The sequence below is a fragment of the Salvelinus sp. IW2-2015 genome, linkage group LG21 (assembly GCF_002910315.2).
Source record: "Salvelinus sp. IW2-2015 linkage group LG21, ASM291031v2, whole genome shotgun sequence".
NCBI classification, from domain to species: domain Eukaryota; kingdom Metazoa; phylum Chordata; class Actinopteri; order Salmoniformes; family Salmonidae; genus Salvelinus; species Salvelinus sp. IW2-2015.
The window spans coordinates 4,606,283-4,667,050 of NC_036861.1; the positions used below are offsets into that span (position 1 = coordinate 4,606,283).

General features: G+C 41.3%; 3 protein-coding genes and 1 pseudogene across 5 annotated transcripts; 1 reads left to right on the forward strand and 3 right to left on the reverse strand.

The window, feature by feature from the left end:
• Window positions 1-11,493: 11,493 nt before the first annotated feature.
• On the reverse strand, window positions 11,494-14,159 carry LOC111982248 (CB1 cannabinoid receptor-interacting protein 1-like). Of its 2 annotated transcripts, XM_070433824.1 has the most exons (4): window positions 13,719-14,159; window positions 13,027-13,171; window positions 12,514-12,706; window positions 11,494-12,248 (listed from the first exon to the last, which is right to left on the reverse strand). In XM_070433824.1, exons 1-3 carry the CDS (start codon window positions 13,898-13,900, stop codon window positions 12,542-12,544), a joined length of 492 nt encoding a protein of 163 aa, XP_070289925.1. In that variant the 5' UTR covers window positions 13,901-14,159; the 3' UTR covers window positions 11,494-12,248; window positions 12,514-12,541. The 2 variants fall into 2 exon arrangements, with proteins under 2 accessions (XP_070289925.1, XP_070289924.1); XM_070433823.1 differs by having other exon boundaries at window positions 11,494-12,706.
• Window positions 14,160-17,286: 3,127 nt separating this feature from the next.
• On the reverse strand, window positions 17,287-18,969 carry LOC111982459 (F-box only protein 48). Of its 2 annotated transcripts, none has more exons than XM_024014027.2 (3): window positions 18,886-18,969; window positions 17,990-18,324; window positions 17,287-17,775 (listed from the first exon to the last, which is right to left on the reverse strand). In XM_024014027.2, exons 2-3 carry the CDS (start codon window positions 18,287-18,289, stop codon window positions 17,614-17,616), a joined length of 462 nt encoding a protein of 153 aa, XP_023869795.1. In that variant the 5' UTR covers window positions 18,290-18,324; window positions 18,886-18,969; the 3' UTR covers window positions 17,287-17,613. The 2 variants fall into 2 exon arrangements, with proteins under 2 accessions (XP_023869795.1, XP_023869793.1); XM_024014025.2 differs by having other exon boundaries at window positions 17,990-18,329; window positions 18,886-18,968.
• A 30-nt stretch (window positions 18,970-18,999) lies between these two features.
• On the forward strand, window positions 19,000-33,331 carry LOC112081378 (uncharacterized; annotated as a pseudogene).
• A 4,696-nt stretch (window positions 33,332-38,027) lies between these two features.
• LOC111982474 (prokineticin receptor 1-like) lies at window positions 38,028-43,538 on the reverse strand. Its single transcript, XM_024014044.2, has 2 exons — window positions 43,072-43,538; window positions 38,028-39,491 (listed from the first exon to the last, which is right to left on the reverse strand). The coding sequence occupies exons 1-2, from the start codon at window positions 43,521-43,523 to the stop codon at window positions 38,801-38,803; spliced, it is 1,143 nt and encodes a 380-aa protein (XP_023869812.1). The 5' UTR covers window positions 43,524-43,538; the 3' UTR covers window positions 38,028-38,800.
• Between the last annotated feature and the right edge of the window lie 17,230 nt (window positions 43,539-60,768).

Sequence of the window (60,768 nt, forward strand, 5' to 3'; positions counted from 1 at the left end):
TGTTATGGTCCTTTGCTGCCTTTAGAATCGGTTCACCCATCCCCGATTGATTCTTCCCCGACTTCTTGCGAGCGCTGGCCATAGCATAGCCGTCCCAAGCTACCGCCCACCTAGTGGAGTTTGATACTGGTGGCCAACATTGAGCTACAGTAGCAGCATACCTCTCGGTTCCCCACTCTAAGCTCTTTCCCTGTGTCATGTGACGCCTCCTTTACACACTAATCACCGGACTGATATCCATTAATCGTAACGTGGACACAACAGCATGAGGTGGACTTAAGTGAGACTAAGTGTGAGCCGTAATGTGGGCGGGATTTCACAAAACGAACCTTTCCCCTGCTGCTGCTGCTGTGCACAATGCTTGATCCAGTTCTCGATGTTTAAAACACCATATCATTTCTAAGGCTTCCAACCAAGGACTATCAAATACGTATAATTCTACAGATATGATAAAGAATATTCCAGTAGTTTGTTAATATGATCAACCTCGCACTAGTATTAAATCACCTACAGAGTCTCACTGTAAATAACAAGCTATTTTTAAATCAGTCTTAGTGGCACAATTCATATCTACAGACTCAAAAGTATTTTTTGCATCAGCTTTATTTGACAGTTACAGGCAATCCGGAGTTTCTCTCTGACCCGATATGGCTTGGGTTTGCTGAGGCGTTCCTCTGGGCACCTCGACGTGGCAGTTGTGTTTTAGTCAGCAGCGTTGTACCATGATGACAGGCTTAACAAGTAGGAACCAACTGCTGCCATAACCGAGACCCACCACTAGATGTACCCCAAAACAAGTGAGTGGGGTGTCACAAGAACTCCAATATTACTATGGCGGCTATATACATTATGGGGTGCTGCCAATACGGCACTACAGTGAAAATGGATGCCCTTTAACATCTATTTGTGAGCAACTCAACATGTGTCCTACCAAATTGGGAAACATAAACACGCAGTGCCTTTCTACGGGCATGTGGGGGAGGGTTCTTGAAATCTAACATCCAATCAAAATGTAGCCCCTTAATTAAGCGGCCCATTCTAGGCGTTTTAGCCAATAGAACATTTTGGATGGCTACGCGAGACTACCTGGCAACAGGTGCCTACGCATTGGTAATTTCATATCTCTACATTAAGAACCTTATTCATTACATGGGAAATGAATTGAAGACAAATCAATATAAGCCGGAAAGTGATGCCGTACGCACTTTTTTCCAGCCCCCAAAAGCCATTCAGTAGTAGTCTGACATGGAGACAAGGAAGGATGCCATTGAAAATAATTTGGATATAGCCAGCCCATTGCTGATCATTTTAGTTAATCCGATTTAACTTATAACTTAATAATTTCAGCGTTAATGATGGACTTAACTCTTGTATATAAGTTGCTAGACGAACTGAGAAAATATATATATATTTTTTTTAAATACCTCAATAGCTCCTCCCCTGACACAACCTCTTTATCGGGGGCCACAAAAATGTAGCTGCAGAGGCACAGGCCCCAACAGCACTGCATTAATTCAATTACACTTGCACAACAGTATATGCCAGACAGTGCTGGGTACCATTCTGTCCGTGTATACAGTCCACGAGTGTAGATCAAATAGATGGAGGGGAAAAGTATTTATAGCCACAAGGCAGAGAGAAACACCCCTCACTCCACACACAGCTAAATGGCTGGTGCTGCCCTCCCCTCGGGAAACCCCTAGCAACAAGGAAACCCAACTAGCTAACATACAAAACGGGGGGGGAGGGTATTTTGAGAGCTGCAGTCAGACAGCCAGCTGGAGCGGCTTTCAACACAAACTGAGCTGCAGGAGGAGACAACGCGTTACATTCACATAGGTTTCATAATTTGGCTCACTGGGCCTCATCTCCCTCACAACCAATGACCACGCATACACAACGGCAAGTAGGCTAATGCTGAAGCTTGAGAGTTCCGAGACTGTCTTCGAGTCTTCATGAATCAAGCCCCGGTTATGATATTTTAGGAACAGTGTTACCACCACAATTGGGTTATCAACAATGTGTTATGTTAGTGTTACTAGCATTCGGGCACGTGTCAAGATTTAGCCCCATTTGAGTCTAAATAGTAATTCTAGACACTGGTTTGCTCTAGAGACCTGTAAACAAATCATGTCCCCCCCCCCCCCAGAGAGATATAACGGCTACGCAAGCTAGCCAATGAGCTAACCAATATCACACCTATAAACCAAACACGCATCTGACAAGAGGCAGACAATGAGGAAGCGGCTACGTTGCCGTCGCACATATTTCACTGCTGCAGAAACACAACCCCCCACTTACATGTGGGCGAGTCACACCGCTGATCTCACTGAAAAAGCGGCACCCACTGGGGCGCATCAAAGCACTGCAGCTCTCCCAAACAGCCAAATAAATTCTCTCAGCTCTGTATCTATACAATATACGGGAAGTTCATTTGTCTTGATGTGCTGGTTTGTAGCTCAATTTGGATGGTTTATCATCTTGTTGTTAAAAAAATATATATATACATCATGCGTTTGTGAAGTTTTTTGATTGGAATGTGAGAATGTGTCTTGTGTACAAAAAAACAAGGAAATACAACCTGCCTATAGATGCAGATACTCGTCTAGTTTGACGAACAGATCACGAATTGCTCCAAAGAACACGGTAGCCAGTACATGGCCGTCTGTGTACATGCATGCATATTTGTGTGTGGGTTCGCATGCATGCCACGTTCTGCTGCATCACCATGCTTGACTGGTGCTCCTTACGACACGCCCCAAAGCTCTCAGCAGATGCTAAAGATTGCCACTTAGAGATATGCACACTGTGCTGAGACTTCAGTCTAAGTGGGGGGAGGAAGGGGGGGGTACAACTACAGAAAAACGCAAGGTGTTAAGCAGGGAGTCACCATGTTCTCTTGAAGCGAAAACAGTCTTTGCAGGGCCAGTAGTTTTGTCTGTTTAGCCACAGCTTCAGCCTTGCACAGGGAGTCACCTAACCCGCCGAGTAGAAGTTGCCCCTCCGCTAGGATCAGCTTCCCCCTTCCCCATATCCAACCTTTACCATTCGGGGTAAAAGATAGAACTGACTAGCATTCTAGGGGTCTACTAACGAACGCCCTGACTAGTGGACCAGGACAGGGATCTGGCTGAGCGACCAGTGTTCGAACCCTGCCAGCTCGGAGCGCACAGCTGATTTAAGGTTGTGCGCCTTCTTGACACGGTGAACAGCTGCCCCACACCCTGCTCCCAGGAGTGAGGGGGTGGGTAGAGACTTCCCAAAATATCCCACTGCGGGGAAGTCCATCGGCTGGCTGAGGTCTGAGACCTGTTGAAGGCTCTTGTTTTTGATTGTCCCGCAGGTGCGCAACCCAGGCGTGACTCTGTTTTGATGGTGGTGGTTGTGTCAGCTGGTCCATAAGCATCAAAGTAGCAAGTCTTTATGGAAGTGGGACCCCTAAATCAACACCAGAAAGTAGAACCGTCTACTTGCACCCTTGACAAAGTCCTACGTTAGTCTGGTCTCTCTCAAAATGATTGAAAACCTAGCATTTGGCATTTGCCTTTCCAGCCAAACACATTCTGTACAAGACTGGGCGGGGAGAAAAAGAGAGAGGGAGATTTTTCTGGGTTTCAAGGCAAGTAAAGTAACAAGTGCCGTCGTAAATCACGGCCCGACGGCCACCCCTGTGACACCTAACGTAACAGCTCGTTAGGGAGGTGCAGAGGTGGGCCCCCTGCGCTGTTTTCCCACCCCCCCCCCAGAACACACAACATTGACGTCTGAGCTCCGGCTCTGCACGCCACAATCCTCCACAGGAGGGAGTTCCCGAAAAAGTAGAGCCTGAAAGTTCAGTCCTGAAACTCTAATTAGCCCCATTTTCTCTTGAGGGGTGGGTGGATTGATGAGGGTGGAGGGATGGCGCAGCAGGGTGACAAACCAATTAAAAATGGAATATTACTCAGACTAAAAATAAATAAGGCTCTCCCACCAGCCCTGAAACTGACCTTTATGAGGGGGGGAGGCATTTTTAGCTGTGGCAGCAAAGTGCTCACGCCTCCCAGCAGCGTCTGAGACTGGGTCACACTGTGAAGGGCTGAAGAATGCAGTGTCGCGTGTGGTGATGCATTGGTCTGCTCAATTCCCCCCGACCGGACCAGTCGTTTACCTCTTAAGTGTCCCGGACTTTTGTGAACTGCAAAGCCTATGGTAGATTCTGGCCTTTGAGTTGACTGGGCGGTCACTCTTTAAACCAGAGACAATGCAATCCCGTAGCCTAAACTTTTTACCTCAAAATTGTTCTCGGTCAATGTATTTACATGCATACATTATGTATTTACATGCATAAATTAAGATTAAATTCCAGTCGTATCTGAATATTACATGCAGGACAGCCCACAGCGGATATTGTTTGAATCGCAGCAGCAGTATTGGAGAAGTTGCCAGTGATCACCTCAAATACTTACAGTGTGTACACATCTCCAAGGGATAACTTGCTTCGTTTCCCTAGAAAGAAAGAGGGGGGGGGGGGGAAATTGTGAGAATGACGACCCAACCTAATGTCTATTCAGAAATGAAGACAGGAAACCATAGCGTATAACATTTCACCATTAAAATCTGGATTTGCTTCTTCAAAATATAGGAATTGGGTTGCTATAATAAGATGGCATTTGCACCAAGGGTCTTGTAATATTGCCATTTACCATTGATTACATTGTAACAAGTTGAGTGGTGACAATCTTATGTAAAGACCCGATTGTGTGCGCCACACAGAACAAACGCCATACCGATTCTTACGTCCGGGGTATACTACCATCTCAACATTGACACATGAGAGTGATGATGGGCCAATATGTTGATGTGAGCTTGGTACGTTAATAGGGAAACACAATGAACACTACAGAGTGGCACAATATCCTGCCACCTGCCCCTAAAACGGCAGGTAGATTTGAAACCCATTGTCGGTCCATCCCACTCTAGGCATTCTGTTTATCCCTAGGAAGTGGCATTCTCCATTATGCATGAGAACAACAGAATGAACTGGATTCTGTCAGAGCTGGAAATTAGGGCAATCCACTGCCTTTGCCTTACCGCATCTCAGTGGGACATAAAGGAATTGAAAAAGGCCGATAGAGGAAGGCTGTGCCTTCCTTATTAGATAAAGACTTGGGCCATGACTGAACGGCTAGGCAAAAAGGGGCATGGACTATCCTAAATGCCTCTAAATAACTATCCATTTAAATCCAAGTTAAAACATTTATCTCCTGAATATCATAGAGCACTTCTGTGGCTCAGTTGGTAAGAGGCATTAGCAACGCCAGGGTCGTGGGTTCAGTTCCTGCTCGGGTCACATATACAGTGCATCTGTAAAGTTTTCAGATCCCTTGACTTTATCCACATTTTGTTACGTTACAGCCGTATTCTAAAATGGATTGAATAGATTTTTATCCACACACACACACACACACACAACCCCATAATGACGAAGCGAAAACAGGTTAATACATATTTGCAAATGTATAAAATAAAAAAATATATTAATATCTTATTTACGTAAGTATTCAGACCCTTTGCTATGAGACTCGAAATTGATGCATCCTCTTTCCATTGATCATCCTTGAGATGTTTCTACAACTTGATTGGAGTCCACCTGTGGTAAATTCAATTGATTGGACATGATTTGGAAAGGCACTCACACCTGTCTATATAAGGTCCCACAGTTGACAGTGAATGTCTGAGCGAAAACCAAGCCATGAGGTCGAAGGAATTGTCCGTAGAACTCTCTAGAAAGAATTGTCAAGGCACAGATCTGGGGAAGGGTACCAACAAAAATGTATGCAGCATTGAAGCTCCCCAAGAACACGGTGGCCTCCATCATTCTTAATTGAAGAAGTTTGAATCTACCAAGACTCTTCCTAGAGCTGGCCGCCCAGCCAAAGTGAGCAATCGGGGGAGAAGGGACTTGGTCATGGAGGTGACCAAGAACCCGATGGTCACTCTGACAGAGCTCCAGAGTTCCTCTGTGGAGATGGGAGAACCTTCCTGCAGCACTCCACCAATCAGGCCATTATGGTAGTGGCCAGACGGAAGCCACTCCTCAGTAAAAAAGGCACATGACAGCTTACTTGGAGTTTGCCAAAAGCACCTAAAGGACTCTCAGACCATGAGAAACAAGATTCTCTGGTCTGATGAAACCAAGATTGAACTCTTTGGCCTGAATGTCAAGTGTCACGTCTGGAGGAAACCTGGCACCATCCCTACGGTGAAGCATGGTGGTGGCAGCATCATGCTGTGGGGATGTTTTTCAGCGGCAGAGACAAGAAGACTAGTCAGGATCGAGGGAAAGATGAAAGGAGCAATGCAGAGAGAGATCCTTGATGAAAACTTACTCCAGAGCACTCAGGACCTCAGACTGGGGGCGAAGGTTCACCTTCCACGACCCTAAGCACACAGCCAAGACAATGCAGGAGTGGCTTCAGGACAAGTCTCTGAATGTCCTTGAGTGGCCCAGCCAGATCCCGGACTTGAACCCAATCAAACATCTCTGGAGAGACCTGAAAATAGCTGTGCAGCGAAGCTCCCCATCCAACATGACAGAGCTTGAGAGGATCTACAGAGAAGAATGGGAGAAACTCCCCAGATAAATGTGTGCCAAGCTTGTAGCGTCATACCCAAGAAGCCGAGGCTGTAATCGTTGCCAAAGTTGCTTCAACAAAGTACTGAGTAAAGGTTCTGAATACTTATGTAAATGTGATATCAGTTTTTTTTTTTTTTTATAAATTTGCAGAAATTTCTACAAACCTGTTTTTGCTTTGTCATTATGGGGTATTGTGTGTCGATTGATGAGTAAAAACTAACAATTTAATCAATTTTAGAATAAGGCTGTAATGCAGCAAAATGTGGAAAAAGCCAAGAAGTCTGAATACTTTCAGAATGCACTGTATACTAAAAATCTATGCACTGTATGGACAGTAAGTTGCTTTGGATAGAAATGTCTGCCAAATATTATAATGGCTAGCGAGGCTACCATGTGTAAATCCACACATCATCCAAAATGTGCTGATGAGGACTCTGTTGCAGAATCCGAATCGGGATTGCAAGCTGAAATTCCTTTTCTCTGTGATGAATACAAAACAGCGAAAGTAGGAGACCTGTTTCGACTTGCTGCTGACCACAAAGCCGGTCACAACCCAAGACTGATCATTGACAACCAGAAAGACATGGCCATGCGAAGCTTTGGATACAATACCAAAAAAATGACGTTGTGCATATAGGCTCCATATCCCCATCATTTGAAGTCATAAAATAGTGAAGGAAATGTCAATAAAAGTATCATTCCATTTGTTTCATGAACAGTATTTTAGGGATTAGGCTCCAACGTCCAAGCAATGTGACTTCTGTCACTATGACTGGTGTATGTTACTTTTGGTTTGGCAAACATCAACATTTTATTTCACACTTTCTTAATTTGATATAGGCTAACCTCAACTCCAAGAATCCCATAGATGTCCATGCTCGGTGTTTTCAAATCACTGACACAGTAGTGTTGATGCTGCAACAATCATGCGCCTCTGACTTCAGGTCACACAGAGCATTACATTCAAGTGGATTGAGGGGTTTTAGGGTTACACCATTTACTTGGTGTAAGGTCATGTCTGTGTGGCTGAAGTTGTAGAAGTAAAGCTAGTTTTCTAATTAGAACATTGCAAAATGGTGGGAGGGCAGATGGGTTGGATTTAGGCCTAACTCAGCTGCGTAATTTGTACCACAATTGCCAGTCCAAACATATAAAATGAACAATGATCTTTGTTACTTTCTTTTCAACATCCTTTCCTTCAGGCAACTAATTTGTCACTAACGATTCATTCAACAACAAAAAAAATGGTCTAGGCCTATTCAACATTGTTACCAGTTAGTACTCGCATTACTACAACTGGGTTTGGAACTTGAGGAGTATTTTCTTCCAAATCCATCTCCTTTGTTGATCTAAAACATCTGTACTAAGGGTTAAGAAGAAGCAAGCCAGTCTCCCGACACGCATTGTATTGAAACACTGTCACAGTATATGCCAAGGCTGGTAGTAGGCTACACATTTTGCTTTTGAGCACCATGACAGTATTATCTGTCAAGCGCTGAGAACTTAATACATTTGATGAAAATGTGATATATTGCAGTGATAGCCTAATACACTTAACTTCAACAGTTCTCACTGAGGGCCTGCTTACAATTGGAATGTGGTTTCAAAAAGACAGCTAGAGTGTACAATCCATCTCCCGATAGAATCCATTAAAACCAAATCAGCGTCATCCCAAGTCCTGGCTGCCTGCAGCGACAGCCTATAGGAGGAGTATATAGTACACTGAACAAAAATATAAAACGCAACATGCAACAATTCAAAGATTTTACTGAGTTAGTTCATATAACGAAATCAGTCAATTGAAATAAATGCATTAGTTCCTAATTTCTGGATTTCACATAACTGGGAATACAGATATGCATCTGTTGGTCACAGATACCTTAAAAAAAAGGTAGGGGCGTGGATTAGATAACCAGTCGGTATCTGGTGTGACCACCATTTGCCTCATGGAACGCGACGCATCTACTTCGCATAGAGTTGATCAAGCTGTTGATTGTGGCCTGTGGAATGTTATCCCACTCTTCAATGGCTGTGCAAAGTTGCTGGATATTGGCAAGAACTGGAACATGCTGTCATATGTCAATCCAGAGCAACCCAAACATGCTGAATGGGTGACATGTCTGGTGAGTATGCAGGCCATGGAAAAACTGGGACATTTTCAGCTTCCAGGAATTGTGCACAGATCCTTGCAACACGGGGCCGTGCCTTATCATGCTGAAACATGAGGTGATGGCAGCAGATGAATGGCACCACAATGGGCCTCAGGATCTCATCACGGTATCTCTGTGCATTCAAATTGCCATCGATAAAATGCAATTGTGTTTGTAGTCCGTAGCTTATGCCTGCCCATACAGACATGACAATTTGTACAGAAATTCTTTGGTTGTGCAAACCCACAGATTCATCAGCTGTCTGGGTAGCTCGTCTCAGACGATCACTCAGGTGAAGAATCCGGATGGGGAGGTCCTGGGCAGGCGAGGTTACACATGGTTGGTGGTTGTGAGGTCGGTTGGAAGTACTGTCAAATTCTCTAAAATTACATTGGAAGTGGCTTATGGTAGAGAAATGAACATAAAATTATTTGGAAATCCCGCAGTCAGCATGCCAAATGCACACTCCCTCAAAATTTGAGACATCTGTGGCATTGTGTTGTGTGACAAAACGGAACAATTTAGAGTGGCCTTTTATAGTCCCCAGCACAAGGTGCACCTGTGTAAAGACCATGCTGTTTAATCAGCTTCATGATATGCCACACCTGTCAGGTGGATGGATTATCTTGGCAAAGAAGAAATGCTCACTAACAGGGATATAAACCCATTTGTGCACAAAGTTTGAGAGAAATAAGCTTTTTGTGCATATGGTAAATTTCAGGGATCTTTTATTTCAGCTCATGAAACATGTGAACAACACTTTACATGTTGCGTTTATATTTTTGTTTGAAGCAATTATTCAGATCCTATAGTGTATTTAAGGTTGATGCATTTGTGTTCTTTTTCCTGAAACCACTATGCACACTTGGTCTGAGCTAAATGCGGGGGCTTCAGAAATGCATACAGGTCCGGTATGCATGCTTAATAATCAAGTGGCCTACTAACCCCCCAAACATGGGCTATGCATGTACAATTAATGTAGGCCTATGACCGTTGGAAATTGGGAGGAACAGGAAATAGGTCAGTGAACTACAAGATATCAATCTTTTTTAAATGGAACTCTGATGCAAATTGATATGACTGAGGTGGTATGAAACTGTATCTGGCCTTCTGCAATGCATGTAATTTTAAAGCCATTTATTCAGATCCCTGTACTGGGACTGGTAAAACGATAATACAAATAATGTAACGTGAGGTAATATAGAAAATGTAATAAAAGGTGGCTCTTTGGGAAGCAATTGTTTCTTCCTGGAAACGTAGTTTAACATTTATAATGTGACTGACTAACTAGAACAGTCCTGTTCTTTTTAACACGAGTAGTTAGCTAGCTGTATTGATTGGGAACCACGTTAACATACCGTGCAGCTCTCTTAAGTGACAAACAGGAAAAGTGCCCATTTGCTGTGACTATGTAGTATGTTTTAACTAGTGCTAGTCCAGCCTTGTTGGACCTGCGTTATAAAGCCGAATATTGCCGACACAAGTTGACAAGCGCATCTAATTTATGCACAAACTAAGGCGTGACAGCCTATAGATATTGTTAGTGTTGCCTGCTTGCGGGTTCGGAAACGATACGATGTTTCACTTTTCCCCCACAAGCTCGCGCCATTATTCATGTGCCTATAGCTTAGCTAACTGGCTAGGTTGTTGGTTTAGCTACTTGTCACACATTTTGAGAAGTCTCAAAATAGCTTTTCAGAACACACCAGAATGCGATAAACCACCAAAACATAACGTTGGCCATATTGTCATATCTGTAAACATGAAATTGTGCGTGCAAAAAGGTAACGCGATAAACGCTTTCAAGCTCATTTGGTCGGGAGAATAAGAACGTAGTGCAACGAGATCTTGGATAGCCTTGAGTGCTATGCATGCATGCATATGGTGTAAGATTTTATACACATTTGGTTCAACACTAGAATAGCTAGCTATAGTTTTCCTTACCATTCTGTCGGTTGGGTTTCTTCACCTGGTGCGCAAGGGAAACACTTTGAAAGGACGACGTTGCACAATCAATTTTAAGACTGTTTCAGGGAAATATTTCTGGTTGTAATAAATATAGACCAGCTTGACTTGCTCTCGCCTTTTCTCTTTACGGATGACGGATTCACTGCAGTAGCTACAGTGGATCCGCAGAGGAGGTTGTGTTGGTGTAGAGAGCGAGCGAGGTTGAAAGGCGAATAGGGGGAGGTGCGGCTATACAGTACATCCGGGTACCCTGTCTATTTCTTTTAATGTATGTATGCCAACCATGTATTGTGACCATTACATAAAATTGTAGCCTATCCATCAATACAGTGTTTAAGTGATGCGTTTAATGCTTTTCGGCGTAGGCCTATTTCCTCATCCAGTTTCTAAATGTAGACCTATGCAGTAATGTTTAAGTATGTGGAAAAATCGACCAGTGAATATGAATGCCACACCTACAGGCTTGCCCATAAAGATGCATGGTTGTAAGATTGACTATTGCAGCTCTCTCTTTCACAGGCATGAATAGCCATACTGTACTAGATGTAAAAGACGAGGCCTAATTTGTCTAACCGATTGGAATAGGATGTGCAAGTGGGCATGTGAATAAGGGGGCTTACACTGCTAATGAGGACAAGGAGGCAGTGGCACAACTGTAGTCTGTAAGCAGGCTTCTGAAATGAGACATGAATCATAAACACTTTCAGTGTAATGAGTGTCTTCAATAGGACAATTTAAACAACAGCAACAACAAACTCCTTATTATCCAATTTATTGTACAATTATGTTAATCAAGTACGCTAGTAACTGGTATGGGTTTATTTACTTCCACACTTTTCAATTACATATATAACAGAACTGAACATTTTAGGCAATCTGATATCATTTTGCATCTGAAGAACAAAACCTTTAGGCACAGGATTATTCAGCCATGAATTTACAGACAAAACTGAGACAAAACAATGATAGTGATCCACAACATTACAAGAATAGAAGCACTTAATAAATTATAAGAATATCTCCATAAAATAATATAGAAGTTTTAACAAAAAAAGTGTCTCACCCCTTTTATAGGCTAATCACAATTGTGCTGTTCAGAAGTAGACAGCTGTTCCAAAGGCTTAAACAACACTAGAACTAACACATAGGATGACACAAATATGTAAATGTATTCATATAACTCACATCGCACACACCGCACACGTAATAAATCAGGTTAGATACATTTCCACCCGCAACTGTCTTCAAACCTGGTCCAGGAGGGCCAGAGCTGTGAGTCAACACAGCGGATGTTGTATAGCTGTGATTCCCAATGATATAGCGGATAACAACCTGACTACGTGTCTTGATTGAAACCAATCAAGAACAACCCCCGAGATCAGCCTGGTAGATAACTGCCCCCCTCTCTCTAAAACAGACAATTATGGTGCTCAGTGACTCTTAAGTTGATGGTAAAAGAGTTATTGTGTGCATCGCATCGCCTCTGCTTGTTTTTCTTCCGTTACTGGGGCATTGAGGTCATGACTCTCTGAGGTCATTAAAGATCCCATGGCACTTATCGTAAGAGTAGGGGTGTTAACCCCGGTGTCCTGGCTAAATTCCCAATCTGGCCCTCAACCATCACGGTCACCTAATAATCCCCAGTTTACAATTGGCTCATTCATCCCCCTCCTCTCCCCTGTAACTATTCCCCAGGTCGTTGCTGCAAATGAGAACGTGTTCTCAGTCAACTTACCTGGTAAAATAACGGATAAATAAAATAAATAAATAAATAAAATTGGAAGGAGGAGTTGATTGGTCCTCCTCAATTATACGCCTCTTTGTTGATCCACATCAGGCTGCGCGTCTCATTGGGCTTGCATTCGTACTCGATATTGGTGAATTTGTTCCCAAACTGGCATTGGTCTCGCTTGTAGTAGTTATAGTACTTCACTTGCCATATCGTCTCGAATTGGCCCGCCTTTCCAAACTGACACAAAAACACAGAGAAAAGAAAGACATTCGTTGAAGGGACTCAATCATATGATGCTGAAGATGACTTTAAATCAATCGAACTGTATTTACTGTCTATAGCACATTTCTTACAGCAAATGCATTTTAAAATGTCTGAAAATAGTTTTGATAAGAGAATTGATGAGTTATTAGTGCTGATAATATCACTATTTTGAGTTGGGTTTAAATATGAGAAAATGTACATTTATATTGCCGAGAAGACACCACTTAATTATCAATAACTCAGTTAGTTACAGTTTAGTTATACAATTAGGATGAGGTATTCTACTGGATTACCTCTATGCTGACTTGGACAGGTTGCCTGTCCCCACTCTTGGTGTGAGGCACTCCCTCTGAGTCATAGTGTCCATGGTACACCACTGACTCCTCGTCTTTGGACTGCTGCTCTAGAGGGAGAGTGATACCTCCGATGTTCATGGTGCTGGGAATCATGAAACAAACCCTTTAGTTAGTGGGCATCATTCCCAACCCCACCCAATGGGCCTGTAGCCTACCATGGCAGTGAATTGTTGAGACGTGAATCAACACGCAAAGGACGCTTTCTGTCATCGCCCTCTTTGGGGTGATTAAAAATGCATTCGCACGCCGCGTCAAGACATTATTTATTAATGCAGAATATCGGGTAGGGGAAAGGTAGGCTACTATAGCCTATCCATAGTAGGCTGTAGCCTATGCATTGTAAAATAGCCTGTAAGATATAGGGGGTATACAGACATACATTTGCAGTCAACCCATTTGGAGATACACTAACATGCAGATACATAGGCCTATACGTCAGAAAAATAACATTTGATCAAACACTCAGGGGAGGCAGGATATAGCGCCTTCATCAGGCTGCATCCACAGACGCACTGCACTGTAACGGGCTATAGTAAGACTGACAGGTGAATTTCAGTGTATTGTAAACGAATTCAATATTACTAATGCAAATGTCCAGTGCTTTTCTTGATATAGTCTTTTGTACTTACGCGGCATCAGCATTGCCCGGCTTCATAACCACCTCAACCTTATACTTCGACCCTGTAAGCAATTTTATTGTCCTGCTCTGGCCGAATCTGGTCCCATCCACCTTGAAAAACACCGGTCCATCATTCGGTTGAATTTTTAGAGCGATAGAAATATTTATAATCGGTGGAACATCGTCGACCATGATTGAAATATAGCCTATTATGGTCTCGGGGGCAACCTATAATTATTAAAGAGAAAGCGGAATGATGCAGCATTGGTTCATTTCCAACCGCACCAGAGAGAGGATGCTGTGACGTGTACAGCTGGCAAAAAGGGTAAAATCACTAACAATGATGGCTGCATTCCCCCGACACAGTTCCTCACTGAGGATAATCAATAAACAGATTAAAATGATCCATAGCCTTCTGCCATAGATAGTCCTACAAATAAAGATCTGATCTGAATGCACTTAATTAAACACTGAGTGTACAAACCATTAGACACGCCTTACTAATATTGAGTTGCACCCTCTTTTGCCCGCAGAACAGCCTCAATTCGTCGGGGTATGGACTACAAAGCGTCGAAAGCGTTCCACAGGGATGCTGGCCCATGGTGACACCAATGCGTCCCACAGTTGTCAAGTTGTCTGGATGTCATTTGGGTGGTGGGCCATTCTTGATGCACACGGAAAACTGTTGAGCGTGAAAAACCCAGCAGCGTTGCAGTTCTTGACACACTCAAACCGGTGCACATTGCACCTACCTCTATACCCTGTTCAAAGAAAGAAAGTATTCACACCACTTGAATTTTTCTAAAATGTGTTGTTACAGCCTGAATTTAAAATAGATTACATTGAGATGTTGTGTCACTGGCCTACCCCATAATGTCAAAGTGGAATAATGTTTTTACACATTTTTACAAATTCATTACAAATGAAAAGCTGAAATGTCTTGAGCCAATAAGTATTCAACCCCTTTGTTATGGCAAGCCTAAATAAGTTCAGGAGTAAAAATGTCACACAAGTCACATAATAAATTGCAATAATACAGTGGCCACCCATCATTCAGGGCAGGTGGACTCCAATCAAGTTGTAGAAACATCTCAAGGATGATCAATGGAGGAAACAGGATGCACCTGAGCTCAATTTCGAGTTTCATAGCAAAGGTTATGAATATTAATTTAAATAAGTTATGTTTTTTTTTTTTTTTTATACATTTGCAAACATTTCCCAATTTATTTTCTCACTTTGTCATTATGGGGTATTGTGTGTAGATTGATGAGGAAAACAATGCATTTAATCCATTTGAGAATAAGGCTGTAATGTAACAATGTGGAAAAAGTCAAGGGGTCTGAATACTTTCAGAATGCACTGTAAATGAAAGAGTGAAAAGAAGGAAGCCTGTACTGTCACGAATCCCGTTTCCTGAGTCGTTTTTTTGCCTGTGTTCTGTCCTGGAGTGTTTTTTCCGGCGTCCTGGAAGGCACCCTGTCTGGTTGCCGGGCAATGTAGCCAGTTGGGAGTTCTGATTACCCGCACCTGTATCCCATCAGCTATCTGCACACCTGGTCCTGATCATCATCTCTTCTCTTCATAAGCCCGGACCTGACATCCATTCCCTGCCGGATCGTTAGCCATGAACATTACTCACCCGGATCATTTACCCCATTCCCGCCTGGTCGTCGGAGGATTCCGCTACCCCATTGGATTCACCTATTTACTCCCATCAACTCACCACCGCTGCCCGCTACGCCACCTGGATATATCTACCCATTCACATTCACTTGTAAATAAATACTCACCTTCTTCCTACGCTCCTTGTCCTGGTCTGCTTCTGGGTTCGATTTTGAAAGAACGTGACATGTACAGAATAAACATATTATAAAACATGCATTGTGTTTGCAATAAGGCACTAAAGTAAAACTGCAAAACATGTGTCAAAGAAATTAACTTTATGTCCTGAATACAAAGGGTTATGTTTGGGGCAAATTCAATACAACACATCACTGAGTGCTACCCTTCATATTTCCAAGCATGGTGGTGGCTGCATCATGTTATGGGTATGCTTGTCATCGACAAGGACTAAAGAGCACAGGCAAAATCATAGAGGAAAACCTGGTTTAGTCTGCTTTCCAACAGACACTCTGAGACAAATATACCCTGAAGTTACAAAGATGACATTGAATGTTCCTGAGTGGCCTAGTTACAATTTTGACTTAAATCTCCTTGAAAATCTATGGCAAGACTTGAACTTGGCTGTCTAGCAATGATGAACAACCAACTTGACATTTTAGCAAATATTGTACAATCCAGGTGTGCATAGCTCTTATGACTTACCCAGAAAGACTCACAGCTGTAATCGCTGCCAAAGGTGATTATAACATGTATTGGGGTGTGAATACTTATGTAAATGTATTTACAAATAAATAAATAAATACTAATACTTTTCTAAAAACATGTTTTCACTTTGTCATTATGGGGTATTGTGTATAGATGGGTAAGGAAAAAATGGAATCCATTTTGAATTCAGGCTGTAACACAACAAAATGTGGAACAAGTCAAGGGGTATGAATACTTTCTGACTGTAAATCTTTATCTTGCCCATTCACCCTCTAAATGACACACATACACAATCCATGTCTCAATTGTCTCAAGGCTTAATAATAACGATTCAACCTGTCTCCTAACCTTCATCCGCACTGATTGAAGTGTATTTAAAAGGTGACATCAATAAGAGATCATAGCGTTCACCTGGATTCACGTGGTCAGTCTATCTCATGGTCAGAGCTTTGTACACTCAGTGTATTTTGTTTTCAGGGTTTTCTATGGTGTTCCTGGTTGCTATATGCTTGCATGGACATACCGGCAGGATGTAGGCCCACACACTGTATTAAACTATAAAACAACAATTAACAATGCAGGGTGAACTACCCTAATGTGCAATGTCCGAATATTGTTAGCTATCCCCTGTCTGAAGTGCTGACATTGGATCTTGTTAGAGACCTTAGAAAGTCTGTCAATTGATTCGAGTTGACCCTGTCCAGGCTGCGGAAATAGTGGAGCTTTGTTATAGAACCTTCAAATCAAATCAAATCAAATCAATTTATATAGCCCTTCGGACATCAGCTAATATCTCAAAGTGCTGTACAGAAACCCAGCCTAAAACCCCAAACAGCAAGTAATACAGGTGTAGAAGTGTAGCCGGAAGTTTCTTTGCTGTTTAATTTGTGGATGTGGCTTTTGATACAGTGGCAGAGTTTAAATATGGCAATTGACTTTGTCTTTATAATTACGGTACTGACTACAATAATTTAATTAGACTATTAAAGATGTTATGCACCACACCAGATTTTTTTGTGCATCAAAATCATCTCTCAATGAATGTATGGTGATCCGTGGTCTACAGTGAGTAATAAATGAATTTGCATGGATGTACATAAAGTGAACACATGAACAGTCATGTCAAAATGAATTGAAATAGCAAACATTGGGTTCCAGCTCCATATATCTGATACAGTGAATTATGAGTATTTTGTATACAATATAACTCAAATTAGAAGTCAACCAAAGGTGTTTAAATAGCTCATAAATACTGACAAATAGCAAAAGTACTGCACTTTAATGCTATACTGTAAACAAAGACGTGAACGCAAATTATCTTAATGACCCCACTTTATTCAGTGTAGTGAAGGCACAATTGTATCACTGATGTAGGAATCCATTAAAGAGTATCCATATTTTACTAGAGTGTAGCCTACCATATACTAATGTATAACAAAAAATATATACAAGTCTGTGATTTAACCATAATCATATTTAAAAATGGTATAAAGGTATAAAACAAATCAAGTGCTTAAGACATAAGTATAAAAAATAAAATCTAAAGAGTTCACTCATATCTCTTTATAGCATTGCATCTATCTCTCCAGCTCTGCTTCCAGAATCTCACCCCAAGTCTCCACATCCAATGAGCACATGTTCCTGTCCAGTAGTTCATCGGCAGAACAAATGTTGCTGTATCGTCCCCTTAACCATTCTCTCTTCAGAAAACCTCTCCTGTAGCTCCGCACCAGGGTGACCTAATAAGAAACAATTCAAGAATGACAAAGGCATTTGTTATTGAGATAAATTACACACATCCAAAGAGCACTATTGTATTCATGTTTCGTAAGGGATGTCGTATGTGATGTCTATGATACGTCTATATTTGCAATCTGGCAATGATGTTATAGACGAGCATTCCAGTAGTCTAGCATAATTGAGGTGAAGCTGTTTAAAAACCAACAGATCCACCTTCCACGACAGTCCATACTGTCTGTCCCCATCAACCTCCGGTTGACAGAAAGCTTGCACAGTCAGGCAGTGATTCCTCCAGAGGTGGTCACTGTGTTCAATGATGTGGTGCCACAGTTTGCAGGTCAACAATGCACTACATAAGCTGTCAATGTCCAGTTCGCTGAAAATCTTCAAGCTCATTTCCGTGGGCAATATTTCAGCAAAGTTGTGTGGGCATGTCTCTTTGGCGGAGGTCAAGGTGGGACTTCTTTCACAGACAAAATAGGCAATGGAGTTCCTTTTGGAGACATACTGCATAGTTCAGTGTCCCACACCTTGATTTAACAGTGGCCCTGTGCTGTGAAAAAGTATGACAATGAGCAAGTGGTGTAGCAGAGAGGGCAAGCTGCAGCAAAAACAATGCTTATAAAGGCTTAATACTTATACCTAGCTACCTGTCCAATTAATGCAGGTCTAGTGTCAATGGCTCGGGGTTGTTTCTGTACAGGGCCATATATAGGTCTGTGCCAATGCAATGGACTTTGTCTGGGGCTTGCTAGCTTTGGGACACAGTCTATGGACTCCCGATGTTGTGTCCCAAAGCTATAGTTTGATAGCCATGGTTTTGTTAGCCATTTAGCTAGAAAACATTGACCAGAGTCTCTATATACTGTATAACGTTATGACTCTGGGTGTACGGTAGCCAGCTGGCCAGGACCGATTCGATTGTAATTTACTCGACGTGTGTAGCGTGGTAAATTATTTCGTTGTCGAATACGACAACAAAAAATATTACGACAATTGTCCAAGCTTGATCAGAGTCAGACTAGATATGAATGTTATATTCATCATTGTGTTATTAGATAGCTACCTGTTCAGATAAAAAGGTATGAAATAATTAATCGTTTACCTACCCTAAATACTATGTCGACTTCCTAGACAGCTCACGGTTTAAATGTCTCTCTTTCAGTTCAAAGCTACGATGACTGATTTGTGACAGCGCATGCGTGCATCCTAAACATGGGCAGTAATGAATGCAAAATGTGTATACACCTTTAGCTTGCATAGTTCAATTTAAAGAACTACTCAGTACTGAAATCAACATATGCATGGCTAATTTGTTGATGTTTTTGATAAATTAAATAGCGCAATCCTAGGTTTTTATCGAACGTCGCTTCCACACAAAAAGGAAGCGCGCATGCACTACAACAGCCCGGAAGTTAGCTACTGAAGAAATCATTGATCAAAGTTTACCCGTTTCTCAGCCTCAGTACCGTAGGTTAGTTCGAGTGCAAGTAAAAACCATTTATGGAAATAATTTAGCACTTAAGAAGTGTACATTTCTATGGTTGATCATAATAACTGTCCAATGACCAAATGCAGTAAGTTAGAAAGCTCCCTTTACCTCCGAGGGAGAGTCCAAGAATAAGGCAGACAGCTGTCAGTTTAATGAAGTTATGCTAACAACAATTTGGAAGAAAACATTTATTCTCAACTAACGAGAAGCAATTGGTCATTCATTCAAATGTATCCACCACCCACAGATGGAGGGGTTCGATCTCGTGCCTGTAGACGGTGGCAGTCCTATACACCTGCCCGTGGGGGAGACACTGCTGGGAAGGGGTCCATTCCTCGGCGTGAGTAACTTTAGTTGGAAAGTTTTGACTGGTAGAGTTAGCTACGTCTGTAGTCCTCAACCCTGGCCATAGAGAGCTACTACAGGATAGGATTTTGATCCAGACAACCATCGACACACCTGATTCAACTTATTTGCTAGTATGCATCTTGGTTAGTTGAATCAAGTGTTCTAGTGTTAGACTGGAACAAAAGCATGCACCCTCTGGTCTGTACCTCTCCAGGACTAGGGTTGATGACAATTGCTCTAACTAAACGCTATATTGGTTGAATCTGCAACTATATCCCTGAAATGAATTATGACCTTTCCATTTTATGTAGTACCTCGTACTCCAGTACACTAACTCGGTAGCGGTACTCCTTGTATATAGCCTCGTTATTTTATTGTGTTACTATCTTTTTTTAATCTATTTGTTAATTTTCTTACCTTTTAACTGCGTTGTTGGGAAAGGGCTCGTGAGTAAACATTTCACGGTAAAGTCTACATTTGTATTCGGTGCATGTGACGAATAAAATTAGATTTATTTGATTTAGGTAGAATTGCATGCAATGAAGTGCTCACCAAATTGTGGTATCACCCAATATGACAGTAAATGGGATATTACACACAATGGCATTGGCACACCACATCACTCAATGGCACAAAACGAAGGTTATGTACAGTTGAAGTCGGAAGTTTTACATACACTTAGGTTGGAGTCATTAAAACTCGTTTTTCAACCACTCCACACATTTCTTGTAAACAAACTATAGGTTTGGCAAGTCTGTTAGGACATCGACTTTGCATGACACAAGTAACATTTGGCTAAGGTGTATGTAAACTTCCGACTTCAACTGTATGCAACCACTGTTATGTGAGCTTTATGGATCACATAACCGAGGTGAGGATTTACTTCCGTGTACGCCTGTGTCACGGCTGGGGTCCGCTCCTATATTTTCATCAGAATTTCCTAGTGCTCTGTTTGTGACATGGTTTTTCTTCCGGTTCTGATTTCCCATTTGATCAAAAATATATATATATTCAAGTCAGTTAAGAACAAATTCTTATTTAAAATGACGGCCTACACAGGCCAAACCTGGACCACGCTGAGACAATTGTGCACCGCCCTATGGCACTCCCAATCACGGCCGATTTGTGATACAGCCTGGATTAGAACCAGGGTGTCTGTAGTGACGCCTCTAGCACTGAGATGCAGTGCCTTAGACCGACTGGCTCTTAGTGTTTTACTGAAGTGCATTTCAATTTGCGGTGGCAGATGTTCAGACTGCAATCAGGTCAGTCATACAGCACAATATGTATTGAATTTGTTCATGAAAATGCTTTGACGCGAATTTCAATTTAAGATTAGTACTTAGGATAATCTTTTGAATGTGAGTCACATATTATCAACATGCACTCCGAGCACTATTTCAGCAGCCCAAAACATATTATGCTCAGGATTCAGGACCCTTTAGTATGGAATTGCCCGTCTTCATTTTTGTTATTGATTTGTACTGTCCGGACCACCTACCTGCTGAATGCCCATTCTCTCTCAGGTCTGGGGCTGTATGTATCAAGCGTCTCAGAGTACGAGTGCTGATCTAGGACCAGGACCTCCCTGTCCATATAATCTTATTCATTAGTATCTAAAAGGCAAAACTGGTCCTTCGCAGCACTCCTACTCTGATACACTTTAGACATTTTGCACACGGGCCCTGATCTGAGAGTTCATTCTCTGTGTGTTTCAGGGCAGCGACTAAAGAGTCTCCGGACACCACGGCCTTCTTGAGAACCTGAATGGGCAGCTGCGCATCAAACCTGTAGGCTTAAGTAGAATGTATTATTTTTTCAGAGTAGACTATTCTCTCTCATCTAGGGCTCAAGTGCATGCTGACCCTATTAAGACAGCTAAGTGCCAAGGCGGGTTATTGTGCCAAAACGACAATCCTTTGAAATCAGACATCAATAGTATGTTCAAGAAGGTCCCTCTGTAATCACCATGTTTTCTTTTTATGTGTTGGAAGGGTTCTTGAACCATTTAAGAACCTGTAGATTTGTACCCCAGGGAGAAGGTCTTGTGTGGTCTTACCACACCTTACCTTTATTAGAAATACTTTTATTTAAGAGTCTACCGAGTAAGGCAGAAGGGCACAACACTTATACATTCAATTGGTTTTTTTTAGTTGTGAAGTGTATTCGTTTTCAATAACGGTTTTGTCCAAAACCCCTCCTCAGGCTGATTGTAAGAGGACAGAGATTCTCTCCATTTTGTCAAAGGTCACAGCCTAAGGATGTAGTAAGGCCTTTGGACTGCAACATTACTGCAGATGAATTAGGTTAAGAAAAAAACACGAGAACATTTGAATTAAAGTAGTTGAAACCTTCTATTTCATGTAATCATCTTACTGAGAGTTAGGGAATTACCACTCAAGGGCAGCACTTACACAACATTAAAGGGATAGTTACATTTTGGCAATTAAGCTTTCTTTTCTACTTCAGATGAACTTACCCTGAGTCAGTTTCTGGAGCAATTGCTAACTTGAGTTAGCACGCTAGCCCTTAAAAATGAAGAGTGGTGGGAGAAAGACACTTTCTTGAAAATACCACTAATTGTTTACAGCTAGCTGTTGTGTGGAAATAACAAGTATATCCAACTGCACCTCTTGGCCACCAACACCGGAGTCATAACTGAAAGAATGCCATTTTTATTCTGTAGTTTACCAATAAAATAGTCTGACGGTGAAGTGGACATACTCGGGGTTCATATCCTGAAAGAAAAAAATTAATTACAATTAAAATTTCTTTTTTTTAGCAAAAATAGATAAGATCTTGCTACCGTGGAAAGGAAAATACCTGTCTATTTGTGGAAAAATCACCCTGATTAACGGTTCGTCCTTTATTTGAAGGGGGAGATCAAGCTGATCCTAACTGTTATAGGCATATTTCTATATTGCCCTGTTTATTTTGCGGCTTTTTTTATTGACTTGGCCAAAGCTTATGATACGGTAGAGACCATTCCATTCTTGTGTGCCGGCTAAGGAGTATTGGTGTCTCTGAGGTGTCTTTGGTCTGGTTTGCTAACTACCTCTCTCAAAGAGTGCAGTGTATAAAGTCAGAACATCTGCTGTCTCAGCCATTGCCTGTCACTAAGGGTGTACACCAAGGCTCGATTCTAGGCCCCACGCTCTTCTCAATTTACATCAACAACTGCTTAGGCAGTTAGCCTCTCATCCATTTACAATAAATGTTCTTGTTTTTGAAAGAAAAGCATTTTTTTTTGTCCATTTTAAAATAACATCAAATTGATCAGAAATACAGTGTAGATATTGTTAATGTTGTAAATGACTATTGTAGCTTGAAATGGCAGATATTTTTATGGAATATCTACATAGGCGTACAGAGGCCCATTATCAGCAAACAGACGGCCAGCATCCAGGAGTCGCCTCTTCACTGTTGACGTTGAGACTGGTGTTTTGCCGGTACTATTTAATGAAGCTGCCAGTTGAGGACTTGAGGCGTCTGTTTCTCAAACTAGACACTCCAATGTACTTGTCCTCTTGCTCAGTTGTGCACCGGGGCCTCCTGCTCCTCTTTCTAGTCTGGTTAGAGACAGTTTGCGCTTTTCTGTGAAGGGAGTATTACACAGCATTGTATGAGATCTTCAGTTTCTTGGCAATTTCTCGCATGGAATAGCCATCATTTTTCAGAACAAGAATAGACTGATGAGTTTCAGAAGAAAGTTCTCTGTTTCTGGCCATTTTGAGCCTGTAATCGAACCCACAAATGCTGATGCCCCAGATACCCAACTAATCTAAAGAAGGACAGTTTTATTGCTTCTTTAATCAGAACAACAGTTTTCAGCTGTGCTAACATAATTGCAAAAAGATTTTCTAATGATCAATTAGTCTTAAAATTATAAACTTGGATTAGCTAACACAATGTGCCATTGGAACACAGGAGTGATGGTTTCTGATAATGGGCCTCTGTACGCCTAAATTCAATCAATCAATCCTGACCGCCCTTAGACAGATTTGGAAAGATAAGGATTGTTCTCTGGCACTGTCATCAGACGATAGCTTAACTAATTGATTTGCAAATTACAACATTCATTTGCATTCATCTAAATGTTGTGCCTTTCATCTCCCCAAAACAGGCTAGACTGAGTGTACTGAATAGGAACAAATACCACTGTCTTTTATCTCTTTTTATGTAAAACCAATATCTAAGCAACATTAACTTATGTTGTATTTTTGAATTGGTCTTTTGTCTCCGAATTTTTACCCTTCAGGTTTTTTCTTCCTGTTACGTTTTTGTTTGAAGCTTACATCAAAAGGATCCAAACCAGACACTCAAGTCAATTTAGCTCCTGTCTACTGCCTACACTAAAGAAGGAACATGCATGACTCATGTAGCTCGTGTTTGCATCAAGTTGTCTCTCCCTTGCAGAAACAGTCAAGCTCTTCAAGATGAAGACGAGGTTGTTATTAAGTCTCCTACTGCCTCTCCTGAACCAAGCGACGAACCCGCTTACCCCACTCGACAGGGCAAGGGGTGGACACCAAGCTCCCATGTACAAGAATCTAGACTGGAGGTAGTGTGGACCAGAAGGAGCCAGATGAACAGCTATCCAACGCACCTACCTCAAACCAGGTCAGGAAATCTGTAGTGTTAGCAAAAGTTTTATCTTGAGATGTAACCTACTGTTGGCAATTTTCCTGGGATCCCACTGCTGACACCAATTACGCTTCATATTCCACTTCTGACACCATTTACCCTTGTAATCCCTTACCTAGCACCATTTACCATTGGAATCCCACTTGTAACAGCAATTCGCTTTGGGATCCCACTTTGGACACCAATTTCCCAGGGATTCCCATTCGTGACTCCAATGAATATGTGTATTTATATATGTTTCCTGTGAATGTGGTGGTACCAATAAACCCGGTTTGCGTTGAGGTTGTGTACTCACAGACGGAAGCTGGGGTAGCTGAAGCAGAAAATGACAAGAACGAGCAGAAACTCGAACCAAAGAAAAGAGTGTTACCTGCTTGGATGACGGTACCCGTTGCAGCTCCCAAGAACCCCACCACCACCAAAGGTATCACTCCTATTTAGGGCTGTGACATAATGGCATTTTGGGTAACAATTCATTGTCATGCATATGACGGCAATTAACGTTATAATTGTTATCATTACAAAATTGAAGAAAAGATTCCTCATCAAATGAAGGATGCTAAGGTTGGAGTGGATTTTCACATTTGACTATTGACACAAGGTTAGTGCATGAGAGAGGTGGAATAACCTAGTTGTCAACTGCTGTTGCTAGTTCTGAAAAGGTCTAACTAGTCCGAGACATCCACCATTTTTATAGAAGATGGATATGTTTATTCTCCCTCTCGATTCGCGCACTGACTGAACTGCGCCCGGAAGCAGTAAGCTGAGCGGTATTGAACTGTAGTTCTATGTCATATGCGGAAACAAAGCTGGAAAAGCATGAGAAATAGCGGGTCTGTGCTCAAATCATTTCAAAACAATATGTTGGCTTGCAAAAAAAGAAAACCGAATGCATTAAGTGACGAGTGTTGTTGATATTTACCTTGCGAGCTTTATAAGGCTCCGTGTTAGGAATCCTACTTAAGTGAGTGATAATATAAGGGGCTTACAACCCATTCTAATTAGCCCCTTAACAGGATGCACTGCATTGGTTTTAAACTCTTACTTATATTCAATGAAACTTGAGGCCAATTGCTTGTTACTATACATATAGCCACCCTTTAACTACATGGAGTTAGGAGGTGTGTGTGTGTGGGAGAGGACATTTACGAAAGGATGCTGTATCTGCACACACATCGCTTACAAGGTCTTGTACGACAGCAGCAGAGGCCAAGCCATAGCCTTTTCTGTTGGCAATCACTACTCACTAGTTGACAAATGGAAAACTTTGGAATTTCTAATCTCGAGTCGGGAAGGGATGTTGAGAGCTAGGCCTACATTACCTCAACGGTCGCTGTCATGTGTAATTTTGTACGTCGACAAGTGAAAGACTTGGAAACAACCTACCACTCGTGAAGATGTCAATATCCTCTTCGGGAAAACAGATTTCAGTTGCGGCGTGCTGCCAAACCTTACTCTTTTGGATCAAGCCTTTGTTATTTCCTCATATCGTTGCCCTAGTTTCCTTAAAGTTCCCCTGAAAGTTTCAACTTCCTCATACTGACTCACACTGGAGTCTAGTGACCCATTTACCATGGATGCATCCCAAATGGCACCCTATTCCCTAAAGAGTCCACTGCTTTTGACCAGGGCCGATAAGACTCTGGTCAAAGGTAGTGCACTCTGTAGGAAATAGGATGCCATTTGGGATGAAGACATGGTTTCCAAATGCTAATTTAGGCTACATAGTACTATAGTCAACAATGTCAAAAAGGTTATACATTAGGCTTTAGATTTGTAAATGGTGCAGACAGTGGCCTGCTCTGATTATTGATAGCCAATGCCTCTGTGCAAGCCCTTTGACAGGGACCATCAATCTATATTTTCGGTTACATCAATCATGGTCAACAGCACATACCCTTTTTCAGATGCCTCATTTCCTATCTTTAACTTGATCTAGGATCAGTTTTCCCTTTTCAATCATAATGAAACGGATTACATGGACAGGGGGGACCTTATCCTAGATCAGCAATCCTGAGACGCTTTGCGAATACGGGCCCAGATCTGGGAATGGCATTAAGGGAATAATTAAACTCCAGGGAGAAACTGAAACCAGTGCACACTGTAGCCCCTGGGCCCAGTTTTTAAAAAGTTATTGATCTAGATTATGCCTATCTGATAGGATTAAATATAGAAAAATAGAATGGGAGTCCCCATTCAAGTCAGTGATTCGTCCCGTCTATTAATTCTCCTTCTATGCATTTAATGCTATCCAATAGGCAACTTTTGAAAAACTAAACTGCACCCTGAGGATCAGAGCTTCCCATCTCTGCTGTTGTCATTGTGATCTGCACCTGGCGTCCCTTTATCAAGGATGGGCAACTCCAGTCCTCGGCAGCCTGAATGGCGTCACACGTTTTCACCCGCCCGAGCTAAAACACCTCAATAAGTTAAATGTGTTCTAAACTGGAGACCATGGTTATTGGAATCAGCTAGGAGAACTTGAGCAAAAGTGTCACCAATCAGCCCCCCTAGGACTGGAGTTGCCCATCCCTGCTTTACATGACCAGAGAGGTAGAGGCGAAGCGAGAGGATTTACTCAGCCAAAAATCTGTCTGCGTGAGATAAACCCATTTTTCTTTTGGACGTCTATGAGAGATGTCAAATTACATGAGGCTTATTTGATCGAATAGAAGTTTCGTAATGTTTAGGCTGTTACAAATGTACTGCTATAAGTGGATGCACTTGGCATTCCGGCAACTTTGAGAAAGACAACATAGTTGTGCCCGTTGATTACACGCATATCTGCCCTCTCATTGGCTAGAATGTTCCCACTTGATCTGGCTGCCTCTCGCCTGCCTTTCATCTGTAAGAAGATATATTTCCATTGTTATAGCAGTCACTCGACTATCTTGTCAATATAATAGATAATCTTTGACAGTCTTCAACCCGTTAACCCAGAATCCTACTCGTTTAAGGAGCTGGAAATCGAGGCAGAGGAACCGCAACCCCAACCACAAGCACCAACCAGGGCACTGCCAAACGGGCCAGGGACGCAGCGCCCTTGTCAGGGGAGGAGGAATCTGAACACAGCGAGCCGGAGCCAATGCCCAGGAAGAGGGTTAGGAGGAAGAGTGATGAGGACGATGTGGTCCAGTCTAAAACAGTTGAGTGTATACTAACTATTGTGTGTGTGCGCGCGCACGTTTGGATACACCTACTCATTTTTACTATTTTCTACATTGTAGAATAATAGTGAAGACATCAACACTATGAAATAACACATGGAATCATGTAGTAACCAAAAAAGTGTTAAACAAATCAAAAATATATTTTATATTTCAGATTCTTCAAAGTAGCCACCCTTTGCATTGATGACAGCTTTGCTCACTCTTGGCATTCTCTCAACCAGCTTCACCTGGAATGCTTTTCAACAGTCTTGAAGGAGTTCAACATATGTTGAGCACTTGTTGGCTGCTTTTACTTCACTCTGCGGTCCAACTCATCCCAAACCATCTCAATTGGGTTGAGGTCAGGTGATTGTGGAGGCCAAGTCATCTGATGCAGCACTCCATCACTCTCCTTCTTGGTCAAATAGACCTTACACAGCCTGGAGATGTGTTTTGGGTCATTGTCCTTTTGAAAAACACCAGCAAAGCACCCCCACACCACTACACCTCCTCCTTGCTTCATGGTGGGAACCACACATGCGGAGTTCTTCTGTTCACCTACTCTGCTTCTCACAAAGACAGAGGTTGGAACCAAAAATCTCAAATTTACACTTATCAGACCAAAGTACAGATTTCCACCGGTCTAATGTCCATTGCTCATGTTTCTTGGCCCGAGCAAGTCTCTTCTTATTGGTATGCTTTAGTAGTGATTTCTTTGCAGAAATTTGACCATGAAGGCCTGATTCAAGCAGACTCCTCTGAACAGTTGATGTTGAGATGTGTCTGTTACTTGAACTCTGAAGCATTTATTTGGGCTGCAATTTCTGAGGCTGGTAACTCTAATGAACTTATCTTCTGCAGCAGAGGTAACTCTGGGTCTTCCTTTCCTGTGGTGGTCCTCATGAGAGCCAGTTTCATCATAGCGCTTGGTGGTTTTTGCGATTGCACTTGAAGAAACTCTCAAAGTTCTTGAAATTTTCTGGATTGACTGACCTTCGTGTCGATGGACTGTCATTTCTCTTTGCTTATTTGAGGTTGCCATAATATGGACTTGGTCTTTTACCAAATAGGTCTATCTTCTGTATATCACCCCTACTTGTCACAATACAATTGATTGGCTCAAACGCATTAAGAAGGAAAGACATGCCACAAATATTTTTTTAGCAAGGCACACCTGTTAATTGAAATGCATTCCAGGTGACTACCTCATGAAGCTGGTTGAGATAATGCCAAGAGTGTGCAAAGCTGACATCAAGGGTGGCTACTTTAAAGAATCTCAAATATAAAATATATTTTGACACTTTTTTGGTTATTACATGATTCCATATGTGCTATTTCATAGTTTTGATATCTTAACTATTATTCTACAATGTAGGAAATCGTAAAAATAAAGAAAATCTCTTGAATGAGTAGGTGTATCCAAACTTTTGCGCCACACACACAATAGTTAGTATACACAACTGTTTTAGACTGGACCAGATCGTATACACTTAGCAAGCAGTTTACCATTTTTCGAACAATTGTTTACAGACAGATTATTTCATTTATTATTCACTGTATCACAATTCCAGTGGGTCAGAAGTTTACATACAGTAAGTTGACTGTGCCTTTAAACAGCTTGGACAATTCCAGAAAATGTCATGGCTTTAGAAGCTTCTGATAGGCTAATTGACATAATTTGAGTCAATTGGAGGTATACCTGTGGATGTATTTCAAGGCCTACCTTCAAACTCATTGCCTCTTTGCTTGACATCATGGGAAAATCAAAAGAAATCAGCCAAGACCTCAGAAAATAAATTGTAGACCTCCAGTCTGGTTCATCCTTGGGCACAATTTCCAAACGCCTGAACGTACCATGTTCATCTGTACAAACAATAGTACGCAATAGTACGTATAAACACCATAGGACCACACAGCCATCACACCACTCAGGAAGGAGACACGTTCTGTCTCCTAGAGATGAACGTACTTTGGTGCGAAAAGTGCAAATCAATCCCAGAACGACAGCAAAGGACCTTGTGAAGATGCTGGAGGAAACGGGTACAAAAGATCTATATGCACAGTAAAACGAGTCCTATATCGACATAACCTGAAAGGCTGCTCAGCAAGGAAGAGACCACTGCTCCAAAACTGCCATAAAATGAAACAAAAATAGAACTACTGTTTGGCCATAATGACCATCGTTATGTTTGGAGGAAAAAGGGGGAGGCTTGCAAGCCGAAGAACACCATCCCAACCGTGAAGCATGGGGGTGGCAGCATGATGTTGTGGGGACTGGTGCACTTCACAAAATAGATGGCACCATGAGAAAGGAAAATTATGTGGATATATTGAAACAACATCTCAAGACATCAGTCAAGAAGTTAAAGCTTGGTCGCAAATGGGTCTTCCAAATGGACAATGACCCCAAGCATACTTCCAAAGTTGTGGCAAAATGGCTTAAGGACAACCAAGTCAAGGTATTGGAGTGGGCATCACAAAGCCTTGACCTCAATCCTATAGAAAATTTGTGGGCAGAACTGAAAAAGCGTGTGCGAGCAAGGAGGCCTACAAACCTGACTCAGTTACACCAGCTCTGTCAGGAGGAATGGGCCAAAATTCACCCAACTTTTTGTGGGAAGCTTGTGGAAGGCTACTTGAAACATTTTACCCAAGTTAAACAATTTAAAGGCAACGCTACCAAATACTAATTGAGTGAATGTAAACTTCTGACCCACTGGTAATGTGATGAAAGAAAAAAAGCTGAAAGAAATAATTCTCTCTACTATTTTTCTGACATTTCACATTCTTAAAATAAAGTGGTGATACTAACTCACCTAAGACGGGGAATTTTTTACGAGGATTAAATGTCAGGAATTCTGAAAAACTGAGTTTAAATGTATTTGGCTAAGGTGTATGTAAACTTCCGACTTCAAATGTATTTCGTATATTTTTGTCAAAAAATTATAAATGGAAATAGTTAAACATTTTTAAAGGTTTTCTGAAACTTACTGAGGAGGATGGTCCTCCCTCTTCTGAGGAGCCTCCACTGTTGTGTAGTATTGTCTGTAATGTGCAGTATTGTGTTTGTTGTGTGTTGTTGGTTAATGTTACAGTGTATGGTATATCACTCCTCAGGCATTTAAAGCCAGGCAGCCGGTGAAGCCTAGTAGAGGAGAGCGAGGAGTCGGACCACTCTGACGTGGAGGATGATGAAGAGAAGAGGAGAAGAAGCTTCCACAGTGAAAGACAGCAGCACTTCTACGAGCAGAGCGGAGGTCAGCGAGTCCGAGGACAGAGGGAGACAGCCTCAGAACGGTCAGAAGGTCGGCAAGGGGCCTCAGGGGTCAAGTGAAGTTTCAGGCCCCGCCCAGTCCAAAGCTTGGCTCAGGACGACCTGCCCCTTTGGAAAGGACTGTTACAGGTACATCCCTACATAACATTGTCTGAACAACAACTCGTAGAAATGCACTTCTGAGAACATGAATTTAGGCCGGCAAAATGTTCGAACAAATAATTTAATTCAAAAACTTGCTATATTATATGGATATTTTTATTTTATGTTGCTCCGGGTACTAAAGATGAGATAAGTGCACTTTAGCTGTTATGCATGTTACAAAACAAACATATTCTATTCAAATTGGTTCCATGGCAGCTCTTCCTGATATCAAAGAACTGAACATGTACCGTATGTTTTCCCCCCCAGATAGTTTCTCTTATTTAAGGTTTTGTTTGTTTTCAAACCGCTGATAGTTAACGAACAGCTACGTGAAGCCTGGGTTACGCGACGGTATTCTCCAAGATGAGAGGTGTATCCCAAATGGCACCCTATTCCGTTTATAATGCACTCTTTTTGACCAGGGCCGATTATGGCTCTGGTCAAAAGTAGTGCATTGCATGTGTATATGTAGGGAGTAGTGTGCCATTTGGGACGTACACAAGGATTCGCCTAGATAGGGACTCAGGGTCCAAAACTAAATGGCAGAGAGCACTCACTCAAATGTTTCTTAGGTTCCATTTTGGGTCCCTCTTCAATGCAGAAAATAATCAGCCGTACATCCAATGAATCCAACTGGTATGCAGAGCAGAGATATAAGAGAAACCTTTGATCTGAAGCAATGCTATAAATACATTTATTAGATGCCCAACAATCTTATCTGGGCTATTGAATTCAGTTTGTTTTTTATCTTTCCAGATTTAGTCAGACAGCGATATGTATCCATATCCATCCACTGTAGCACTAGTGAATACACTGTACAAACCTACAATCCACATTCCCCTCCAGAGTTTAAAGAAGCAAAAACGATTAAACCAATTGCCCTCCGTTTCTCTGATGTGACGTCAGCAGGATCTATAAACTCATTCGGAAACATTGACTTTCTGTAAGGGAGGTGTGTAACTCAATTTGTATTGCCTCTCAGCTTACAGACTCATAGTTATGATATTGAACATAGCTGCCATTACCAGAAACCTGGAGTAGGATGAAGTTGCCCCTAGACACTGATCTTGTGTCAGTTTAGCATTTCCCCCACTAATGGTTACGGTAAGGATTGGGGAAGGGGATGCTGATCGTAGATCACGTGTGGGCAAGCTTTTTGTCTCGAGGGCCACATCGGGATTTAGAAATTCATTGGAGGGCCGAACAGATTTTTCTTTTTTAATTTGTTTGTCAAAATCCGTTTAATTATAATTTATATTTATAAAGCCCCCCCCCCCCCCCCACCACCACCATCAAACCTCCTGCGGGTCATTGTTTTCCCCACCCCTGTTCTAGATCATTACTAAGGGAAACTTCATCCCGGAGCGTAGGTCACAGGTTGGGTAGGCTACTTTCTAAATGCAATCCATTAGTTACTAGTTACCTGGCGCATTACTTTCAGTTACTTTTGGATTACTTTCCCCTTAAAAGGCATTAGAAGAAGACTTGTGGTCGGACTCGCTCAGGTGGAACAAACTTAAACTTGCCCCTTTTTTCAATGCTGAATTGAATGATACCTATTTGAATCCTGTTATGAGTGAATGTAATAAAATGCTGTGCTGTTTTTGTGGAACGTACCATATAATATTGATAAAGACACAACCAATGTCTTGTGCTAGCATCAATGGAATTATACAGCACGTTAATAATACTATAAATGGCCATTAATAATTCTATACAATCCCATCTGCAGCGAAAAAGCCGGTATCATACAACAACGATGATGATGATGAGTTTGGGGACGATGAAAGCTTCCTCAATGATGAGAGCGAGGACATTGGTGAAGACTCTGACTATGAGCCACCTGACTCAGACGACAGTGGCAAGGAGGACCTCAAAAGACTCAAGAAAGAAGCCAAGGCCTTCACAAAACTGAAATGAACTATTGGCTAATCTCCCCTTGCCTGTTTTAAACTAAGCATGCTATTTAAGCAGGGTTGAAGTGCATTTGGGTATACCCTTTTTCCTCTTTAAACACACTTGGAATCCAGCAGGTCTAGAATCTCAAATAATATTAGTCTCCCTGTGCTGGGAAATAGTCAGCAATTTACCCCGTCAGTTGGGAATAATCAATAATGGGGTTCTTGACTGATTTAAATTGTTTGTGTATGATGATGTCATATTGCTGACTTTACCTTTTTTTAAGTAATTTAATTTATGTGTAATAGTTTCTTGGATAGTAATTCATCACTAGCATTTGAGGTGTAGGTATTCTTGATTATTGGTTTGTTTGATTAGTATGGACAAGCAGTAAAAAAAAAATATATATACTTCCTTTAAAAATCATTGATCCGTGCCTTCAGAAAGTTTTCACACCCCTTGATTCTTTCACATTTTGTAGTTATAAAGTACAATTAAATTGTCATTTTTTGGGTCAACTATCTACACGAAATGTTTTGTAATTTCAAAGAAAAATGCTAGATGTAGTATTTATTAAGGAAAGTAATCATTAAATGTTAAACACCTTTGGGTGTGAATTGTTTTGGGTAAGTCTCTAAGAGCTTTGCACACCAGTATTGTGCAATATTTGCCCATTATTCTTAAAAAACTTATTCAAGCTCTGTCAAGTTGGTTGTTGGTCATTGTCTGTTGGAAAGCAGACTGAACCAAGTTTTCCTCTAGGATTTTGCCTGTGCTTAGCTCTATTCTCTTTATTTTTATCCTGAAAAGCTCCCTAGTCCTTGCAGACGATAAGCATATCCATAACGTGATGCAGCCACCACCATGCTTGAAAATACAAAAAGTGGTACTCGGTGATGTGTTGAATTTGCCCCAAACATAACACTTTGTATTCAGGACAAAAGTTTTTTTCTTTGCCACATTATTCACAGTATTACTTTAATGTCTTTTTGCAAACAGGATGCATGTTTTGTATTCTGTACAGGCTTCCTCGTCATTTAGGTTAGTATTATCGAGTAACTACACTGTCTTAATGGCCTCATGGTGAAATCCCTGAATGGTTTCCTTCCTCTCCAGCAACTGACTTAGGAAAGACGCATGTGTCTCTGTAGTATATCTCTGACTGGGTATATTGATACATCATCCAAAACCTAATGAATAACTTCACCATGCTCAATATTCAGCATTTGCTTTTTTACATTTTTACTCATTTACCAATCGGTGACCTTCTTTGTGAGGAATTGAGAAACCTCCCTGGTCTTTGTGTTTGAATCTGTGCTTGAATTTCACAACTCAACTGAGGGACGTTACAGATGATTATACAGTGGGGACAAGAATTATTTGATACACTGCCGATTTTGCAGGTTTTTCTACTTACAAAGCATGTAGAGGTCTGTCATTTTTATCATATGTACACTTCAACTGTGAGAGACGGAATCTAAAACAAAAATCCAGAAAATCACATTGTATGATTTTTAAGTAAATGATTTGCATTTTATTGCATGACATAAGTATTTGATACATCAGAAAAGCAGAACTTAATATTTGGTTCAGAAACCTTTGTTTTTCAATTACAGAGATCATACGTTTCCTGTAGTTCTTGACCAGGTTTGCACACACTGCAGCAGGGATTTTGGCCCACTCCTCCATACAGACCTTCTCCAGATCCTTCAGATTTCGGGGCTGTCGCTGGGCTATACGGACTTTCAGCTCCCTCCAAAGATTTTCTATTGGGTTCAGGTCTGGAGACTGGCTAGGCCACTCCAGGACCTTGAGATGCTTCTTACGGAGCCACTCCTTAGTTTCCCTGGCTGTGTGTTTCGGGTCGTTGTCATGCTGGAAGACCCAGCCACGACCCATCTTCAATGCTCTTACTGAGGGAAGGAGGTTGTTGGCCAAGATCTCGCGATACATGGCCCCATCCATCCTCCCCTCAATACGGTGCAGTRGTCCTGTCCCCTTTGCAGAAAAGCATCCCCAAAGAATGATGTTTCCACCTCCATGCTTCACAGTTGGGATGGTGTTCTTGGGGTTATACTCATCCTTCTTCTTCCTCCAAACACGGCGAGTGGAGTTTAGACCAAAAAGCTCTATTTTTGTCTCATCAGACCACATGACCTTCTCCCATTCCTCCTCTGGATCATCCAGATGGTCATTGGCAAACTTCAGACGGGCCTGGACATGCGCTGGCTTGAGCAGGGGGACTTTGCGTGCGCTGCAGGATTTTAATCCATGACGGCGTAGTGTGTTACTAATGGTTTTCTTTGAGACTGTGGTCCCAGCTCTCTTCAGGTCATTGAACAGGTCCTGCCGTGTAGTTCTGGGCTGATCCCTCATCTTACTCATGATCATTGATGCCCCACGAGGTGAGATCTTGCATGGAGCCCCAGACCGAAGGTGATTGACCGTCATCTTGAACTTCTTCCATTTTCTAATAATTGCGCCAACAGTTGTTGCCTTCTCACCAAGCTGCTTGCCTATTGTCCTGTAGGCCATCCCAGCCTTGTACAGGTCTACAATTATATCCCTGATGTCCTTACACAGCTCTCTGGTCTTGGCCATTGTGGAGAGGTTGGAGTCTGTTTGATTGAGTGTGTGGACAGGTGTCTTTTATACAGGTAACGAGTTCAAACAGGTGCAGGTAATGAGTGGAGAACAGGAGGGCTTCTTAAAGAAAAACTAACAGGTCTGTGAGAGCCGGAATTCTTACTGGTTGGTAGGTGATCAAATACTTATGTCATGCAATAAAATGCAAATTAATTACTTAAAAATCATACAATGTGATTTTCTGGATTTTTGTTTTATATTCCGTCTCTCACAGTTGAAGTGTACCTATGATAAAAATTACAGACCTCTACATGCTTTGTAAGTAGGAAAACCTGCAAAATCGGCAGTGTATCAAATACTTGTTCTCCCCACTGTATGTGAGACGGGCTAGTCATTCAAAAATCATGTTAACCACTATTATTGCAGACAGTGAGTCCATGCAACTTTATGTGATTTGTTAAGCAAATATTTCCTCCTGAACGTATTTACGCTTGTCATCACAAAGGGGTTGAATACTTTTTGACTCAAGCCATTCCAGCCATTTTTGTTTTCATTTGTAAAACATTCTTAAAAACCCACTTTGACATTCTGGGTTATTGTGTGTAGATCAGTGACACAAAATGTAGTTCTTTAATCCATTTTAAATTCAGGCTGTAACACAACAAAATGTAGTTCTTTAATCCATTTTAAATTCAGGCTGTAACACAACAAAATTTAGTTCTTTAATCCATTTTAAATTCAGGCTGTAACACAACAAAATGTAGTTCTTTAATCCATTTTAAATTCAAGCTGTAACACAACAAAATGTGGAAGAAGTCCAGTGATGTGAATACTTTCTGAAGGCATTATAAATACTGTATAATACCAGTAGAAATGTGTTTAATTTACAGTAGTTTGTCATGATTTGTATGCTCAATGCCAGTGTCATGTTTTTCTACAGTAAATATGCTTTTATAGAACAATATTCATTATCTCAATGTAGAAAGATTTGTAAAAATACACAAGATGAGAATGCAGTTGTACATGAGTTTGAACATCTTTGTTGTATGCTGAATGATGATCCCTCACTTGGTCACTGTAAAGCGTTCTGAACCGGACACATTCACTTCCTTATTCATGGTTCTAATTACATGATCACCTCTGGGATCATGAGAACCCAGAGTGTAATAGTGTTTAATTATACATGTTTTTTTTGTGAGCAAATTATTTATTTTGTCGTCCAGTTTGACCACTCATTTTATGATCCAATCCACATGCGTTCATAAACAAAAACACAGCCTGACGGCATCGTGTTTTTCATCCGGGTAGCGGTTTTAATAACATCTCCCTCACAATTCATCCTCTTTTGTGGACAGCATCGCAAAAACAGGTAAACGCAGCTCCATACATTGTAAAAATATATTCTTAAATGTTCATACGGTGAAAATACTGAAAGTATCCTTCATGGCATGTTCTCCTTTCACATTTTCTGGAACCTGCTGGAAAAACATACATAATGCGGAGGCAGGTTGTTGGATTTCTATGACTAATTCGAGCCTAGAAGTGGTAAGGGCTCTGACTTGAATTACTGCAAATGCCAAGCGCATGTCTCATAACAAGTACAAGCTAACTGGAGAAGAGCCTCCTGTTGGTCTCGTAGCATAACAAGCAAGGCAACAAACAAAAATGTATGCTATTACAAATGTAAGAGCCCCCGTGCATGGCGCTATCATATGGAAACGTTAACAGCAATTTTGTAAAAGAGAAAGAAAAAAGCTTTCCGTCATTTATTTACTCCTAAAATATAGTTTTGATTAAACCTAATGGTTTTATTGTTATCGTCATCCTTGAGATCCCAAAAGGTAGCAGTGAGAACTGAAAAGTAGCCTGAGGAATTTCAACGCCAATATGAACCTGCTGGTTTCAAGACTTCAAATCCCCTTTTTATTTCTTCCTCTACTTGAACAGATTCTCATTAGGGAATTTCTTTCAGCCATTTATTTGACATTACAGATTAAAACTGAGGTGAACTTCATTGATAGCGAGAGAAGCAGCGACGACGTCACCAAAATATCCTCCCGTGCTTTTTAAGCTGATCTGGGACCAGCACCAACTTGGAGTGGTTATTTCCCCCCAATCTCACTCCTATCACATGCTAGGCTTTACAGTGTGACCCCTCCGGTAGCCAATGTCATATCAAATTGTGTTTGTCACATGCGCCGAATACAACGAGTGTAGACTTTACAGTGAAATGCTTAATTGGTATTGTGCCAATTTGGTAGACTGATACTTTAATTACGGGATTATGTTATTTGTTAATGGTGCTCCACTACACTGTATTCTCCACTTGGTCTCATGATTACCTGCACTAGGAGCACTGTCGTGGAGGTGCTGGTGGAGAATGGCATGTTAGAAAATGTCAAAGTAAAGTAATGTGTCTGGATTTGTGAATGGAATGTTATTCAATCTTGTGTTTTGAGAGTATGTATGGTAAAACGAGTGTCATACAAGAAAGCATCTCTTAATTAATTGATCCATCTTGATCTATCCTAACTCTTAATTGTCTAGCTCGTCCCACGTCACAGTAGATTTATCTTAGATTCTTTGATTCGATAAATCTGCTAGTTTCGGTTGGATTATATTTATTTTAAAAGACGAATAGAGAGCACTCTTATTATTATTTAAAAACGATGTTGTATATTTCATATACAAATGTGTATTTATAAAACACTACAAACTGATCAATTATTTATTGTAAGATATAGAGACTTGAAATAACCTGTTTGTTTAGTAACCTCCAGGATTACATCAAATCAAGCCTCTTGAATAAATACAGGCAAAATCCCTTCAAAGTCGAATGCCCTCCTCGTGAGTAATTCCACATTGTGAAGAAGTTCTAATTCCATGAAACTTTCACGTTTTTTCAAAATGGCCTCCGTGGTATGGTAGCAGTGACAATGTGAGGCGTTGTGCCCGTATGAACTTGGCAGGGCATTGTCACTCTGCGTTGGGGCTGCACAATTAATACAATTCACATCAAAATTCTTCCCACATACAAAGCCCTAACCCCTGTTACTCGAACAGTGCAGTTCTTCCTCCTCGCTGTTAGATTCACTCTAAGGTTGCATGCTGTTCTGTTAGGTCAAATGCAGTCAGAGCATAAGAACAATGCTGCTTTCCACTTTGCTTCTTAATATAAATAATTTTATTTGATTTATATAATTCACCAAGTGTTTTGATCTACTGTATATCGCAAGTCAAATTGCAATCGCAATATTTGGTCAGAAAAATCACTGTTTTATCAGATTTTTTTGCCATTATCATGCAGCACTACTCTGCGTCAAGCAGTCTGGACCTCTTGTCCAACGCCAAACCGTTCCCTTGACTCAATCTTATATCTCACTCTTTTGGATCTTAAAAAACGGGAAAAGTGTGCAACCTCCCAGAATCCACTTAGTCTACTGCTGGTTCTACCTTTCGATAGAGGCCCGATCCTGAGATGATCGTCTCTATCTCAGCCGTGTGCAGTCAACATCCTCTGTCACGCGCAAAGACGAGGTGTGCTCATCCACCGTCTTTCCCGCTGCACATTTGACAGACTTCCAGCGCAGCCTGGTCACTGTCCGCATGCACTTGGCGTTGTTGCGGACGCTCACGAAACACAGCGTGTTGATGACCCCGTTGCTCATGGCGACGCACTCGATAATGTAAAAGGCCACCAGGGAGTTCCTGTCCCTGGAGATCAGGATGGGGTGGAAGTCCCGTACCAGTGTGAAGCCGTAGTACGGTGCCCAGCAGAGCACGTAGGCAGCCAGCACCAGAATCAGCACCACCACCATCCTCCGCCGTTTGTGCAGCCGCTTCCGGATCTGCTCTGTCTGGAAGCCGGGCACGCTCTTGAACCACAGCTCCCGCAAGATCCTGGCGTAGCACACGGCCATGATGGCCACGGGCCCGGCGAACTGCAGGGCGAAGATGAAGAGGAAGTAGGAGCGGTAGTAGAGCTGGTGGTCCACAGGCCAGATCTGGGCGCAGAAGGTCTTGTGGCTCTGACTGGAGATGCGCGGGTATGTGGTCTCGGACGCAAAGTAGGCAGAGGGGACGGAGATGACGATGGGTACGATCCACACGCCCAGGATCAGGCTGTAGGCCGTCTGGTACTTCATGCGAGGCTTCATAGGGTGGACGATGGCCATGTACCTGGGAACACAAGGAAAAGACAGACAATGCAAAGAAACCAGTTGGAAGGTTTGAGTTATGAGTGTCAATGTGTTTTATGTCAAGCTTTATATGCCAAGGAGTTGGAAAGACCAAGTGATCTCTCTGAGGATATTGAATGATCTTGGATGTTCTTGGACGATCTTGGAAAATCTGTCACAATGTAGAATAACTTAATTTTTGGGACTGTAAACTAGGGTAAATTATTAATATCTAGAACCTGAAGTTATACTATGTAGTTTACCGTCTCTTGGCTTCCTAGCAAACTCTGCACATAGCAATAATGGGGAATTTGGAAATTCCTTAACATTTTGAGATGATGGGAGATTATCCATCTTCATAAATAGCTATTTTTACATAATTGGGCATGTCAGCAATGATTTATGGGAGCACGTAGCCTTGTCCAAGTAACTTCCTCCCATATGATCCTAAAAGGGCAGTGTGATAGGACTAACTTAAAGCAGGTGATGGATTTTCGGTGGGAAACCCATTGGTGTTGCTCAATTGCTCTTACTTCACTGGGAATGTTATGTTACCACAGAACATGGCTATCTGTCATTTTTATATAACAAATACTTTGCTATATCATATCTTAGTTACTCTGGATAACGATGTATATTCCTATTCATGCATTAAATGTGCATTATGTGATGACAGTAAGGTGATTTTCTTATCTAGGTAAAGTTTGTGGAACCTTTTTTTGGTCATGATTAATTTGACTTCATTATTTTGGAGGGAAATTAACAGAATGATGGCACTTTGAAAACTTTGTTTCAACTGGCTTTTGGTCTAGTTTAGAGTGAAATGAAAATAGGTAAATTCATGCGATGAAAGCAGATTAACTGTCACACTCATGTTCAAAGGTTTTCAGTCTATGTTTGCTGGCATGTATCGTGAGCAGTAACAGGACCCAGAACAGCTTCTTCCCCCAAGCCAGAAGACTGCTAAATAGTTAAATAGTTAGGCCTGCTAGCTATTTGGTTATCTGCATTGACCTTTTTTTGCACTAACATTTTTGACTCATCACATACGCTGATTCTACCGTTTATTATCTGTCACTTTATTCCTAGTTATATGTACATACAGTGCATGAGGAAACGATTCAGACCCCTTCCCCTTTCCACATTTTGTTATTCTAAAATGGATTAAATCAATTGTTTCCCTCATCAATCTACACACAATACCCCATAATGACAAAGCGAAAACAAGTTTTTAGAAATGTTTGCTAATTTATTAAAGATAAAAAACTGAAATAACCTATTTACATAAGTATTCAGACCCTTTGCTATGAGACTTGAAATTGAGCTCTGGTGCATCCTGTTTCCATTGATCATCCTTGAGATGTTTCTACAACTTGATTGGAGTCCACCTGTGGTAAATTCAAATTTGGAAAGGCACGCACATGTCATGATTTGGAAAGGCACACACGTCTATATACAGTAAGGTCCCACAGTTGACAGTGCATGTCAGAGCAAAAACCAAGCCATGATGTCCGAGACAGGATTGTGTCGAGGCACAGATCTAGGGAAGGGTACCAAAAAATGTCTGCAGCATTGAAGGTCCTCAAGAACACAGTGGCCTCCATCATTCTTAAATGGAAGAAGTTTGGAACCACCAAGACTCTTTCTAGAGCTGGCTGCCCAGTCAAACTGAGCAATCGGGGAGAAGGGACTTGGTCAGGGAGGTGACCAAGAACCCGATGGTCACTCTGACAGAGCTCCAGAGTTCCTCTGTGGAGATAGGAGAACCTTCCAGAAGGACACCCATCTCTGCAGCAATCCACCAATCAGGCCTAAAAACTCTCAGACCATGAGAAAAAGATTCTCTGGTCTGATGAAACCAAGACTGAACTCTTTGGCCTAAATGCCAAGCGTCACATCTGGAGGAAACCTGGCACCATCCCTACGGTGAAGCACGGGGTGGCAGCATCATGCCGTGGGGATGTTTTTCAGCGGCAGGGACTGGGAGACTAGTCAGGATTGAGGGAAAGAGGAACGGAGCGAAGTACAGAGAGATCCTTGATGGAAACCTGCTCCAGAGCACTCAGGACCTCAGACTGGGGCGAAGGTTCACCTTCCAACAGGACAATGACCCAAGCACACAGCCAAGACAATGCAGGAGTGGCTTCGACACAAGTCTTTGATTGTCCTTGAGTGGCCCAGCCAGAGCCTGGACTTGAACCCGATCGAACATCTCTGGAGACCTGAAAATAGCTATGCAGCGACGCTCCCCATCCAACATGACAGAGCTTGAGAGGATCTGCAGAAAATAATGTGAGAAACTCCCCAAATACAGGTTGCAAGCTTGCAAGCTTGCAGCGTCATACCCAAGAAGACTCCAGGCTGTAATCCCTGCCACATGTGCTTCAACAAGGTACTGAGTAAAGGTTCTGAATACTTATGTAAATGTGATATTTCATAAATGTTTTATACCTTTGCAAAAATGTCAAAAAAACTGTTTTTGCTTTTTCATTATGGGGTATTGTGTGTAGATTGATGAGGGAAAACATTTTTTTAAAACATTTTAGAATAAGGCTGTAACGTAACAAAATGTGGAAAAAGTCAAGGGGTCTGAATACTTCCCGAATGCACTTTATCTACCTCAATTACCTCGTACCCCTGCACATCGACTCGGTACTGGTACCCATATAACCAAGTTATCGTTACTCATTGTGTATTTATTATTGATTTTATTATTACATGTTTTACTTTTCTAGCATTTCTCTGTTTTCCATCTCCCTGCATTGCTTGGAAAGTGCCCATAAGTAAGGGAAAGGGGGATACCTAGTCAGTAGTACAACTGAATGCCTTCAACGGAAATGTGTCTTCCGCATTTAACCCAACCCCTCTGAATCAGAGAGGTGCGGGGGGCTGCCTTTAACGACAACCACGTCTTCGGCGCCCGGGGAAAAGTGGGCATTTCACTGTTTGTCAACACCTGTTGTTTACAAAGCACGTGACATATAAGATTGGATTTGATGTTGCATGCATGTATTTTTACGTAAACTGTTTACAACCACCTAAAAAAAATAGGACTCTCATTGCCATGCACACGTCACGCATACACACACAGAGAGGCTTATGAGGGAGCACAAACATGGCAAATATCATCCTGTCACACCCACGGTTGAAGATGGGCACTGCTGCACACATCAGTGTTGGCCTGAGGATATGAGAGCACCGAACATGTGTGTGGGTTGACATTGTAACTATTCAGGGTTACAATATAGGATATGTTGTTATTAATAATAATAATTGATAGCATTTATATATTTCCTTATGCTCAAAGTGCGTATATACTGTATTATTACATGTTGCTAGGAAAGTAGGTAAAATATGTGTCCCCTGAGATGTTTATAGCTGTACATTATAGGTTTTATGAGAAATATAAAAAGTTCACAAGGAGGAGATATGGACTTGAAATTGACCCCCAAAAAATATCAGATGAAGATTTAGTTGACAGAATGGTAATAGTGGGATTAATTTTCTGTTGTGTGAATATGGATAAACTGTTTGCTATGTTCTGTGACTGCGAGGGATGAACCTACAAACGCCTCACCCACCTGTCCACTGCGATTGCCAGGAGCGCGTTGGTGGACACATACAGGGACACCGTGCGTAAATAGTTGATTGAGGCGCACAGGACAAGCCCATGGTCCCATGACAGCTGCTTCACCACATAATAATCCAACAGAAACGGACAGCACACTACAGCCACCAGAATATCCGACACGGCCAAGTTAGCAATGAGGAGATTGGTGAGGTTACGGAGTTTTTTGTAGCGCGCCAGAGAGGCAATGAACAGACAGTTGCCAATGCCACAGACTAATATGATACAGACCAGGACCATGGCTATGACAATGGTGGCCACAAAAAACGCACAGCTCTGCGTTGTATCGGGTATCTCCTCCCGTGGAACTCCATAGTCCAGTTCGTAGCTGGCATTGAACGAGTCAGGACAATTCTCCGGCAGGTCTTGCGTCATGGAGAAGCTGCTGTTGTGACATTCACCCATGTTGGATTAACATATTCAACCAAGGTTAACTGCAAGGCAAATCACAACGATGTTATTTTGGTTTAATAAAAACAAATGTGAAATTCAATTGGTTTGCATTCTAGCCTGCCTACACACGGGGAAAATGCCAGTAAAAGTACAACAATTCAATCATAAACACCAACTAAACCTTTAGGGTAATGTATGTTTCCCAGGAAATATGCCCTATATGCTAAAATTATAACTACATCCATAATTTACACATAATGACTTTTTCTAACTTTGCAGTAAAAAAGTAGGAAGAAAATGATGCCTGGATTTTAATACCGCTTCCCATTCACTGCCCCCCTTTGAATGTGTGTAGAAGGTTTATCATAGGGATCTTACAATGACACAGTGGCACAACGTTTTAGGTGGCACCGTATTTTAACATCAGTGATGTAATAAATCCGTTGGGAGGGAGAAGATGATGATGTGCAACATAACATTTCTCAGATGTTGAGGAAACCAAATGTGGATGCACTGACATTTTAAAGACCACACAATCGTTTGTTCCTTCATTTGCTTGAGTTTTAAAGCATGAGGTAGGCCTATGCTGTGTTCCTCGTGTCAGACGGAATCAAAATGTTTTAGACTGATCCCAAATCCAAGGTATCTAAAATAGGTTACCAGTTGCTTTTCCATATTTATTTCATCATAATCGATCTGAATACGAAAAACATATTTGCAGACTAAATTAATTCAAATACGTAGTAGCCTATTTGATCCGTTCAATTGATATGTTCAAACTTTGAGAGTCGACAAAACTGTGAAAGTGCTAAAATAGTTGAGACCAGAGAAATATTTTATCACACTTACCAAAACTTCAGCGAGAAGTGACTTTCCTTTTCATATTAAAGCGCCGCGTATTCTATGGAAAAATAACATTGAGGCCGCGCGGATGCGCTCTTTCCATTCCTGCAAGGAGAATGGGCTCAAGTTGGAATCGGCGGTTGGGTATCATCTCCGTTGTTGTAGACTGTAACCCTCCTTTCCCCCTCTAGTGGCAATGACATGCTATTCAGTCAGTGCGCGCACCAATGCGCACTCCACTCTCCAACCACCGTGCACTGAGTGTACAAAACATTAGCAACACCATCCAATTATTGAGTTGCCCCCTTAGACGTTTTCACTTCACAATAACACTTACAGTTGACCGGGGAAGGTCTAGCAGGGCAGAAATTTGACCAACTGACTTGTTGGAAAGGTGGCATCCTATGACGGTGCCACGTTGAAAGTCACTGAGTTCTTCAGTTTGGTTCATTCTACTGCCAACGTTCGTTTATAGAGATTGCATGGCTGTATGCCCGATTTGATACACCTTTCAATAAACGGGTGTGGCAGAAATAGCCGAATCCACTAATTCGATCCACTAATTTCAAGGGATGTCCACATACTTGTGTATATATAGTGTGTTCTTGTCCTCTTCTTGGTTGATTTAGGGGGCATCTTATAGAACAAATTGAAATAAATTATTTAAATCAGTAATAACCATAGTAAGTCACATAATTAGACAACAAAATCACTCAATCATCCTAACATAATACAACATGCAATGGTCTTAATTAGCAAATAAGTGTTCAATTTCAACTTAACCATGATCATATATGTAATTTGTGTCTTTTCGGGTCTGAAGGTAAGTAAAACTGTATGAGCTAATACATTTTGTCATTACCACCACATTCTGTCCTTACCATTACAGTTCTTTATGTGCTGGTAATGAGGTGCGGTGGGAATGACATTTTCACAGTATTTGGTCATAAATAGCAGGGATTCTAGCATGCTAACTCCAGTTGAACAGCTAGCATACAATGTATCCCAAATACACATAATTAAAACATAATTTCTAAAATCTAACATCATTTGATGTAATTATAGCCAATTTGCTAATGACATACAATACAAATATTATCTCAAGTCATATTTACCTTTATTTTTCAATAATTTCCTGGCATCAAAATTGGAATTCCCCTCCATGACGTCCATGTGCTCCACTGTCACTATTCATATCCATGGTAACCAAGTACACAAACTTTTGAAAAAAAGGTTATTATCATGTAATTTGCTTGTCTTGGTAGTAATAACACAATACTTAGAAAGGACTGTGTTTTGTATTTAAAAAAAGTATCAAATGGCTTATGCACATCTAATATGTATATTAGTTTCCATTTATTATACTTTTTCAAAAACTGGTACATTAAATATTTTGTCATTATCAAGACTTTTGCACGTGTAATACATCGAAGAATGTCAAAAGTACGTGTGTGAGACAGGACAAAAACAGTGCAAAACAGTTGAAATCCAGACATGAAATCCTTTAGAAAATGACATTTTAGAAACATTTTGAAAGCTGAAAAATAAAGGTTGAGTTTATTTTAGTCTGTACTTAATGGCTGTACATTTTTTTTTTAAACGACATGAACATTTTATCTTAAAAATCGAACCCTGAGACACACGTATTTGCTAAATCGTCCATTATATAATTGTGTTAAATGGCATTTACTCATCTAGAAAGCGCTTTCAAATAACTACAAAATACTATTTTTTGTGTGTGTATTATGACCTTGGAAATAGTATATGGCAATAGAGCAGGCTACAGTTGAACAGGAACTGTCTTCAACCATATGTTTGATCAACCTTCTTGATGTGTTCACACTTCTATCTGTGAGTGACTACAGCAAGATGAGTGTTTCCCCTGACACTTCTATCTGTGAGTGAATACAGCAAGATGAGTGTTTCCCCTGGTACTCTCCTATCTGTGAGTGAATACAGCAAGATGAGTGTTTCCCCTGATACTTCTATCTGTGAGTGACTACAGCAAGATGAGTGTTTCCCCTGATACTTCTATCTGTGAGTGACTACAGCAAGATGAGTGTTTCCCCTGATACTTCTATCTGTGAGTGACTACAGCAAGATGAGTGTTTCCCCTGGTATTTGAATTGCGCTTGCGGCAGTAGAACAGTCTATAAACAACCATGGTTAGTGTCATCTGGACAAATGGACGGAATGTTCTGCATGGAATAAATCACATCCTTCATGTGCAATGAACAAAAATATAAACACAACATGCAACAATTTCAAAGATTTCACGGAGTTACAGTTCATGCAAGGAAATCTGTCAATTGATATAAATTCATTAGGCCCTAATCAATGCATTTCACATGACTGGGAATACAGATATGCCTCTGTTAGTCACAGATACAGTGGGGCAAAAAAGTATTTAGTCAGCCAACATTTGTGCAAGTTCTCCCACTTAAAAAGATGAGAGAGGCCTGTAATTTTCATCATAGGTACACTTCACTATGACAGACGAAATTAGTAAAAAAAAAAACAGAAAATCACATTGTAGGATTTTTAATGAATTTTTTGCAAATTATGGTGGAAAATAAGTATTTGGTCACCTACAAACAAGCAAGATTTCTGGCTCTCACAGACCTGTAACTTCTTCTTTAAGAGGCTCCTCTGTCCTCCACTCGTTACCTGTATTAATGGCACCTGTTTGAACTTGTTATCAGTATAAAGACACCTGTCCACAACCTCAAACAGTCACACTCCAAACTCCACTATGGCCAGACCAAAGAGCTGTCAAAGGACACCAGAAACAAATTGTAGACCTGCACCAGGCTGGGAAGACTGAATCTGCAATAGGTAAGCAGCTTGGTTTGAAGAAATCGACTGTGGGAGCAATTTATTGGAAATGGAAGACATACAAGACCACTGATAATCTCCCTCGATCTGGGGCTCCACGCAAGATCTCACCCCGTGGGGTCAAAATGATCACAAGAACGGTGAGCAAAAATCCAGAACCACACGGGGGGACCTAGTGAATGACCTGCAGAGAGCTGGGACCAAAGTAACAAAGCCTACCATCAGTAACACACTACGCCGCCAGGGACTCAAATCCTGCAGTGCCAGACGGTCCCCTGCTTAAGCCAGTACATGTCCAGGCCCGTCTGAAGTTTGCTAGAGAGCATTTGGATGATCCAGAAGAAGATTGGGAGAATGTCATATGGTCAGATGAAACCAAAATATAACTTTTTGGTAAAAACTCAACTCGTCGTGTTTGAGGGACAAAGAATGCTGAGTTGCATCCAAAGAACACCATACCTACTGTGAAGCATGGGGGTGGAAACATCATGCTTTGGGGCTGTTTTTTTGCAAAGGGACCAGATCGACTGATCTGTGTAAAGGAAAGAATAAATGGGGCCATGTATCGTGAGATTTTGAGTGAAAACCTCCTTCCATCAGCAAGGGCATTGAAGATGAAACGTGGCTGCGTCTTTCAGCATGACAATGATCCCAAAACACACCGCCCGGGCAACGAAGGAGTGGCTTCGTAAGAAGCATTTCAAGGTCCTGGAGTGGCCTAGCCAGTCTCCAGATCTCAACCCCATAGAAAATCTTTGGAGGGAGTTGAAAGTCCGTGTTGCCAGCAACAGCCCCAAACATCACTGCTCTAGAGGAGATCTGCATGGAGAAATGGGCCAAAATATCAGCAACAGTGTGTGAACCTTGTGAAGACTTACAGAAAACGTTTGACCTCTGTCATTGCAACAAAGGGTATATAACAAAGTATTGAGATAAACTTTTGTTATTGACCAAATACTTATTTTCCACCATAATTTGCAAATAAATTCATTAAAAATCCTACAATGTGATTTCTGGATTTTTTTTTCTCATTTTGTCTGTCATAGTTGAAGTGTACCTATGATGAAAATTAAGGCTCTCTCATCTTTTTAAGTGGGAGAACTTGCACAATTGGTGGCTGACTAAATACTTTTTTGCCCCACTGTACCTTTAAAAAAAAGTATGGGTGTGGATCCAGTTGTATGGTGTGACCACAATTTGCTTCATGCACACTGTCGGACACGTCGATCCAGATCATCTGAAACATGCTCTATGGGTGACATTTCTGGTGAGTATCCAGGCCATGGAGATTGGGACATTTTTTAGCGACCAGGAATTGTGCACAGATCCTTTCGACATGGGGCTGTGCGTTATCATGCTGAAACATGAGGTGATGGCGGCGGATGAATGTAACGACAATGGGCCTCAGGATCTCGTCACGGTATCTCTGTGCATTCAAATTGCCATCAATAAATGCAATTGTGTTTGTTGTCCGTAGCTTATGCTGCCCATACCATAACTCCACCGCCACCATGGGTTACACGGGGTCTGCGGTTGTGAGACCGGTTGGACATACTGCCAAATTCTCTTAAACGATGTTGGAGGCGGCTTTGGTAGAGAAATTAATATTCAATTTTCTGGCAACAGCTCTGGTGGACATTCCTGCAGTCAGCATGCCAATTGCACACTCCCTCAAAACTTGAGACATCTGTGGCATTGTGTTGTGTGACAAAACTGCACATTTAAGAGTGGCCTTTTATTGTCCCCAGCACAAGGTGCACCTGGGTAAAGATTGTGCTATTTAATCAGCTTCTTGAAATGGCACACCTGTCAGGTGGACGGATTATCTTGGCAAAGGAGAAATGCTCACTAAAAGGGATGTAAACATTTCTGGGATCTTTTATTTCGGGTCAAGAAACATGGGACCAACACCTTACATGTGTTTATATTTATAAATGACATCCGGCTTAATTTAAGTGCACGTAGCCTTAACACAAATAGATGGATCCAAAGCACAAGGGATGTGTTCTGTCTGAAGTGGAGTCTCATTCAGAGAGGTTCAAGGCCATGGTACAATGGGGGAAGGAGGGAGGTGTGTAGGGAGGATGGGGGGAGCTGGTGGTGAAAAGAGGACTATTGCTCTCTTTCTCTTCTCTCTCCTTCTCTCGCTCTCCCTTCTCTTTTTCTCTCTGCTAGGTCAGAGAACGATAAAGGAGGGTGGTGAAAAGTACATGTACTGCTCTTTTCTCTCTCCCTCTCTCCCTCTTGCTTCTCTCTCGCTTCTCTTTCTCTCTCACCTTCGCACCTTCTCTCTCTCTCCCTCTCTCAATGTAGAAGTGTTTAGAAACATATTTTATTCTTATTTACAATAAAAGTGACTCCAAAATAGCACAATACATTATTTACCATTAATTTATATTGGGCACAAAATCATCTGAAACACAACCAAAACAGATAGGAAATGCATCCAATAAGTTTGTAGAGTCACAAGCATGATGTAATCATTGTGTGCTAAGACTTTGGGTCCAAATACTAAACGTTCGACTGCTTTAATACACATACAGTATAAGTGAATTTGTCCCAGTACTTTTGTTCCCCTTAAATGGGGGGACTATGTACAAAAAGTGCTTTAATTTCTAAATGGTTCACCCGATATGGATGAAAATACCCTCAAATTAAAGCTGACAGTCTGCACTCATAGTCATTGTGTCATTTCAAATCCAAAGTATTGGAATACAGAGCTAAAACAACAAAACATTTGTCACTGTCCCAATACTTTTGGAGCTCACTGTATATACCTCTCGAATTCAATTCTTGACCTCGAAGCCAGTTCCACTGCATTTTATTCATTGTTACCTTCAAATCGGGGACTGCTTTTAGACCTGGAATACCAGGTGGGTGCAGCAATCAGGTAGAACCGAAAACCAGCAAGCTCCAGACTCCGTAGGGTAAGAGTTGAATAACTCACTCTCACACACACACACACACACACACACACACACACACAGAGAGCTCAGGCTCTGTGGTGGCGAGAAGTAACAACAGACGTACTCTTCATATTGCAGATGGCCTGTGGGTACCTTGATACAAAAATAGATTTCTGCATAAACAACAATCATCCACCGCATTCACTTTTATTGTGAACAGCTGTGTAAACCCACCATAACATTTACTTCAGAGAGAAGGCAAGAGTGTAGTAGTACATTAAAGGCCCACTGATATTTACAGCCGTTTTCGGTCATTTAAATCAGTGTTTTTTTTTTCATTTTGGTCCTGTGGACATAAAGGGATGCACATTTCTGCTTTTTCCCTAGCGCTACACAGCTGATTCAAGTGATCATCTTTTCATCAAGCTTTGATGATTTGAATCAGCTTTAATATTTCATTGTTTGCTTAATTTCTAATCCCCCTTATATCCATTGCCCCGTTTGACATAGACTTCAAACGTTGTACGTGTCTTTCCTCATGCTGAAAAAGTTTGCCTCAAGGACACAATTCTATTCCATCTTGGACATTTTGGAAAACCTTTGAAAAATGTCTCATGAACCATAATTCCAAAATAACTTGTAGGCACATGGCACATCTCTTAACTTCAAAAAGTTAAGGGATTGGTTAAGAGATGGCTGAGTTATTAATAAATAAGGAAATCAGATTTTACTTGTCCATTTAAATCCTTTGTAAATCTACTCCACAATGGCCTATCAATTTGAAACTTTTTAGGGTAATCGAAAACATGACCATGATGAAAATTGTAAAGTTTGGCATTGACATCTTAAGAGATAAGGAAACTATACAATAACCTTTTTTTTGACTAATGTTAAAAGCTTAAAATAATCACATAAAATCTTCTCATGAACTAAAGATTGCCACACTACCAGTAGATGCATATTAGTACATTCGCTAATATACTAAAACATGCAAAAAAGACATGCAAAAAAAATGAACCACAGGACCAATGGTACATGGCTTAACTTTTAGAAGAGCTAAGGGATTGGTCAAAGTTGCTGAGTTATTGACAAATATAAAATCTGATTTTAGATATCAATTTAAACCACTGTAAATCCACTGAACTGTGGCCTATCAACTTGAAACTTGGCATCACTATTATGGATGTCCCTAGAAGGAACCAGACTGGATTTGGTAATGATATCTCAAAAAACAAGGAAACTATTAACTCATTCTTTGCATGTGTAATGCTGATGCTCAAAATCATCCGCAATCATCTTCTCCTCATGAACCATATGCAGGATTCACTCAAGATTTTGAATTTAGACTTATTGCATACGTCTTTAATGGTTTTGAGAAAATAGTTGCTGCATTCAAATATGGCCGCACTTTATCTATAGATGCAGATATGCTAATGCTAAAAATACTTTACAAATTACCTTCTCATGAACCATGAGTCAGATTGACTCCAGATTTGGTATATAGACTTAATTAATTAGTCTCTAATGAATATGAGAATGATTAGTTGCTGCAATCAAAATCCGCCATACTACACCACATTTTTTTTAACCTTTATTTAACTAGGCAAGTCAGTTAAGAACAAATTCTTATTTACAATGACAGCTGAGGAACAGTGGGTTAAACCACTGCGTTGTTCAGGGGCAGAACTGCTTTGTTTAGGGGAAGAACTGCTTTGTTCAGAGGCAGAACTGCTTTGTTCAGGTGCAGAACTGCTTTGTTCAGGGGCAGAACTGCTTTGTTCAGGGGCAGAACTGCTTTGTTCAGCGGCAGAACTGCTTTGTTCAGCGGAAGAACTGCTTTGTTCAGCGGAAGAACTGCTTTGTTCAGGGGCAGAATGACAGATTTTTACCTTGTCAGCTCAAGGATTTGATCTAGCAACCTTTCAGTTACTGGCCCAATGCTCTAACCACTAGGCTACCTGCCTAATACCAAAACCAATACCAATTACCCCACCAAAGATGTTCTATATCAAACTAGGGCTGTAAGAACTTAACCAATAGACATGGGGCCATGACATTTGGTATGTAAAACTTATGTGTATGTTCTTTAGAAGCTTTGTGAATATAAAGACCAGTTGGTGGCACTACAGCTTTCATTGGCACCAGTGGCACCACAGGATACTAGAGCAATAACTTTTGATCAAGTGGACTTTGTCTCATGCAAATGAATGTGAGATTTAAATCATGCAGATGACCAATGTGAAATATCGTATTTAGTATATCTGTATAATCACATATTCTTGCCCTATTATGTGGTCTGAATGTAGTGAAAAGTGGATATTTTATTCAGGAAACTTAGAAACCGGAAATCCTACCGCTTGCGCAGTCAGCGTATTACAGCTGTGAAAGTATTTTGGAACGCTAATGTTGTTAGGTGCCTCCTAAGAAGAGGTAGGTGCAGGAGTCAGGAGCAGGAGAGCAAGGAATTCCAGTTGGCACAGTCGTTTATTATAAGTCCCAACCCACCAACAACAGATGGGGAAAATCACGAAACACACGGAGGAGAAACCTCTACTCCGGGGGGGGGGGGGGGACCCCTGTGGCGCAAACACGCACCCCTAACAGAGCTAACACAGCAAAATAAACCCGCACAAAGACTAGCAGGCAGTTAATAAACCCACCGAAATGAACTAATCAGACACAGGTGATAACAAAAACAGACAGACACAAACGAAAAGGAACAATGGATCGGTGGCAGCTACTAGGCCGGCGACGACGACCGCCGAGCACCACCCGAACAGGGAGAGGAGCCATCTTCGGTGGAAGTCGTGACAAAATGAATGTGGAGTGTACCAACTGAAATTAAATCATTTACGCAAACATATTTTGAGAAAATAAAGTCCCAGAATTCAAAGATTTCCGCAATAGACCTATACACTGACACTGAAAATATTTCACAAAACTTAACATAAACCATTAGTCACATTTACCCCAGAATTGGTACATAAACTGAATACATGAAGTAATGATATTAACCATTTAAACCCGTGGGAATTGCCCTACGGTATAAAGATAACTTTATCCCATTACTCAACAATATGAAAGCAGATCTAATTAAATGGAACAATCTTCCCATAAATCTTACAGGTACAATAAACCTCTTCAGAATAGCATGGTTCCTAAAATACCAATTACCCCACCGAAGATGTTCTATAAAACGCTATACTTGGCCATAACAGACTTTATGGGCAAATAAAACTCATAGAATAAAAAGGACATTTTTAAATCTTCCTAAGTCTGAGGGTGGTTTTAACCTTCCAGAATTGGAATTGTATGAACTCGCCACTCAAGGATTTTACTTGTGACAGTTAAATGCAATAAAGAGGAACAAAGGGTACATATTGAATTTGCGCATGCTCATCCCCAGAATCTTTTCAGGTGTCTATTTTCAGAGGATATATCAAAATTGTCACGCCCTGATCTGTTTCACCTGTCTTTGTGATTGTCTCCACCCACCTCCAGGTGTCACCCGTTTTCCCCATTATTCCCAGGGTATTTATTCCTGTGTTCTCTGTTTGTCTGTTGCAAGTTCGTCTTGTCAAGTCAACCAGCGTGGTTTTCCATGCTCCTGCTTTTTCCCCTTGTCTCTGTTTTTCTAGTCCTCCTGGTTTTGACCTTTTGCCTGCCCTGACCTTGAGCCTGCCTGCCTGACCATTCAGCCTGCCCTGACCTTGAGCCTGCCTGCCTGACCATTCAGCCTGCCCTGACCTTGAGCCAGCCTGCCTCCCTGTACCGTTTGGAACTCTGACCTGGTTAATGAGCCTTTGCTTGTCCTTCGACCAGCCTCTTGCCTGCCCCTTGTTGTTTAATAAATATCAGAGACTCTAACCATCTGCCTCCCATGTCTGCATCTGGGTCTCGCCCTGTGTCGCTATGTGAAAACATTAACAACATCATAGTTAAGAACACTATAACAATATAGAAGAAAATTAAACATATTCTACAAGAACCAATATCATTCCTTAAAAACACAAACCTATTGAACAATCCTTGGATAGCTTCTCAGAATTCTCCTATAAATTGGTCCACATGGAAAACTAAATGCATAGAAACTGTACATGACTTGGCAGTACGAAATACATTTATTTCCATGACAGAATTAAAAAGCTATTTTGGACTGACCAGTGTAGATATTTTCAAATACATGCGACTTAAGATGTTGATTTTGAAATTTTTCCGGCATCATTGTAATCTTGAGGGAATCCTATTTGAGCCAAAAAAAGGATATTCATATGATAGGTAAGATATACAAACATTTTGTGAAATAGCACAGTTACAAATAGAAATCAAGCTGGATGGACATTAGAAATAGAGGAAGAACTAAAAACAAACAAAATATAACTATTGTAATATAGATTGTGTCTGTAAAATGTGTATAAGATGTATAAACTGAAGGTAGGGTTAGCGTGTAAGGGTGGTAGGGTTAGCGTGTAATTATTAAGGTATATTCTAAAAAGGGTATGTATAAGTATGTACAGTTGAAGTCGGAAGTTTACATACACCTTAGCCAAATACATTTAAACTCAGTTTTTCACAATTCCTGACATTTAATCCTAATTAAAATTCCCTGTCTTAGGTCAGTCAGGATCACCACTCTATTTTAAGAATGTGAAATGTCAGAATAATAGTAGAGAGAATGAATTTTTTCCCCCCATGATGTCAAGCAAAGAGGCACTGAGTTTGAAGGTAGGCCTTGAAATACATCCACAGGTACACCTCCAATTGACTCAAATTATGTCAATTAGCCTATCAGAAGCTTCTAAAGCCATGACATCATTTTCTGGAATTTTCCAAGCTGTTTAAAGGCACAGTCAACTTAGTGTATGTAAACTTCTGTCCCACTGGAGTTGTGATACAGTGAATTATAAGTGAAATAATCTGTCTGTAAATAATTGTTGGAAAAATGACTTGTGTCATGCACAAAGTAGATGTCCTAACCGACTTGCCAAAACGATAGTTTGTTAACAAGAAATGTGTGCAGTGGTTGAAAAACGAGTTTTAAGTGTATGTGTATATGTGTGAATGTTTATGTATATATATATATATGGGTATGTATGTGTATGTATGTATGTATATGGATATATATTTACCCCCAAAATATATTGGGGATTAGAAATGATGCAGACAATTACATTGACTGAAACAACAATCTATCCACAATATTAAAAATGATCTACCCTTCAAAAATATATAATAATAATAATAAAATAATAAAAAAATAAAAAAAATAGATATACAAAACCTTGCAGAGAGCCTATCCAACTGACAATCTCTTACAAAAAAATATAAACTATTGGAACCAAGACTTAAAAATAACTTATATTTGCACAAGATGGAGGGAATGTTGGAACATAACAAAAAAATGACAGTTACTGAAAATGTACGCTTATCCTGTATAAACTAATGTATTATACGAAAGACAAAATTCACAAATTCTACATCACAATGGCAGAGTCGTCTTAAGTGTAAAACAATTACTCAGTGACTCAATAATCCATGCAACGTAAATGTACTTTTACGTTGCATGGATTATGCGGGCGGGTGCTGGAGATGGTGGTGTGAGCAGGTGTGTCTGGGCAGGTGTGTCTGGGCAGGTGTGCCTGGGCAGGTGTGTCTGGGCAGGTGTGCCTGGGCAGGTGTGCCTGGGCAGGTGTGTCTGGGCAGGTGTGCCTGGGCAGGTGTGCCTGGGCAGGTGTGTCTGGGCAGGTGTGATGTCGTTGATGTTTGTGTGTGTCTGTATGCTGTCGTTTGTATGTGTATGTTTTGTATGGTCAAAATAAAAAAAATCATGCATCTTAATTTGCTATATCGTTGTTGTACTGTTTTCAATAGGTCACCCAGACGATGCAGACAGGTCCCAGAACAGCCTGTTTTAATGGCGGACCATCCTGGCCTTTACCCTGACTGCCGTCTATTCATTGCAGAATGCAATGATTATCTACTGTATAGGGCAGACTTACACAGTAAGTCATACTTACTCTTAGGCCTCTGAGATGCCGTGGCACATGTTATAATCTCCAGTATAATCACTCAGTATAATCTCAAAGTCTATTTTGATGACACTGAAGAATTTTCCAATGACTTGAACTACACATTTGGAATATATAACTGTTGTTGAAAGGTTTTCATTCTTCATAAATTCTCATCGGTTATTTACATAACATAATAAACCGATTGTAAACACGATTATAATGAAAGTCAGAATCATGGCATGTAAGTATCAATACTCTATTGTTTTACAACCTCAAAGGAGGTGGAGGGAGAAAGAGAGAGAGAGAGACACAGCTACATGTGAGCTCTCACATTTTTCAACATGTTTTTTACAAAAAGATAGACTTGGAGTTGGATTTTTCAGCAGGAACATATACAGGATGCTACGCTTCACAGCATAACCTTCACTCCAGATCAAAACTCCAAACCTACTACCTAATTTTGGACAAATTTACCTGGAAGGATTAATACACCATCCAACCTGGAACTGAGACAGACCAGATACAACTTCAATTAGCACTGAGGTGTGAAGTAAGAGTTTTTAAAATTATTTATTTAACTACGCAGGTCAGTTAAGAGCAAATTTATATTTTCAATGACAGCCTAGGAACAGTGGGTTAACTGCCTTGTTCAGGGGCAGAACAGATTTTTACTTTGTCAGCTCAGGGATTTGATCTTGCAACCTTTCAGGTACTAGTCCAACGCTCTAACCACTAGGCTACCTGCCGCCCCAGGTGTTTGAAAGCTTTCAGCCCAACAAACGGCACCCAAATCCAGAGGCCTTGAAGCCCCCTCCTGCTGTTCAGAGACCATCCACTGGCATTTTCTACAAGAAATCTGCCTCCAGAAATGAAAGCTTCTCCCAAGTTGGTGTGACACCTACTCCCGTTGCCTGCTGCGCTGCTGTTTGGATTTCACCGTCTACCATGTTTGTCTCCCCCTGTCTGGTACAGGTACCCCCACCACACTCCACACTCCCCCCTCTTTCCCGAGCTTTCACTCGTCTCCAGCTCACAGGCACTATTAGGGCGAGTGACTCTGAACTTACAATGGTTAGACCCAAGTCGTTATATATATTTTTTTCTTGTGCAAGTTATATATTTTTTCTTGTACATTTTGCGATTTTGCTCTTTGCCTCATGACTCCTGCCTGCTTTGTTGACTATGAACTTTCTTCTTTACCCCAACCGTGGGACAGACTATGTTTGTTCCCACACTCACGATTGTGACTCTCTATTGGTTACACAGACTTTTGGCCTCCCATCCTATTCTAACCACCTCTCGCCGGCTTTGTATTCATGTTACCTGATGAAATTGCTGTATAATATGATCTTGTTGCCATCTAATGCACATTCAGATGTCATAAATCAGCACTGCAGAGCTCTCCCTGTCCTCTGCCGTGCCTTGGTTGTATTACTCTTGATGATATCTGGAAATGTGCATGTACACCCTGGCCCATCTAGTGTTGCTAGCCCCAATTCTGACTTGTGCTCTGATATCTGTTTCACGGATTTCTTCTCTCGTAAAAGCCTGGGTTTTCTGCATGTTAACACTAGAAGCTTATTACCTAAAATGTATCAATTGAAAGTGTGGGTTCACAGCTCKAATCCAGATGTGTTGGTCATTACTGAGACATGGTTAAGAAATAGTGTTTTGAATACTGATGTTAATCTTTCTGGTTATGACCTTTTTAGGCAAGACAGATCTTCCAAAGGTGGGGGAGTGGCAATCATTACCAAGGATCACCTTAAGTGCTCGGTTGTCTCCACTAAGTCTTTCCCCAAACAATTGGATTTTCTCGTTTTAAAGTGTCTACCCAGATTATTTGCACCTGATGTTTTGAGTTTGCATACCAATATTACATTTTGCATAACATAAGCCTGAAATGTAAGAAATACTCAGCTGGCCTTTCCCCAGATTTTGTCTTAAACGCTCTACAACAAAGCTTTCTCTGCCCTTAACCTTGTTCTGAACACCTCCAAAACAAAGGTAATGTGGCTTGGTAAGAAGAATGCCCCTCTCCCCACAGGTGTGATTACTACCTCTGAGGGTTTAGAGCTTGCGGTAGTTACCTCATACAAGTACTTGGGAGTATGGCTAGATGGTACACTGTCCTTCTCTCAGCATATATCAAAGCTGCAGGCTAAAGTTAAATCCAGACTTGGTTTCCTCTGTCATAATCACTCCTCTTTCACCCCAGTTGCCAAACTAACCCTGATTCAGATGACCATCCTAACCATGCTAGATTACGGAGACATAATTTATAGATCGGAAGGTAAGGGTGCTCTCGAGCGGCTAGATGTTCTTTACCATTCGGCCATCAGATTTGCCACCAATGCTCCTTATAGGACACATCACTGCACTCTATACTCTTCTGTAAACTGGTCATCTCTGTATACCCGTCGCAAGACACAATGGTTGATGCTTATTTATGAAACCCTCTTAGGCCTCACTCCCCCTTACCTGAGATATCTACTGCAGCCCTCATCCTCCACATACAACACCCGTTCTGCCAGTCACATTCTGTTAAAGGTCCCCAAAGCACACACATCCCTGGGTCGCTCGTCTTTTCAGTTCATCTAGCAACTGGAACGAGCTGCAACAAACACTCAAACTGGACAGTTTTATCTCAATCTCTTAATTCAAAGACTCAATCATGGACACTCTTACTGACAGTTGTGGCTGCTTTGCGTGATGTATTGTTGTCTCTACCTTCTTGCCCTTTGTGCTGTTGTCTGTGCCCAATAATGTTTGTACCCTGTTTTGTGCTCCTACCATGTTGTGCTGCTGCCATGTTGTGTTGCTACCATGTTGTTTTCATGTTGTGTTGCTACCATGCTGTGTTGCCATGTGTTGCTGCCATGCTATGTTGTTGTCTTAGGTCTCTCTTTATGTACTGTTGTGTTGTATCTCTTGTCGTGATATGTGTTTTGTCCTATATTTTTTATATAATTTATTTTTATTTTTAATCCCAGCCCCCGTCCATGCAGGAGGCCTTTTGCCTTTTTGGTAGGCCGTCATTGTAAATAAGAATTTGTTCTTAACTGACTTGCCTAGTCAAATTCTGGAAGGCTGTGAGAGGAAAAAGATCATGGTGAAAGTAATAGGGTGTTAGCTAAACATAATCGGATAGGAGGTATAATGCAGCAACAGAGAAGTCATTGATGGTATAAAGTACAAAAAAGTAGTGTTTTTTCTTTACATTGTCATCACCAGCTACTCGAACACTGACTTTACTATACCCAACTGTAATCTCATCCCCTGACAGGAAAAGTGGAAGTTACACTATTACACACCAAGAACTTGTTTGGCGGAATCTGTTGCGATATGTAATGGTTGGGGTGAAAATCTACCAGAGAATATATCTCTAGGATGGTTGGTGACCACTGTCTCTACACACACTACTAATGTGTCTTCAAATAGTCATACAGTCAAACACAGATAGATGTAGGCCCTACCTATTGACAATTCCTACTAATTGGTTATAGGGCACGGTTTAACCACTACACTCTGAAAAAAAGTAATAGGACAGGGGTGATGTGCTGCCAGGACTTGGTGTGGGTGAGAAGTTGGGTTGCAGAGTTTTGGAACCATTTGGAGTTTCAATTATGCTATTTAGGCCTACATTGCATTTGCAAATTCATCAACAGCTATTATTTCAATTCAATCCTGGATTCAACAAAAAATAGACAGGACATATAGGCTTGGTTTCAAGCTCTGGTTGATTTGAAATGTAATGATATTTAATGAATCATTAGTTAATAATTTAGTTAATAATTGATATGTTGGTGTCACGTCTCATCTCAACCAAACATCAAAGTTAAAGAATATGACTAAATACATTTACATTTAAGTCATTTAGCAGACGCTCTTATCCAGAGCGACTTACAAATTGGTGCATTCACCTTATGATATCCAGTGGAACAACCACTTTACAATAGTGCATCTAACTCTTTTAAGGGGGGAGCAGCGCCGGGGGTTAGAAGGATTACTTTATTATCCTTAGGTATTCCTTAAAGAGTGGGGGTTTCAGGTGTCTCGGAAGGTGGTGATTGAACTCGCTGACCTGGCGTCGTGAGGGAGTTTGTTCCCATTGGGGTGCCAGAGCAGCGAACAGTTTGACCTGGGCTGGCGGGAACTGTACTTCCTCAGAGGTAGGGAGGCGAGAGGCCAGAGGTGGATGAACGCAGTGCCCTTGTTTGGGTGTAGGGCTGATCAGCCTGAAGGTACGGAGGTGCCGTTCCCTCACAGCTCCGTAGGCAAGCAATGGTCTTGTAGCGGATGCGAGCTTACCTGGAAGCCAGTGAGAGAGCGGAGGAGCGGGGTGACGTGAGAGAACTTGGAAAGTTGAACACCAGACGGGCTGCGGCGTTCTGGATGAGTTGTAGGGTTTAATGGCAGGCAGGGAGCCCAGCAACAGCGAGTTGCAGTAATCCAGACGGAGATGACAGGCCTGGATTAGGACCTGCGCCGCTTCCTGCGTGAGAGAGGGTCGTACTCTGCGAATGTTGTAGAGCATGAACCTACGGGAACGGGTCACGCCTTGATGTTAGTTGAGACGACAGGGTGTTGTCCAGGATCACGCCAAGGTTCTTAGCACTCTGGGAGGAGGACACAATGGAGTTGTCAACGTGATGGCGAGAT

Excerpts from the sequence above, each read along its gene's own strand:
- LOC111982248 (XM_070433824.1), bottom strand. The coding sequence starts at position 13,900 with ATGGTCGACGATGTTCCACCGATTATAAATATTTCTATCGCTCTAAAA. Across the intron at positions 13,172-13,718 it reads CCGGGCAATGCTGATGCCGC|CACCATGAACATCGGAGGTA; the intron begins GTAAGTACAAAA and ends CATGATTCCCAG. Across the intron at positions 12,707-13,026 it reads CTGTCCAAGTCAGCATAGAG|TTTGGAAAGGCGGGCCAATT; the intron begins GTAATCCAGTAG and ends TTTTTGTGTCAG.
- LOC111982459 (XM_024014027.2), bottom strand. The coding sequence starts at position 18,289 with ATGCAGTATGTCTCCAAAAGGAACTCCATTGCCTATTTTGTCTGTGAA. Across the intron at positions 17,776-17,989 it reads AGTATGGACTGTCGTGGAAG|GTCACCCTGGTGCGGAGCTA; the intron begins GTGGATCTGTTG and ends GTTTCTTATTAG.
- LOC111982474 (XM_024014044.2), bottom strand. The coding sequence starts at position 43,523 with ATGGGTGAATGTCACAACAGCAGCTTCTCCATGACGCAAGACCTGCCG. Across the intron at positions 39,492-43,071 it reads CTGGCAATCGCAGTGGACAG|GTACATGGCCATCGTCCACC; the intron begins GTGGGTGAGGCG and ends TTGTGTTCCCAG.